This window comes from Cydia splendana, chromosome 20 (assembly GCF_910591565.1).
Source record: "Cydia splendana chromosome 20, ilCydSple1.2, whole genome shotgun sequence".
NCBI lineage: Eukaryota > Metazoa > Arthropoda > Insecta > Lepidoptera > Tortricidae > Cydia > Cydia splendana.
Window position 1 is genome coordinate 3680828 of NC_085979.1, and position 58125 is coordinate 3738952.

Here is a 58125-nt window from a genome sequence, read left to right on the forward strand (position 1 = left end):
TGGTCTATGCTAAATCGGGAATGTTGTCGAGGTGAATCTTCGTCGACTGACATTATTGTGGTGTTTGTGGTGTCTAGTTCTGTGTAGTTATGTGGTCTGCGTACAGGTGTCTCGTCCGTCTTTCGACGTGTTGTTATGTTCGAGCAGTATGGGCAATTCAGTACTTTCTTTTGGTCTGGTCTCATTTCCCTAAAAGTTGCTGATGTTATATTCAAACACGTATAATGGTAGTTGAGAGTGCATGTCACACATTTTATTAATTCGTTTCTCTCAAGTTTCAAATCGCACGCTTTACAGTCCATTTTGTATTATAATATCGGTTATTTAGTAGATAGTCGTAGGCCTATTTTTACGGCAGTATTGTGCTAATGAGTGGGCGGGGCGTAAAGGATGATGTGTCGCTTAGTTCAATAGGTCTTGGAATAACTATATGGTTCTCGCTCGCTCGGTAATGTTTGTTTAGTTCAGTTTGTCTCTTTCTTGCAAACCCCGATAATATGATTATGCTTCCCAAAAAGTTTCAATAGATGGCGTTGTGGTTAATTTCTGAAGTTTATCGTAAATTTCGGGTTTTTCGTTTCTATTTTTGTTTATGTACAGATATTTTTTATAGCGTACCTGATTAGTCTGTCGTCTGGATTGCCTATTTTGGGTCCCCGTTAACTTTACGATTCAAAGTTCAGGTCCTAGAGTAACGGTTTGCTCCGTTTCCAGTTGTTCTATTTCACTCATTTTTTAACCAATATAGCACTTTGTTTTCGATATCTGCACTTTCACTGGCACTACGGATGTTTATCTATTACTTAATTAGTAATTCGCTACTTTTGGCTTCTTCTGCTTTTTAATTAATTTACAGAGATACGGAGCTAGTGTTCACGTTGACAGCGCTGCCATCTGTACTTTTAATAATGTTTCAGAGATTGCGTGTCAGAATAAGGATGTTGTTCAAGGAACAACGCAGCAGCCACTTGGAGCAATGCAGTAGTCACTTGGAGTGCTGCCTGTTGCCGACCAGGAGTTGCTGGCCGAGCAGTGGAGTGAAGCAGGATGTGCCACCTACGGTGAATGGGGGAGCAGATATCTGTGCAGCTGGGCAGGCGCGGAGGCCGACGCCACCAGCGAGGGTCCTGGCAGTGGACCAGGAACCGAGTATCAGGTGAATCTGTTACCGTATTATGCTCATGCTGCTCGAGTGATAGCAGCGTTCAGTACAAGTGTGTCCGAGATTGTCGGACCACTGGTGTTCTCGAAGAAGAGGACCTGGTCACGGAACGCAGGTGCTTGTTTCTGGTGCCTATGTGGTCATTGTGCACTGGATTTTTGGAGCGCGACTGGTGCGCTTATTGTCAGTTGTTGGCGTATAGCTCATTGCTGTACGACGGGAGCAGGGGTCACGTCACGCCACGCCACGTCAAGTACATCAATAAGTCAAACCAGGGAAAGCGGTCACTCAATTCAAATAGGTAATCAATATCAAGCTCTAGTTCCGGAGGAGGAAACTTAGAGGACGAGAAGAGTGAGGCCTTCTCACAAGTCGAGTCAGTAGGTCAGCTGATCGGCTAGTCATGTAACGCGACCTGGAGTAGGTACGCGCGCGCAAGAAGCGCAACCGACGTTTCATTCATTATACCTATTGAATAGATAATCAAGGGGTCAATGTGCAGAGCACATTTGAATGGAAGATTATATTTAAAATTGTAGTTCTAGTCATGTATGTATAAGGTAACAAGGAAATACCTTATAGAAATATCAAATTTAAGGATTTAATTGGATTGTCATAAGACTCAGGATGTGGACATCCATCTGGGAAAATATGTGTTCAATTATATTTCACTGTTTCAAGGATACTCACTGACATTCCAGGTGTTGAGAACGACAGCACCTGCTTCGTTCAAGTCTGATGGAAGTCACGCAGACTCGTCCATCATCATCATCAGCGCAGCAGGAGGACTTCAGTCAAGGACAGCAGTCTCCATGCGGCCTGACTCGAGGGAGTCTTGGAAGTTGGAAGGTGGAACCGTCCGTAGGACAGACGGAGCACCCCAGCGGACCACGAAAGAGAAAGGTCGTATATTTTCATTACTAAAGTCTTGCCTAGAGGCAAAGATATGGACAGCTGCCGCCGCTGGCAGACAGACCCAGCTTGGCGAACCCAAAGCCCTCGCCATGCTCTAAATTCATTCAGAGGAAGCAGAGCTTGCCTAGAACCCCGTTTTGACGCAAACCGGGAAGAGTTCATGTGAGAGATGAACTACTGAAATATATGTATGTTGTGGTCAGATTATGTCAGTCATCATCGAATGTCAAGGATGTCAGAAATGGATATTTGCAACGTATGTTGCTGCCGTTAAGTCAAGCAATGGAAGTATATTCGATTGCCGAGGGAGCGACGAATATGTACTCCGTTCTACATTCAATAGTGACGGAAGCGTGAGGACCCGAACCATTGGATCATATGTTCACGAATACCTACAAGGAAGTTGTAAGGTTTTGGGACATATTGCATTCGCGTCGGAGGACGGCTGCGGAAATGCAATCAGCTGTTGGTGCAGCAGGTTCATTGAACTCAGTAGGTCACGACTCAAATAGGATCGTCATGTCTCTACCGAGGCTCTTATATTTGTTACGTTTTAGAATTTCGGCGCTTTCCGCCGCTCCGCCCGCTTTTACAGTAGTCCGTTGGAGGTGGGACGGTGCCAGTGTGTCTACGCAGGTAGCATCCCACACCAACATCCGTCCCAAGCTCCAAGGAACTAAGGACACTCCATCGGGCCTCTTGCCATCATCTCTGAAAATGCCAGTCGGCTCAAGAAGAGCAGGCACATTGATGGTGGCAAGAGACCGACGGACTATGTCATTAAGCGACGCATGTCTCGAAAAACGGGCTGCACTTTTTTGACAAGATAATCCGTGGTGTCCCAGTCGGTCCACGTCCGTGCCACAAGAGCATATGTGTGGCGTACACACCGAAACCCCAAGTCGCAAACCAGTCGCCAGTCTAAGGGAGGCCGGATCCAAGAAAGTACCAGTATTGGGCGAAGGATGGACATGTAGCCAGTAACCGGCTTCCCGGGCTCCGACCGCCAAAAGCCTCGCGCGGTCTGGACCTGTACAGTTGTTTATATTTCAGCATAATCATTTTGGATTCGTCGATGCGACGTCAGATTTATCGTGTAGTCTGCGATTGTATGTCATATTTCAGATTCAATGCTACAGTTCAAACCCGCTAATGGCAGATTTGACCTTCTACTAGTTTAGAGTAGTCGTATCAATATGCTCACTCAGTCAAAGCTTAAAATTGTATTTTTCATGTGTTTAGATACCGGGAAAGTACATCTCAGGCTCGTGTCGCCGCTGAGCTTCGAGGTTGTCGCTGTGGTGTTCACACGGTTTGTCATTCGACGTGGGTGCCCACCCTAGTCGCATCAATACAGGTACAAGGTTCAATTTAGTTTGTTCATTCATTATTATTCATAATTACTTTCAATGTCAGAATGTCCTTGTAAGGACACTAGAATGTTCGTCACGTTTTCAACTCAACTCACATTCCAAACTATTTTCAACTGATTCTGTAATCAATTATAATTGCTTCAATTATTTCAATGTTAACATAAAGATGTGTTCATATGACTTATGTTAATTTTCAATGTGTGTTCATGAACTATGAACTGTCACCCCATCCTAAGCATAGAAGCTATGTTAATTAGAGATTCAAGAGTGCAAGAATGTCTTGTCAAATTAGTCAATTTGGAATTCAGAGCGGTAAGATTAAACCGACTCATTTTCAACTTGTATGTATTAGCTATAAAGTATAGTAACTTGTAAGGAATAGTTCATAAGTCATCTTTGGTTTCATTGCTCATGTTTATTTAATATTTAAGTATGTTCTTCATTCAATGGTAGATCAATTTCGTTATTCAATTGTTTGTTCTCATTACTAGGTACTGATTGCTCTATCGTGTGTCAACTTGGTCACTTATATTATGTCATTTGCTTGTGTGATCATCATTATTGTTATTATCAATAAGTTAGGGTAACTTTTGATAAATGCTCATGTAATCGCTCAACTTTCGGGGCCGCCCCGCAGGAATGTTCACGCCAAATCAACGAGAATCCATGGCTCAATGTAATTAAAAGGTATAAGTAAAGTCAGTCAATTCATTCGTTCATTCATTCGTTGCAATGGACATTCATACAGCCGTGGCATCGCCCCTTCGGTTCCGGACCTCGTCGCGAGCGCACGCACCTCGGGTTGCGTCGGTGGTAGCCGGTCGATCATGCCGGCTCCTCCATCTTATCATTTGGTTAGACACTTATGCCGCGGCGGCCCTCAGTTAAGTCAGTAGTTTACGGTTAGAATAAATATAGAAATAAGTACGCATCAGTGTGGTAACGAAATACATGTTATATCAGTAGCTTCAGTGCCTTTCAATAACGACGTCACGTGTCCCTAACTCTTGAACGGGTTACATCCTCACACCAGTCGCTAGGGCAGCGGCTGTGCTCCATGCAGCTGGCCGGAGAGCTGGCGTCGTCAGCGTAGCGCGGCGGCAGCACACACGACGGCTGGGAGCTGGTCGGCAGAGCCACGTGTCACCAGGTCAAGGGTATATGGAAGGCTAAGTACTAGATCATAGGGAAGATAGCTAGAGCAGCTCCTAAGTAGAGATGTGCGCCGATGGCAAAATCATCGGCGGCGGCGTCCGATGATTTTTTGATTGGCGGCGGCGGCGTGATCGGCGTGAAATCGGCGTGGCATAATTTTTGATATTGCATGAGAATGTGGCTGTAGAAACTCTACATTAAAGCTTTCTGAGTATTTACTAGGCTATCCAAAACATAATATGAGTGTTTTCTAAATTATTGTCGAAAATTATATCCCATCACGTCACTTGGCATTTGGCAACCATTTCTTACTAACCTTAGAATAAAGATGTCATCGTTTTCGAAAGTAAACGCCAGGTTGATTCGCTCAACAGAATGTCTTTGAAGTGTCCTGTGTCGCATGGCACTTGCAGGTGAAACCCGCGTGTCCTCAGACCTACATACTGCGAGCGACTACCCAAAGATTTGATAGACGAGCCATCTAACGTAAAATCGCTTGAAAAACTTTTTATGAGATAATACATTGTATTTCATAAAAGAGTTTTATGGAATATTAAGGTCTACTTTGTTTTCTTTACTGGTAGCTTAGTGATGACCCTTGGTGATTTAAGTTCCTATAAGTGTAATTGCTTAACCTGACTTTTATAATTTTGATTGAAATATATATTGTTAAGTAAAGAAGCCGATAATCACGATAAAATGACTAAGAATTGATTGCGTGTTGATTGTTTTAAAATTAAATGAAATTGTATATTATATGATAAATAAATCAAACCATATCTATCATATGATGACCCTTATGCGTGTCACCAGCATCACACGAGATATCATAAAATACGCAATTATAATCGTAGTGAATGCTGGCTGGAGATTCTAAGAAGAAAATAGCATTTTTATGTCCTAGGATATGCATACCTGCAATTTTCTTGACTTTAGTTCACTGATTAAATTGACAATCAAGAGACTAAAACAAAATGCGTTCTACAAAAAAAGCTGTGCGATAAAATATCAAATAATAACCTGTGATCCAGAAACTAGATCTTGTTTAAATTAACGCTAAATCGTTATCACAGCTAACACCGCAACGACAAAAATGATGCTAATTTGGTTCACTGGCAAATAATAAGCGAAAAAGCATAAGGATCTTCAAATTATATGTCTGATACTATCTACTCACTACGCAAAAGGCAATAAGATATGTTAGGTATCAAAATTTCCCACGCCGATTATACGCCGGTCAAATTTATCGGCGGCGGCGGCGTGGAAAAATCGTCGGCGGCGGCGGCGCGGCGGCGCGGCGCACATGTCTACTCCTAAGTACATGTGTACTTGCGCGCCAGGGAAGCGCCAAGGACCATTGGTGGCCCATGCTTAGAGTAAGAGAGACGAGAGAGAGAGAGTAGCTGACGCAGCTGCCCGCCTTTGTCGTCTTCATTTATGGTGGCTCATCCGGGGATCTAGGATTGCCCGCTTGTGTGCTATTCATTTTAGGCGGAACCTTGAGGGGACTGCATTTGTCCGATTCATTTTGGTTGCCCATGAGGTGACCGCATTTGTCGTATTCATTTTTGGTTGCCCATGAGGGGACTGCATTTGTCCGCATCACCCACCATAGCGCCAGTGCTATACTCATTGCAATACCAATTGGCGACTGAAGCCATAGTGCTATCTTCTTTAACCTTGTTAAAACTAACCAAGAGTGAAAGAGATGGCATTATGACCTGACTCGCCAGTTAGTATTGCGGCTACTGTAGCGTTGAAGGGCCAATCTGGTTTGTGGATGCTGAATATGAACTCCAACGTAGTTACTATGAGTTTAATTACATATAAAAAAATGTACAAAAATGATCGAGTGTCATACCAATGGATACTATGAATGGAATAGATGGCGCTGGACGGAGCCATATTTTTCTGTGTTAATTTTGTCAAACGTCAACTTTTAAGAAACAGAATGACCGTATAGCGCCATCTACACCAGCTGCCGAATCCAAAACCTTACACTACACATATGTTATATACAATCATTGAATCTTTGATGAAAGGGAAGGGATGTTAGTGATGTTACATAAGATTTCCGTAACTTCCAACTCGGGTAAATACATCTGTCAGATTATGCGATTTTGGCATAATTTTGGTATTAAGAAAAGGTAAAAGAAGGGTAAGAGGAGGGGTAGATATTAGCTGAGAGGGTCGAATGGATTTACCCGAGCTGTAAATTAAGCGACGCATAAGTACTTATCTTAAGAAAAGTAAAAGATAGGAACTGCTCGCCTTGTCCTTCTCTGCCTCAACGAGTGTCACATGGACCGGTGATGGAGGAATAAAAGTGTACTTAATATATATTATACTGTAAGTACTACACTACTACCATCTGCAAAAGTAAATTATATTACATAGTGCAATAAGAGACGTATGAACACAGAATAAGTAATAGCACATACATACTATCGTACAGACAAGAAACTTCCTACAATACCTACCGAAGTTTGACAGCGGTTCAGGGACGGATCGTGCTGTCCCTTTCTAATGTATGGCACTATCCCTTTGCTATTTTGGGTTGTCAAATTCAAGTTATTATCCTGTTTGTGGTTTTGCACCCAAAGGCACTTCAAGTTTTGCCAACCCTAATAATTGCTCGGAGCAATGCTGAGCCGAAAAGAGCCGAGAATGTCCGAACCCTCTAGTATCCTACCCCTGGTATGGACAACATTGTTAAAGAGAGTCAATAGATACACGATGGGCAGGGACGGGGCAGAGGGGTTTTATGACTCGAGTTTACAATTTTCATACCGCTTGTGTTTGATACAATGTTTTTCATCGCACTTGTTAAAATAGATTGCCCGCCATTTTGTTTATTGTTTGAGGTAAAGGCATGAAAGACACCAGACCACATTTATTTCATAAAAAATATCTAGTCAGCTATGTAATCATTACAATTTAACTTTTTTAAACGTACATAAAATAATGACTATCAGTATATTGAAGGTAAAACTCATTTAAGTATAGCTTAATTTTAAATAAGAGTATGACTTATAAACTATAATAAACACAATTAACTCTTTGGTTGTGTCTTTATATCTTCCTGAGAACTAGAAGCAGTCATTTTTAATATACAAGCTTTTATTTAACTTGTCTTGTTAGTATGTATGAAGGTATGTTAGTTTAGTTAGTGTGGGTCAAATCATGGAAGCTAAATTTGACCCATTTCTTGATTTCCGATTGAGCTGAATTTTTGCATACGTATGTAAATTGGATGACAATGCAATATTATGATGACATGGAGCTGATCTGATGATGGAGACAGGAGGTGGCCATACGAACTCTGAGATAGAACAACGCAAACTAATTGTGTTGGGGTTGTTAGTGTGTCGATGAGATGTGTGTTGCCTGTGGATAGAAAAGTACAGTCAGCGATAAAAGCTTGCAACAAAAATGAAATTTCGCCTAAAACTTTTTTTTATATTTAAACTCTTACTTACTCTCCGAAAGCTCAAAATAGATTGTGAAACATGTACAACGATTTGCAAAATTGCTTGGTCACCTGAACGGAATTCGTTCATAAATTGTTTATCACCACATTGTAATCACGATCACTACTTACATTTGTGCGTCCTCTGGTGACTTTTTAAATGTGAACTTTGAGTGCACTTGTAATCACATAGGCTACACTGAAAAGGCTTCTCGCCAGTATGTGTCCTTTCATGATAACGTAAGCTTGTCCTATAACGGCACTTGTAGTCGCAATGACTACATTTGTACGGCTTTTCTCCTGTGTGTATTCTTATGTGACGTTGTAAGCCTGATTTCAGGCTGCATTTGTAATCACAGTGGCTACACTGAAAAGGCATCTTGCCAGTATGTGTCATTTCATGATATCGTAAGCTTGACCTATCTCTGCACTTGTAGTCGCAATGACTACATGTGTAAGGCTTTTCTCCAGTGTGTATCATCTGGTGTTTATTTAATTGTGATTTCTGTTTGAATTTGTAATCACAGTGGCTACACTGATAAGGCTTCCTGCCATTATGTGTCCTTTCGTGATTTTGTAAGCTTGACCTATCTCTGCACTTGTAGTCGCAATGACTACATGTGTAAGGCTTTTCTCCAGTGTGTATCATTATGTGTTTTTGTAAATGTGATTTCTTTTTGCATTTGTAATCACAGTGCTTACACTGAAAAGGCTTCTTGCCAGTATGTGTCATTACGTGATAACGTAAGCTTGTCTTATCACTGCACTTGTAGTCACAATGACTACATTTGTACGGCTTTTCACCTGTGTGTATTCTTTGGTGAACTCGTAAGTTTCCTTTCCAATTGCTCTTGAAGTCGCAGTTGCTACATTGAAATGGCTTTGCCCCAGTATGTATAATTATGTGTTTTTGGAAGTCTGATTTCTGACTGAATTTGTAATCACAGTAGCCACATTTTAAAAGCTTCTCTTCAGTATGTGTCATTTTGTGTATTCGTAAGGTTGAACGAGCCCTGCTCTTGTAGTCGCATTGACTGCATGTGTACGGCTTCTCTCCAGTGTGTATGTTCTGGTGTTCTAACAAGTTTGCTTTCGTCCTGCACCTGTAGTCGCAATCGCTACATTTGAATGGCTTGGCTCCAGTATGTATCATCAGGTGAACTCGTAAGCTTGATTTACGACTGAATTTACTATTACAATAGCTGCACGTAAAACGCTTCTCGCCAGTATGTGTCCGTTCGTGTCTTCGTAAATTAGAACTACTGCACTTGTAGTCGCAATGACTACATTCGTAAAGCTGTTTTTCAGTGAGCATTCTCTGGTGGCTCCGTTCGTGCGTCTTCTGGTGACGTCGCAGGTTTGATTCAACACTGCACTTGAAGTCACAGTTGCTACACTCAAAAGCTTCTCCAGCAATGTGTATTGTTTGGTGTTTATGGAAATCACTTTTACACGAACTCATGTAACTACAGTGACTACAATTGACATTATTATCCAAAGAATGACTCTTTACATGAGTCTCTAAAGTTTTCTTGGAACTTGTCGTATACTCACATTCAGCACACATGAAATTTGAAACACCATGTTCACTTTTCTCGTGTTCTATCACAAGCAATTCGGTTTGAAACGTAGAGCTACAAAAATCACAAGCAAATGATTTTGATCCGGTCGACAAGTGTGTGTTTTCTATGTGTTTTCTTAAAATAGTCTCGTTTCTGAAATAGTATGGTTTGTCTCCACTGTGAACTTCAGCGTCGTCGCGGAGGCGCTCGAGCACCACGGAACAAGCCATCGCGAGCTGTTCCGTGGTGCGCGCGGGCGGCGCTGCCGTCCGAACGGCGCGGGCGGCGCTGCCGTCCGAAGACACTGAAACACAAATTAACAAAACAATTTAAACAGATTACAACACATATAATTAATTTAACAACAATTTCGACTTTGTCCAGGATTGTCATCAAAATAAGGTGGTCGAGAGGATATGACTTCCGACTTTCAATCCGAAGGTCGCGGGCCAAATCCTGGCTCGTACCAATAAATTTTTGGTACTTATGTACGGAACATTTCTTCATATATTCCATACATCCTGATAAAATCTGCATACATCAGCGAAGAAATTCATAGGTGTACTTATGTGAAGTCTCCAACGCGCAGTGGGCCAACGTGGGGACTATAGCCCAAGCTCTCTCGCGCACGAGAGGAGGCCTGTGCCGTAGTATCGTGGTGTCGCAGTACTCACCCGACACACAGTCCTCGTCACTCGCCGCGTCCGACGACTCCGACTTGACTGCCCGCTCCTCCACTACAACAACAACTCTACTTCATGCGTGTCTTACATAACTATACAGTTATATTTAAAATGAAATAGTTTTAAATACTCGCATTTGCGATTGTGGATTACCGCGAGGTAGGTTAGGTTTTGGTATATTTCGAAAACAATAATGCTGCAGTCCTAAGAATTGGCTTAGTCGTCAAACGGAGGCCAGGTTGAGAATCCACTTTTCGATACAGCAAGTATGGCGACGTGGGTACTTTAGTCGGGGCTCATACTGTAAAGTAGATCCTAAGTTACGAAAAGTCCTATCACTATCTACGGATAGCCTGGACTGGAGTACGAGACCTACAAAAATCAAGAGATTTAGATACATTACACATAAATATTACAAATTCACAGAAGTACCTTTATTTCGAAGATTATTTATAATTATAACAACCAGACTGATATATCCCGGTATATTGGTAGATTGGTTCACCGATTGGGAAACCTTCCCAATGCTACAGTTTGTGTATTCTCTAATAATTGTAACACCGTTGCTATTCAAGTTGGTACTTACGCGACATCTCATCGCTTGTCTCATCTTCGTTCGATTCTGGCTTGATTATGAGCTCTTCATCTGAAACAAACATACTATTTGTGGCTTAATTGTGTCGACGACTCAGGGATCTCGCGTCCTCGCTCCGTTCCGGGTCGTGCCTAGTGCACCAGATCTCATAGTTCAGTGTGGCAACGCTACCAGTGTCGTGGGGGAGATTGAGCTAGCGGCTGTGGGCCTTGATACTACATTTAATCATATAACACTTAAGAAGAAGCGCTGGTGGCCTAGCGGTAAGAGCGTGCGACTTTCAATCCGGAGGTCGCGGGTTCGAACCCCGGCTCGTACCAATGAGTTTTTCGGAACTTATGTACGAAATATCATTTGATATTTGCCAGTCGCTTTTCGGTGAAGGAAAACATCGTGAGGAAACCGGACTAATCCCAATAAGGCCTAGTTTCCCCTCTGGGTTGGAAGGTCAGATGGCAGTCGCTTTCGTAAAAACTAGTGCCTACGTCAAATCATGGGATTAGTTGTCAAGCGGACCCCAGGCTCCCATGAGCCGTGGCAAAATGCCGGGATAACGCGAGGAAGAAGAAGAAGAAGAACACTTAAACACATTCATTGCCACCCAGCCAAACAAGACATCCGCGCCAGGGCCCTATTTCACCAACGTGACAAATGTCGCATTTGTCGACATCACTGTTACTGACGTCACAGGCCTCCATAGGCTACGGTAACCGCTTACCATCAGACGGGCGGTGTGGTTGTTTGCCACCAACATGTTAATTAAAAAAAACTCCACTATATCGCCAGTAAATAAGTATTTATTTTGCGAAGCTAATGACAATTGTCACAAGAAATACGACAATTGTCACGAAATTCCGACACAGAACTCATTTGCTGTCAAGAATTACCGAAAGTTCTTTGAAATCTTGTGACAATTGTCATCATTATCATCATAAACATCACAAGAGAAATACCTGTTTTTTGCCGATATAATAAAGTTGTTTTTTAATAATACAATGATGGTGACAAACAGGAATACGGCCCGCACGATGGTAAGCGATAACCGTAGCCCATGGATGCATGTGACGTCAGCAACAATGAGACTTGTCGAATTGTCGCACCTGTCACGTTGGTGAAATAGGGGCCAGGCCACAACAATTTTGTCATATAAAGCAGTAGTACCACGATCCCGACTATTGGGTCGTCCGGCCTGGGAACGAAATCTAAAAATACCCGATAGTCGGGTTTTCGGCATTGAATGTGTTTTGTACACATATTTAATTACACAAACGGGTCTACCGCAACTCAGCTGAAACGTTGGAATTTAAGGTAAAAATAATGAAAGTATATCGCGGTAGACCCGTTTGTGTAATTAAATATACATTTAATCAGTGATTGAGATGGATCAAGCAGTTAATAGTGGGACAGAATCATGACATTTGAATTTGATTACAGCTCAAGAGAGAAATCTGATATCACCATGAGTAATAATATCTTCGACAGCTATTATATAAGACAATTTATCGACGCGAATGTTGAAGGCGTATAGAGCGCCATAGTAAACAATATCTGAACAAACAGTCTGATTTCCAGCTAAAATGTATGAAACAGCAAAATTTTTTTCCGCGATTTCGGGGTTGGTACCATAGTAAAAGTTGCTCAGTATAATTCCAAAACTACCCTGGCAACGGGAATGCAGTTATTTTTTAGCCACCCTGTTATTCCACTTGAACTACTGACTTGTAGCTATGAAGCAGGTACTCACGCAACAGCGGCTCACCCTCGTCGGTCGCCCCGTCTCCGGCCGCCATGTTTAACCGGAGCACGTCATCTAGAGCAACAACACTATATTAAACCCCATGTTCTGCGCAGTAACCGGTACTGAGTGATTTTTTTACTGTCCAGAAAAAATAATAGTACTAGGTACAGACGGTTCACTCTCTAACAAAACGCGTCTATTACGACAGATATGACCGCAAGGTGGCGCAAGCGCGATCAAGCGTCCGTTCCGTAGCGGTGCGCGGCAACTACTACTGCTAGACACCGAAATTGGTGTGGACTGCATGTACTTGCAGTGACGTAATGAAATCGCGGAGTGAGCCACGCCGGGTAATAGTTGATTAAGACAAAGGAGATTACATATAGATGACGCAAATGCATCTACTTCGCGTGTCCGAACCCGGACCAAGCGTCTAGGTTGGCCGTCGCTATTGACATTCCACGCGCGCCAGTTGTGGCAGCCGGTCGTCCGTAAAAATTTAAAAAATGCCTCGTTGCGTGGTAATTAACTGCAACAGCCCAAAAATTGCAAGCACCCAAGGGCAAGGACATATTTCCTATCACAGGTAAGTAATTTTAAAATGATATTATGCGTAAATTCATTCTAAACAATTTTTTAAGTATTCCAGTGGCCTATTTTATAAAGCTACAAGTTACAATTTACAAGCGGAAGTCTCTTTCTAACCCTATGTGTTCGAACGAGACTTCCGCTTGTAAATTGTAACTTGTAGCTTTATAAAATAGGCCACTGGTTGTGATTCCAATAATATACCTGTGACGTTTATACAATAAAAGTGCAATGCGAACTACCTGCAAGTCGACATTCTGTTGTCAACTGTCATGGCGTACAGGCGGGTCGCGGAGCACACCTGACTGACCAACTGAGTTTTATTTATCACCTTGTAATACAACAGAACCTAGACGTCACAATGGCGACGAGGATAAAGAACGTAAGAAAAAACAAAAAAAATCGATGTAGTTGCTAAATAACCGACAAAAAGTTATCAGTTTGAAATTATTTCTTCAATATAAGGGAGGGAGACGAATGCCCAAATAGCACAGGTATGATGGACCCATTGTGGACTTAATTTATAGCTCTGAGCACATAAACATCTTTATAAGGTACACTTCTGGTATTTAAACTATATTTTGATCGAGAAAAGAACTATTTTTACGCTAATATTATTACTATAGGGCACATTTCAACGTCTTATTCAGTTTAAATACTATTTAATGCTTTTACCTTTCCAAAAAACGGGTCGGTGAACAGAAATTAAGCCAAATACAGTAAAATAAGTTATTATAAAATAGAAATAAAACTTTTATAGCGACTGTGTATTTAAGGAAGCGTGTAAAACTATAATTAAGTTATACGTATAATAAATAAACTGTCGCGCATATTGCTGTGTAGTGCTGAATATGTCTGTTCACCGGTAATTTACTACAGGTAACTAAGTATACCAACGTGGTGCTGTCTGCGTTAACGGTTGTTGAAACAATATCTGGGTGCGCTGTAGTTTATTATTAGCTCACAGATGTATCAAATTAACGACAAATGCTTAATAATAGTTCACATAATAGGGTTAACACTTTTAACCAGAAGTTATCTACCTAAATAAATAATAAGTGTACGCTTTATTTAGCGTCAGACTCAATAAAAATCAACAGATCATCTGCTATACAACATGGTGCTACTTAGCTTACGTGTGCTAGTTAGATATGCATTTAAATTATTTAACCAAATCAGCATAATATTATCTGGGTCTTGTTTCTATAATGCAAAAGGAAAAATAAGTAAACAAACTGATACTGTCGGTGAAATTTGTCGTAAAGCTTAAGCTTAATACGAGTATTCTCCAAAAATGGAATACTTTTATGGTTGTAAATGTTGTTGTGTTAATATTGCACTTACCCTCCTGGGGCCCAGCCATACAAGGAAAAAGTCTGAAATTTGCTATTGAAATTTGAATCTATAGTGTAGGATTCAGGGTTGATTTTGTTTTGTTTAAAATGGAACGAAGCAAAACAGATGCAACTCTGCTTCAATTAAACATTAGGTTGTGTCGCTAAGGAGCAAAATGTCATGGTTACGGCGACGGCGAACATTGAATCCTGAACGAAGCGAGGTATTAAAATGGAATACTGAGCGTAGTGAGGGATTCAAGTGTTAACGCCCAAAGTGAAAATAATTTTGCTACCATGTGACCCATACTGCTTTTCACATCACATAATATATGTATAAGGAAATAAAAAATAAAAATAAGTTAGATTAAAGAACCTAAAGTCTTAAGAGTTTAAACCTAAAGAGTCTTAAGAGTTTAAAGAGTGAAAAGAGTCTGAAAAGTCTAAAGAGTTAAAAGAGTAGAGTCTAAAGAGTCTAAAGAGTCTAAAGAGTCTAAAGAGTCTAAAGAGTCCAAAGTGTCTAAATAGTCTAAAGAGTCTAAATAGTCTAAAGAGTCTAAAGAGTCTAAATAGTCTAAAGAGTCTAAAGCGTTTAAAGAGTCTAAATAGTCTAAAGAGTCTAAAGAGTCTAAGGAGTAAATAGTCTAAAGAGCCTAAAGAGACTAAATAGTCTAAATAGTCTAGAGTCTAAAGAGTCTAAATAGTCTAAAGAGTCTAAAGAGTCTAAAGAGTCTAAAGAGTCTAAATAGTCTAAAGAGTCTAAAGCGTTTAAAGAGTCTAAATAGTCTAAAAAGTCTAAAGAGTCTAAAGAGTCTCAAGAGATTAAAGAGTAAAGAGTCTAAATAGTCTAAAAAGTAAAGTGTCTAAATAGTCTTAATAGTCTAAATAGTCTAAAGAGTCTTAAGGAGACTACAGAATCTAAGTTAGAGTCTAAAGATTGTAAGAGTTTAAATAGTCTAAAGAAGTCTAAGAGTCTTGAGAGTCTGAAGAATCTAGAGGCGTACATGTGTGCAGTAAACAGATTTTGTTGAAAATAATTATAATAAAAAAAACCATTTTCCGAATAAATGTAAAAAATTCTTCCACCGAACTTAGAAAGTACCTACTACAGCTGGTAGGACCGTGGGCCTTGGGAAGGTATGGCTATGCTTAATAATTCTGCTGCGCCAGCAATGATTGCGCGGTGATCGATTACATTTGGAAACTCATGAAATGCTTACCTTGTCCTCCTTAAATAAGTTCTTTATTTAATTATTTAAACGAGTTTTCAAATGCAAGTACCGCGGTTATGGGGGTGGGGCGGGGTTGCTGATGCCGACTATGGTGTATTTAAAATAACTAACTAGACATTGACACAACCTTGCCTATAAATATGAAAACTAGAAAAGTCGAGTTTCATAGGCTGAAAAGACAATGGTATTAATGTATAGTTTATGCAAGATACGAGTTCCGTATAAATAAATACCTACAATTGGAGTGAAGACTCCGTGAGTGGAACCTAAGTCCGAATAAGGAAATACCATTGGAGTGAAAACTCCGCGAGTGCTGCATGGGATATCGGCCCATGTAGTGCAAATGATAAGTTCTTCAGAATTAAAAATAAATATAGCTAAGGAAAAATTCCATAAAATTTAAATTGTTAGTAATATGTGACTATAATTAACGTTAAGGAGTGAAACTCAGGTTATTGTCACAAAGACTCGTTGAACTTTAATGTATGTCTTGGGGCCCAATCCTATGTATATGTGTCTACCTGTTCTGTTTGTTACACGTTAGGTTACTTCGATAACTCCGTACAGAAACTCGGTAGTTAGAAGGTACTTACCTAACGCACATTTTCCGTGCTTACTTACGGATAGTATTACAATAATGTCTTAATTGTCCGCTTTAGAATGTGCCTGAGTGTCGTGTGCCTGCTATCTGCGAGCACTCTTCCAAGTACGCACGTTTCAGAAGCTAGCGTAATGGGCATTTTTAAAGTTGCTGTCGACAAATTATAAGAATACTTTTCGCAAAAACAGAGTTTGTACGAACGATTCGTGTTTCGACTGATGCAACAAGAATTGTACTTTGGAAATTTCTAATCTAATCTATTCCTAATGATTCTAAATGTGATTTCAATGCGGAAAATTGAGCCTCCGCCGATCTAAAGGAAAATATTGAATCTAGGGGTTTCAGTTACAATAAACAAGTGATTATGGGAACAAATTTGATAAAATGTTAGGAGGCAACTGAAAGAGTTTTTGGGCAAACATAACAAACAGGTAGACAGGATTGCGATAATGGCGCCGCCTTCCCCCTAAAAGATAAAATGTGCCGGCATGTGATAAATGTGCCTACAAAGGCCAATTCAAAATGCAAAGTTGCACTAGGACTAAATGAGTACCGATAAAAGTCGACGGGCCGACTAAATTAAAGTCCAAAAATAAATAAATTACCTAAAGCCAATCAACTAATTTTAGTGCCAAAAGAACACAATAGTAATTCTATAAATTTACAATCAGGTCAAAGGTCAATTTAAGGTAAATAAATAGACGCTGGGTCCGTCACAATGCCACACATTGTGTAGGTATCTAAAGTAAATGCTGAAAAAAATACAAAGTACCAATCAGTGACGATGCGTGAAACCTTGCACTCCCACTGCGCTACTTTATATATGACTTGTTCCTAATAGTGAAAACATACACATACGAACATAGTAACCAAATCCGTAAAATGGACGGCCAAGCGATGGCGTCAATATCGGACAGTTACCCAGATAGAGATGAGTTTTAATTAAGTGTAATAAAAAGGCACGTTAGTGGGAAATTTATACTGTGTACGTATAAAAACGTAAGGACCAGACGTGATCTTGATTGCACCAAATTGCAGTTTGCCTAGTTGAGGTTGAAACTAACAAAATCAAACAAACCTTGTAAATTGAGGTTGCAGATCGAGCCTCTATATTTGCAAGAGTACATATATAATATATTATCAAAGAGTTATTTACTTAAGTCGTTGTTTAATTATCGTACAGGTACTAAGTACCAAGTATGAACTAAAACCCAAAATGGCGTAGGGTTTTATTAAAGCAACGGAATAATAATAAAGTAAATCTTCGAACAATGTAGTCGGTGAAACCGTGTTCATGGTAATGAAATTCCATTGGTTCCTTGTAAAATATACATAATTAGAGTTAAACAATATATGCCACCATCAAAATGAACATACACAGGTGCTAGTTTTGCTCTATAATAAATCTGTAAGTAATTGAACCTAAAAGAAGCAAAATGTCTATAAAAAAAATTATTAATGTGACTGTAACTGTAAAATTAAGGCTGTGTATATTGTAGTCAAGGGCTATTGTAGACTATAGTCAAGGCTAAAATCAACTTCCAATTGTAAGCAGGGATTAAAGTTGTTTTCATAACATAAATAATATCATTCATTGTATAAGTAACATTAAGTTGCTAGATTAACAGTACAGTCGATATACCATACTTGAATATAATTGAGGTCAATACTGTATTCAGCAAGTATTATAATTAAAAAACGGTAATAAAATAATGTATCTAATGCAATTTATAATAATAACGGTCAAATATGTAGGTACCTACATCATTTTACCCGAGTAATAGAAATCTATTTGTATAGATCATGGTTTGCGTAAATAACATACCAGTACACAAGTAAAACTAAATAGGTTGTGATATCTGGTATGACTTTTTACCTTACTTAACATTGGACCATTTACGTATATTATAAATTGCATTATATCTATATATTATACTATATTACCTATCAAACAGCCAAGTAAAACTGAGGAAATCAGTTGTTGCCAATAAATAATGTACATGTACGAGATGTTATTGGAAAGCGACCTGTATGTTACAATTTTATTGGAAATTAACGAAATAGGTATTAATTGTGTGAAACGTGTATATAGCTTGAACGCTAATGAAAATACCTAGAAAAGTGTAAGCATCCAAAGAAAATATGTATCAATTAAGGTTAAACTGGTAAGATATTTAAACCTCGAGTTATTATCAATTTGAATAAAAGAAAGCAGACTCGAAATTCAGAACTGAAAAAAGAAGAAGGAGAGAGACTGATATTGTAAAAGTAAAACCATAATTGTATTAAAACACTTTATTACGCTAAACAAGTACATAACAATAAGAGAATAGAATAAATGTGTACAAAGGCGAACTCATCCCTTTAAAGGATCTCTTCCAGCTGACCGCTAAGCAACTGAGAGAGATACTAGGAATAGTGTAAATATTCCAAGGTTATATTGTTAAAAAATGTTTATTGTTGAACTGTTGAGAAATGAATATATCCACACCTCGCCGAGTTTCTTCCGCCGGTTCTTCTCGGGTCTGAGGTTAACGCTGTTTTCCGAACCGGTGGTAGTATGTCGGAATTAGAATCTAAACTAACCTAGCAGTTATAAGATAAACAGATGTGAGATGACTGAACTATTGTTGCATGGCTAACGCATAAAATAAAATAAATAAATCATTATAAAAAGGAAGAGATGTGACGTTTATACAATAAAAGTGCAATGCGAACTACCTGCAAGTCGACATTCTGTTGTCAACTGTCATGGCGTACAGGCGGGTCGCGGAGCACACCTGACTGACCAACTGAGTTTTATTTATCACCTTGTAATACAACAGAACCTAGACGTCACAATACCTAAGTAACTATAGATTAACGTTACAAAATTATATTTACATTACATTGTGCGTTTGCTTTGAGCGTTTGATTTGACGTTGTGAGTTAAGAGACGATGAATATCGGAACTAGCGATACTGTCGCGCATCGGTTCGACCTCGTGGTACAGGCCGTTTATCAGTCGTCTGTCAAATTTAGCGAGTAGTTTTGTTCGTTCTACCGATCGCTTCTAATAAACGATTTTAATCGATATCGGACAGATGAATGATATTAACTATTATAAAATTTTTATTAGTAGTAATTGATCAAAAAAAATCATGTCCTAATTTTACACGACACTTTTAAAAACGAGGGTAATTTAAACATATACGATTACATGTTTATACGTTTAGTATGTTTATAAATTTATATTGTGTTAAAAAAGCTTTCATTATTTTTGTTTTCCACATGATCCAGTCATAGATTTTGAAAATACCAGTTTCATTGAAGGGAAAAGTTGGGAAGAAGATCATTCGTCTGTTTTTATCATTCGTCTGTCTTTATCATTTGGCTGGCAGAAAATCGATGTCATTCATGACAATCGATTTGTGATTTTTGGCGTGGTTAGAGGGGGAGCGGGGAGTGAGCAAGCGAGACCGCAGATATAAAATCTTTGAGTATGAGGAAGGCAGTTAAATCGTAGCAGGGCAGAGGGGCATCGGTGTCTTTGAATCGGTTAGGATTTCCCATCACTAATTTGCGGCTGTGACGTCACAGTAGGTGGTAAAAAGTCGGCACGCTTGGTTTCAATACAAATCGTGATATTTGCTTCATCTATGGTATATTTAAGTCTGTGTTAATAGTACACTTTTTATGTACATATAAGTAATTAATTTTCCTCTCACATTCATTACTGTTCGTATACAAATGATAACATTAAAAATTTTACATTTGTTTCTATGTTATCCCAATGACCATTTATTTTAAGTAACTTCACTGGGTGATATAATGTGAAGTTAGCCAGCTGCTGCCTTCAACCAGTCATTGAAACTAATTTCTCATGCGACATCTCTTAGACATTAGACAATAATATGTCTGATACTAGCAACATCAGTTGTGGTAACTTCTACTCACCAGCTTATTAAAAAATAATAATGACTATTTCTATCAGTAGAGTATACAGACCTGATACAGGCTCACTGGTCCCATCTCCGTCCTGCATCTCAGGATCCTCAACTGCAGATTCTTCCTCTAGAGCAAACAAACACAACACAAATCACATCATCTTCCTGTTATAGTTATGCTCACACAGCAATTGTAAAGAAGTCTAACAACCAATTAAATTACTTTCTATCAAAATATTTTAATTTATGTCATTTCAAGTAGACACACTACTATTTAAAGCAAGCCCTGGGCACCTCCAGTGCTTGTATTGAATAGTGCTTTGCTTATTTTTTCCTTTGTACATCAGCAGCAGAAATTGCTAAGCGGGTGAGGTGTTCAAAATTAACTTGACACAAAAGTGTGTCGAGCTTGATGGTCGCACCATACACACACCAGCTAAGGGTTGATCGCCCACTGCACGATAGATGGTGTTATTAGACTTCTTTAACATTATAAACCTAATTAAGATTTTGAACACCAGGCCCGCTTAGCAACTTCTGCTGCTGACTGTATGTGACATTTAATTTGGTTTATAATTTTAAAGAAGTCCCATAAATCTATCTAGCGGGCAGTGGGCAGTCAACACTTAGCTTGTGTGTGTGTGTGTGTGTGTGTGTGTGTGTGTGTGTGTGTGTGTGTGTGTGTGTGTGTGTGTATGGTGCAACCAAAGAGAATATAATCACTACCATCAAGCACTGTAGATTAAAGTGTGATTGTAATATTTTTATTCATTTTCTTCTGTACAAAATTCAAATAAAATTACTAAACTTCACTAATAGTTTCCCTAGTGGTGGTTCCCTACCTTTTACACGGCTCGCTCCCTGCAGCCGCGCCCGTAGCTCCGCCTGGCTGCACTGCACTTGCAGCTTGAAGTCGCTCGCGTCTCGCAGGCGGCCCACGCACGCCGAGCAGATGCCGCACGAGCCCGAGCCGCCCACCACCAGCTGCAAGTTAAGTTATACAAACAAAAACATTTAAGTTTTAACATTTGATGGTTTATGTAGATGACTCAATAACTGGATTGCCGTTAGCTTACCTGTATATCGAAGCTCTCTTTGATCATGTCGGCATATATCTCCGTTTTGCCTAGATGTGTGTACGGCGTCGTCAGGTCCTTGTCCGGAGCACACCGCAGGCAGCAGTGACACGCGCGCGTCACGTCCATCACGGCAACCGTGCGGTGCGCAAGAATGACAAATACCACAACAATACGAGCGTACAGTGCTAATATTATAATAGAGAGATAGCAGATAATTATAGAAGTACAGATAATTAGCAAGAAAAAACAGCGTATGAGCCGTGTATGAACGTACTCCCATGACACTTGACAGTGACAGCCAAGACTCAGGGTACGTTCAGAAAAAGTATTAAGTTTAAGCTATAACAGACGGCCGTACCAGAGGGTCTACTGCGAACCACGTTCGATGCGTTGCCTCCCTGTCACACTTACGTACGAATTTACAAGTGCGACAGAAAGGCAACACGTCGAACGTGGTTCGCGGTAGACCCTGAGACCGCGAAATTGGTCCGAAGTATTTTCGATCGTGTGGTATATAGATTAATAAATAGTTAAAGCTGGCCCGGACGGAATCATCAAATCGACCGATATGATCAGGGTACGTAGCCAACGTGCAATCGTTAACAATTAACCTTAAGTTAACAATTAATTAGGCAATTAGCTAAGTCTACCCATCTATGTTTTGAGGGAGTTCCCTCTGCCAACAAACTGCCCTGCAGTTTGGCAGAAGAAGAAATCTGTAAAATAGGGTTTATTTCACCTGAATAAATGATTTTTTTTTTCGTTAACGCACCATAGCTAATGAAACGCAACTGTTACTGTATGATAGAGAGAAGAATAAAGAATGATAGAGAAAGATGACTAGGATAAGCAACAGAGCATAAACAATTGGCACGTTGGCTACGCGGCCAGAAAAAAAGTAGGCGTCAAGCCCATACACATGTATCCATTTGTGTTATTCAAACGCCCTTTTAATGCGCGTTGAAAAAGCTCTCGTACGAATGGGGCCTCAATCTCATCCAACTGGACTAGCCTTTAACTATTTATTAATATATTTACCACACGATCGAACAGGCTTCGGACTAAGTTCGCGGTCAGGTACGTCCGTCCGTTTTAGCTTTTAGACTTATTACTTTTTCTGAACGTACCCTGCGTCTCCGCTATGTCACTGTCAAATGTTAACTGTCAGTGTCATGGGACTACGCTACACGGCTCATACGATACGCTGTTTTTTCTTGTTAATTATCTGCTATTTCTCTAATATAATATAATATATCACATTGTACGTACACTCGTATTGTTGTGGTATTTGTTTTAAGTCCATTAGAGTATTCTCGCGCACCGCACGGCTGCTGTGATGGACGTGACGCGCGCGTGTCGCTGCTGCCTGCGGTGTGCTCCGGACAAGGACCTGACGACGCCGTACACACATCTCGGCAAAACGGAGATATATGCCGACATTATCAAAGAGAGCTTTGATATACATGTAAGCAAAAGACTATCTAGTTATTGAAACATCTATATAAACCCAAAATTGTGAAAACTCGGATTTTTTTGTTTGAATAACTTGCAGCTGGTACTAGGCGGCTCGGGCTCGTGCGGCATCTGCTCGGCGTGCGTGGGCCGCCTGCGAGACGCGAGCGACTTTAAGCTGCAAGTGCAGCGCAGCCAGGCGGAGCTGCAGGCACTGCTTGTTAAAGGTTGGCTTTAACAACTAATTTTAATTATCTGTGTCTAATGTGTGTGTGTAATCTTCATATGTGTTTGGTGTGTCAAGAAAATAATGAACTAAATTAAAATTTTATTTAGAAAATCACAATAAATATTATATGGATTACTGATATTTGCTACATCAGTAATTTTGCTTCAGATTAAGAATATTTTTAGGGTTCCAATTATTACAAACCCACATTACCTATAGGTAGGTGTAGGTTTAGTAAGGATGACAAATGTATGGAAGTGCATGCACTTTAGTCTCAGGCGACGCCGCTTGGTATGATTGTTCCTTAGGTCAAACAAAGTTGATCTGGCCCAGTAGCCAAGAGATCGTACCATGCAGTCCCCCTAAAAAGGGGGGGTGAACGGGTCAGCTCCCCAGGTCCAATCTATGCTATATTCCTTCCCAGTCTTAGCAACTAGGGCAAGTTATATATCAGTTTCGTGTAATTAAGGAACGAGGAATTCATTTTTGAAATAATTACTATACCTTCTCATACAAAAAAAAAATATTTGTACAAAAAATGAAAATGTTATGTAATTTTTTGTGACTTCTTTGGATGTTACAATCACAGTGTGGCGATTTGCACTAAATTAAAATATGGACGATGTAGCCCATGTATTCTTTATTCTGGAAAATATCACTTTAAAGTAGGCATTCATACATTTTTTCGTAATAAAAATATAATTTATAGCGCGAGGCGGTAACGATTTCCATACAAATGGAACTATGCCCAAAGTCAAAGTTTAAAAATGTTTACTAAAACACTGAATTTGGGATTTTAAAAGTTTAAATATAATGTTTTAATATTTTTTGATTATGATATTTTGCTTGCCCTAGTTGCTAAGACTAGGAAGGAATATAGCATTGATTGGACTTGGGTTGCCGACCCTTTCACCCTCCCTTTTTGGGGGGTATGCATGGTACGATCTCCTGGCTACTGGGCCAGATCAACTTTGTTTGACCTAAGGAACAATCGTGCCAAGCGGCATCGCCTGAGACTAAAGTGCATGCTAAATGACCTTACTCAACCTACTATTACCAAACTGTCTGTCGCAGACTCTCAGGAACTAGAAGGTAGACAGTTAAAACTCTCTTAGTTTGTTTCTATTTTTAAATAACATTTCTTGGGTATCGTCTTGGGTCACCCCATTCGTTTTATGCCAAGTTCTTAAATTAGTCCTATTCTACTTTCGTCACCCATTCTACATTCGTCACTATCGTCGGTGGTCTTTCTCATCTCGGTCATATTTGTTGTTTGACTTTTTCTTATTCCGCTCATTCCGGTATTCATCATTATCTTCTTAGGCCATGTTCGATCTTAGTCTTTTTTTCGTCAATTTTTTTTCGCCACGTTCGTTGTCGGTCCTATTCGGTTATTGACAAGTTCTTAATTTGTCTTATTCTGTATTCTATCATATTCTTCATTCGTCACTTTCGCTGGTAGTCTTTGTCACTTTGACCATATTTATTGATTGTCTTTTTAATTTTTCTTATTTTTATTTAAAAATTACACATGTGTTTAATTAGTGCTTTAATAAGGTACACATTTCGTCCTGGGAGGTCAACGTAAAGCATATGATTTTAGACAAAATGTACCCAATCCTCTGGAGTAACAATAACGATTTCGGACAAATACAACAAGAAAATTTTCTTAAAAATGCAATGAAATGTCGTCGCTACGAGCGTTATAACAGGCTTCGAAGTATCATGTTTCGGGGGAGCAACTCGAGAGAACTGTTAAGGAATTTCATACAAAATTGAAGGCCTAGGCCGAGAAATAATTTATTTTTATTTCCATTTCACAAATATTTGTGACACAGCATCGTGGCATTCAGACATTTCGTCAATTAATATTTTAAGTAATAAGATCCTTGTTTATGGAAACAAAACAAGACGAAGAGTGAATGGGACGAATATCGAACGGGATCAATATTGTACGGGACAAATGCGTGACGAAAGCAGAATAGGACTAATTTAAGAACTTGACATAAAATGAATGGGACGACCCAAGAGACGATACCATTTCTTGTGTTGTTCAGCAGAGTTTGCGGTCAAACATGAGCAGGTTGATGACGGCGCGGATGATGATTCTGTGTTCAATGTGTTATGTAAGTACTTGTCTGTTGACATAATTTTAATATACAGTTTAAGAATATTTTGTAGGGTTCCCATTATTACAAACCCACATTACCTATTACCAAACTGTCTGTCAGCAGACTCTCAGGAACTAGAAGGTAGACAGTTAAAATTCTCTTAGTTTGTTTCTATTTTTAAATAACATTTCTTGTGTTGTTCAGTGGAGTCTGCGGTCAAACCTGAGCTGGCTGATGATGGTGTGGATGATGATTCTGTGTTCAATGTGTTATGTAAGTAATTATGTGAAGCTATACTGTCTTTTAACTCTTTTATGTAACATACGAGCACAAAATGCTGTGTCTTACAGCTACATGTTATTACTATTTTTATATTAATATAGGCCGGTAGCTTGAACATGTCATGCTCGCTTAAAAGTCTGCTTACGGTGGCGTCGTTGATCGGGTCGCCACTTTCCCGAATGAAGGTTGAGGGAGGCCATGGCTGAGATACGCGTCATACTCGTGAACGGGGAGACAGGTCTGTTTAAGCTAACACGAGCTATTATACCTAGTTACTTTATTTTTGAGTTTAATTACAGTGAGACGCCTCATTCTGCTCTCGTATGTTTCTTTTCTCTGATGAATGTGTTAATTATAAAGGATTTTGACTCTTGGAGACCCTATATACATCTCTAAGGATAATTTGATAAAGTATAGTATTTATTTATTTATTTATTTAAACTTTATTGCACAAAAGAAAACTTATCGTACAAAAGGCGGACTTAATGCCAAAAGCATTCTCTACCAGTCAACCTTAAGGCAAAGCAGAGAGATTGTGGGCGGTGCAACTGCTACTACTACTAACAAAATTTAATATAAGGACGCAACGCTAATTTAAAGAATTTTAACATACATACGCAAGTACATCAAAATATACACGATACATATAATATAAATATACATATAATAAAAATATAAATATACATATATATATATATATATATATATATATATATATATATATATATATATATATATATATATATATATATATATATATATATATATATATATATATATATATATATATATATCTAACATTAAATATATACAATAAAATATATAACTTATATAACTAAAACTAGGAATCCTTCATTCTACCAGCAAAGAAAGCACGTAACGATTTCTTAAAAGCGAACTTGTTTGGGGCATTTTTAATACTAAGGGGGAGTCGGTTCCAAAGGCGCGCTGCCTGCACGCAGAACGAATCTGACATAAAGCCAGTGCGATGTGGAGGGATGGATAAGGACATATTGCCAGAAGAGCGAAGCTGACGGTTGCGAGAAACGCCGTAGTATTGAAAGAGGGACCTGAGGTATACAGGAGAGTGTGGATCGTTGAGGACAGAGTATAGATAGTATCTTATAGTTCTGACACCTAGAGACATTAACATCTCTAAATGTTATAGCCTTTTTTTGTGGTCTGGTGGACTGGTCTGTTTAAGCTAACACAAGCTATTATACTTAGTAACTTTATTTTTATTAATTAATTACAGTGAGACGCCTCATTCTGCTCTCGTATGTTTCTTTTCTCTTAATGAATGTATTAATTATACAGGATATTGACTCTTGGAGACCCTATACATCTCTAAGGATAACTTGATAAACTATATAATCTTATAGTTCTGACACCTAGAGACATTTACACCTCTAAATATTATAGTTTTTTTTTGTGTTTTGTATCTGTATTTTGTATGTAATTCGACATTAAGAGGCCATATACATCTCTTAGTAATTGTAATACGTTAGATTGAATTGTTAGTTTTATTTTATAAAATTGCTGATGTTATTATTTTTGCTTGTATGTAAATTCAATGTTGACGTGTAAAAGTGCCCTTGTGGCCTATTTGCTGAATAAATGTTGATGTTTGATGTGTTTTTGTATCTGTATTTTTTTATATTATTATTATAGTTATTTTTATGTAGTTTGACATGAAGAGACCACACACATCTCTAAGTAATTGTAATACGTTAGTTTGAATTGGTAGTTGCAGTTGTATTTTATAAAATTGTTGATGTATTGTTATTATTTTTGCTTGTAGTATATAAATTCAATGTTGACGTGTAAAAGTGCCCTTGTGGCCTATTTGCTGAATAAATGTTGAAGTTTGAAGTTTGTCGGTTGACATCATTTTAATATATAACTATAAATACAATACTGTTGCCTTTATAACTGCAATGCAAGGGCAAAAGGACCCACATAAATATAGAAGTCGGTTCTTAGTTTGTTTTGATTCACTATGGTTTTCAGTTTTATTCATTCAATATTTTTTTTTTTATCATTTATTTACATACAATATATATACAGTGGTACCTACTAAACGAAATTAATAACTAGCTTAAATCTAAAATAGGCCCTTGAGGCATTGTACCAAGGATGCTGGCGGCATTTCCTCGCTGTATCGCAATGCTGATACGTTGTGCGAGGTAGCCGCCAGCTCTTCGGTCACCAGTTACGTCAACCAGACGCTTCGCGATTTCTGCGAACAACTTATGCGCGCTGGGACCCCATGGACCTAGAGTTTCAACACCAAATGGTACAAAATGGTACTCTCTGCCGAGGCTCTTATATTTGTTACGTTTTAGAATTTCGGCGCTTTCCGCCGCTCCGCCCGCTTTTACAGTAGTCCGTATATTATTTAAGTTGAACTGCACGATGTGTGGTGACCTGACTCTTCGTGAATGCTTCATAAAGCGGTGTTTGTTCTGATGTTTATATAACTAAGTCTTGCTTCAGATGAGGAGCCCGTACTGGTGGATCAGCCGAAGGTCGGCGAGGAGAAGAGCAAGGAACTCATGGGTGAGTTCATATCTTGATACATCTACTATATATATCATATTGTAAGGGTAAAAGTTGTACAAACATGTACCTACTTATTTACTACATAGGTAGCAAATATTTCTGTGTGCATAATTACGATGTCAAAAAAGGGAAATAAGTAATAATTGCTAATATTTTTCCCTTGGACACTTCATTTATTTTATTCAGTATTTGTGTTGCTGTTTAGAAATAAACAATTTATTTCTTTCATACCAAACATTTGTAGTACACAAAAATATTCTTTTAAATATTTTATTGAGTACATGTAACACTTCTCCTTGTTATTGTTCCAGATGTAGACCCCCTCGTCAAGTCGGAGACGGATGATGCGATGAGTGACGGCGGCTCGTCAGCGGCGGGTTAGTGTATATAGTTATATACGTATACGATGTATATAACTTGAATAGGAAAGGCGTAATTCGTTACATATATCCTCACAAATGTGGTTTTAGAGAAAAAAAGCTAATTTACCGATATTTTTCTATCGAGGTAAATGCATTGCTTAATATTTGTGTTTCAGTGTGTTTGGACGGCAGCGCCGCGCGCGCCAGGGAACACCGAGCGATGGCTTGTGTCGTGGTGCTCGAGCGCCTCCGCGGCGACGTGACTCTTCACAATGAAGCCAACCCATACGGCTGCGAACACTGTGGCAAACATTTCGGAAACAAGATTTTTTTAAGAAAACACATAGAAAACACACACTTGTCCACCGGGCCAACAGCATTTGCTTGTGATTTTTGTAGTTCTACTTTTCAAACCAAATTTCTTGTAATCGAACACGTGAAAAGCGAACACGGTGTTACAAATTTCATGTGTGCTGAATGTGAGTATACAACAAGTTCTAAGAAAGGTTTGGTGACTCATTTAAAGAGTCACTCAGTTAAGAATAATTTTAATTGTAGTCACTGTAGTTACACGAGTTCGTGTAAAAGTGATTTATACAAACACCAAACAATACACATGGCTGGAAAACCTTTTAGGTGTAGCGACTGTGATTTCAAATGCAATCAGAAATCATATTTACGAAGACACCGGATGATACACACTGGGGCAAAGCCATATAAATGTAGTAATTGCGTATACAAGTGTAGTCGGAAGGAAAGATTGCTAACACACCAGAGGATACACACCAGAGAGAAGCCTTACAAATGTAGTAATTGCGACTACAAGTGCAGTGATAGGTCAGGCTTAAGAAATCACAAAACGACACATACTGGCGAGAAGCCTTTTCAGTGTAGCCACTGTGAATACAAATGCAGTCGGAAATCCCTTTTAAAATTACACCTGATGATACATACTGGGGCTAAGCCATTCAAATGTAGCTATTGCGACTATAGGTGTAGGCAGAAAGCAAACTTGTTTGTACACCAGAACATACATACCGGAGAGAAGCCGTACAAATGTAGTGATTGCGATTACAAGTGCAGGACTAGTTCTAAGTTACAAATACACAAAAGGACACACACTGGTGAGAAACCTTTCACATGTATTCATTGTGATTACAAATTCAGTGATAAATCCAACCTACGACGTCATCAGAAGACACATACTGGGACGAAGCCTAAAAAGTAATAATTGCAACTAACAAGAGCAGCCTGAAACAGCACCTGCGAAGACACCTAAAATATAATGGAGGACCGCATCTCCATATAAACGTAGTTGTATGTAGTAGTAGTAGTATTTCTCTCTGGATATTGCGGTGCCAACTGCGGCTTGAGACGACGGTGTTAGAAAATATGAATAAGTTGTTTATATTTAATTTTTATTGCAAGAATTATTTTAAATTATACATATCCTAAATTAAAAAAAGTGCTATTTTATTCTACACTTAAGTCGTCTCCTTACCATTCTTATACTCACTGATGTATGGTGCCGCGGCACCCTCTCTATCGACCCTCTAGGGTTGTCACGTCGGCCACAAGTCGTCGTCAAGCGACGCTACAGAGTGGATTGAAGTACTGCCAGTGGGGCGACACTCCTCCATTCGGGCATTCTCGGCTTAGCATTGCTCCGAGCAATTGTTAGGGTTGACACAACTTGTCGCCCCTTTGCGTGCACGAGCACAGATAATGGCTTGAATTTTGACAACCCTGAATACCCGAAAGGGATAGTACCATACATAAGAAGAGTCAGCATGATTCGTCCCTGAATCGCTGTCAAACTTCGGTTTTGCAGGAAGTGTCCTTCCTGTACGGTAGTACTATTATTTATTCCGTGGTACTGCGACGCACTCACACCTATATACTACTCATAAAATTCGCACACAGTGATCGTGAAAAGGTGTTTAAAATCCAAAAGCGCGCCGTTCGAATAATTGCTAACAAACCGCACGATCATCCCGCTCGGAGCCTATTCAAAGAGCTGAAAATACTTACCCTACCTAGCGTATTCATTCTTGAAGCCTGCCTACACGTCCGGTAAAACCTCAGGTCGTATCCATTTCGCGCCCAGCACCATGGCCCCGGCAGGAGCACGCGCGGCCAGCACCTTCTAGTCGTGCCGTCGCGGAGGCTAGCTAAGGTTCGAGGAACACTCGGTGTACTGGGGCCTAAAATTTACAACTGTCTTCCAGCTGACATACTAAACGCGCCCAGCGATGCAGTTTTTAAAAACAAGGTTAAGAATCGGTTACTAGTTTTGGCTTGTTACACAATTGACGAATACATTGAAATGATATCATTGGCCCACTCATAAATATTGTAGTCAATATTAAACTGGCAATGGCTGTGCAAATATCTTACAATTAAACTTAAACTAATAACTGACTGTGTGTTAAAAAAGATATATGATTTAAAAATGTGACATATTAATTATAATATATTTTTATGCCTGACATGTAAAATTCTGTGACTTTTACCAATAAATTTCTGATTCTGATTCTGACAGCGCCAGTGTTATGCTCACTGCAATACCAATTGGCGACTGAGGTCATAGTGCTATCTCCTTTAACCTTAATAAGATAAGTCCAACCAAGAGTGAAAGAGATGGTATTATGACCTGACTCGCCAGTTGCTATTGCGGCTACTATAGTGTTGAAGGGCCAATCTGGTTTGTGGATGCTGATTATGAACTCCAACGTAGTTACTATGAGTTTAATTACATATAAAAAATATACAAAATGATCGAGTGTCATACCAATGGATACTATGAATGGAATAGATGGCGCTGTACGGCGCCATATTTTTCTGTGTTCATTTTATCAAACGTCAACTTTTGAGAAACAGACTGACCGCATAATACCGCCGTAAAGCGCCATCTACACCAGCTGTCAAATCCAAAGCCTTACACTTGACACATATGTTATACAATCATTGAATTTTTGATGATAGGGATGGTGTATGGTACATCGTTTGGCAAATTAAAACGGCAGATAGGTTGAGTCATTTGCTATTTACTCATGCCTAGAAAAAAAAATTGGCCATGGTTTTTTATACTACTGCGCAAGTAAACATTTGAAATTTACGAAAAACTGGCATAGAGCTGAAAAAAAACGTGCGCAAAATTAAAAATTTCTAGGCCTGAGAAGATAGCAAATGACTCGACCTATCTGCCGTTTTAATTTGGCAAGCGATGTACCAAACACCCTGTATAAGATTAGCTTAACTTCTAACTCGGGTAAATACATCTGTCAGATTGATTATGCGATTTTGTATAACACTTTAAACTCTCGCGTTTTGTACACATTTTAATTTTACAAACAGGTCTACCGCGATATAATTTCGGGTAGTTCAGTGTTGTTTTATTTATATCTCCGTTGATATTTGCTGGGACGTCAGTGGTTCCGTGACCACAGCTTGTGTAATTCAGCTGAAACGTCGGAATTTAAAGTTAAAACAATGAAATTATATCGCGGTAGACCCGTTTGTTTAATTAAATATATGCGATTATGCTATTAAGAAAAGGTAATATTTGCTGAAAGGGTCGAATGGATTTACCCGAGTTGGAAATTAAGCCACGCATAAGTACTTATCTTATCTTAAGAAAAGTAAAAGGCAAAAAGATAAGATAAAATATATGAAATAGTTTATTCAAGTAGCCATATTACAATGCGCTTATGAACGTCAAATAAAGCTATACCGGCTCCAACCCTACACCTCTGCCTCGAGAAGATTTAAATCCCCCCTCAATTGGAGGAGGGTATCCCAATATGGGACCGGCAACAAACTCGGCGGGACACATCTTTTCAAAACATTAATACATCTTATAATTAACATGCATTACGAGTAAATAAGAAAACTACATTTTAAATTACTATAGAATTCATGCAATTATACTCAGTAGGTGTATAACTTTATAGAAATTAGATTTAAAAAAAAAAAAACATATATGTACATGAAATCATACAAATACGTAGCTCTTTCAGAAAACATAATATCAAATTCTTACAAAAGGAAAAGAAAATAAAGTCAATAAAAGAAATAAAAATACATATTATATGAATCTGACTGATTGTTATGAGATGCCTTCATAAAATTTGATGTGCTTTCTTACCTGAGCTGAGTCACCTTTAACTCTACACATAATACAATGCTTTTAATTGCTGCTTGTTCTTATTACAGTTTCTGGTTTGGACCATGCATGTTTGTCTGTCAAGTAGTCCTCGACTCTGTAATAAGCCTTCAACATCAATTACTGTTTTAAGTAATTCTTAAGAGCTGAAGAGGGTAATCTTAAAGCATCCTCAGGTAACTTGTTATAAAAATGAATGCATTGGCCAACGAATGATTTTTGTACTTAGAAGGGGTAAGAGGAGGGGTAGATATTAGCTGAGAGGGTCGAATGGATTTACCCGAGTTGTAAATTAAGCGACGCATAAGTACTTATCTTATCTTAAGAAAAGTAAAAGATAGGAACTGCTCGCCTTGTCCTTCTCTGCCTCAACGAGTGTCACATGGACCGGCGATGGAGGTATAAAAATGCACTTAATATCTATTATACTGTAAGTACTACACTACTACCATTTGCAAAAGTAAATTATATAACATGGTGCAAAAAGAGATGTATGAACACAGAATAAGTAATAGTCTACCGTACAGAAAAGAAACGTCCTACAATACCGATGTTTGACAGCTTTCTAATGTATGGCACTATCCCTTTCGGCTGTTTAGGGTTGTCAAAATTCAAGCCATTACCTATCTTATCTGTGGTTTTGCACCCAATGCACGTCAAGTTTTGCCAACCCTAATAATTGCTCGGAGCAATGTCGAGCCGAACGAAGCCGAGAATGCCCGAACCCTCTAGTTTCCTACCCCTGGTAAGGACAACATTGTTAAAGAGAGTCAATAGAATCACGATGAGCAGGGACGGGGCAGAGGGGTTTATGACTCGAGTTTACAATTTTCATACCGCATATGTTTGACACAATGTTTTTCATCGCACTTGCGAAGGAAAAAAAGTTAAAATAGATTGCCCGCCGTTTTATTTATTGTTTGAGTTAAAGGCATAAAAAACAGAACCCCATTTATATAATAAAACGAATGGCTATGAAATCATTACAATTTTACTTTTTTAACCATACATAAAATAATGACTATCAGTATATTGAAGTTACAACTCACTTATAGCTTAATTTTAAATAAGGGTATGACTTATAAACTATAATAAACACAATAAACTGTTTGTTTATGTCTTCACATCTTCCTGAGAACTAGAAGCAGTCATTTTTAAAACAAGCTTTTATTTAACTTGCCCTGTTAGTCTAGTATGTATGAAGGTATGTTAGTTTAGTTAGTGTGGGTCAAATCATGGAAGCTACATTTGACCCACTTCCCGATTTCCGATTGAGCTGAATTTTTGCATACGTATGGAAATTGGATGACAATGCAATATTATGATGACATGGAGCTGATCTGATGATGGAGACAGGAGGTGGCCATATGGAAAGAAAGGAAAGATGGCATGTGGAAAGAAACGTACAGTCAGCGATAAAAGCTTGTACCAAAAATGAAATTTCGCCAAAAACTTCTTTTTTATATAAACTCTTAGTTACTCTCCATAAGTTCAAAATAGATTGTGAAACGTATACAGCGATTTGCAAACTTGCATGGACACCTGAATGGAATTCATTCATAAATTGTTTATTACCATATTGTAATCACGATCACTACTTACATTTGAGGCTTTCCTCCAGTGTGTATTCTCTGGTGTCTTTTTAAATGTGAATTATTCCAGTACTTGTAATCACAGTGGCTACACTGAAAAGGCTTCTCGCCAGTATGTGTCATTTCGTGAAGTCGTAAGCTTGAACTCTGACGGCACTTGTAGTCGCAATGACTACATTGAAATGGCTTCTCACCAGTATGTATAACCTGGTGTATTTTCAAATTTGAATGTTGACTGGATTTGTAATCACAGTGGCTACACTGAAAGGCTTCTCGCCAGTATGTGTCCTTTCATGATGTCGTAAACCTGTCCTATTACGGCACTTGTAGTCGCAATGACTACATTTGTACGGCTTTTCTCCTGTGTGTATTCTTATGTGACGTTGTAAGGTTGATTTTTGACAGCATTTGTAATCACAGTGGCTACACTGAAAAGGCTTCTCGCCAGTATGTGTCTTTTCGTGTATGCGCAAGCTTGAACTGTGACTGCACTTGTAGTCGCAATGACTACATTTGTAAGGCTTTTCTCCGGTGTGTATTCTTTTGTGAGTTCGTAAGTCTGCTTCACACCTGGTCTTGTAGTTGCAAGTGCTACAATGAAAAGGCTTCTCGCCAGTATGTGTCTTTTCGTGTCTGCGTAAGTATGACCTATCACTGCACTTGTAGTCGCAATGACTACATTTGAACGGCTTTTCGCCGGTGTGTATTCTTATGTGACGTTGTAAGGTTGATTTCTGACAGCATTTGTAATCACAGTGGCTACACTGAAAAGGCTTCTCGCCAGTATGTGTCTTTTCGTGTATGCGCAAGCTTGAACGGTGACTGCACTTGTAGTCGCAATGACTACATTTGTAAGGCTTTTCTCCGGTGTGTATTCTTTTGTGAGTTCGTAAGTCTGCTTCACACCTGGTCTTGTAGTTGCAAGTGCTACATTGAAATGGCTTCGCCCCAGTATGTATCAATTGGTGCATTTTTAAATGTGAATTTTTACTGGATTTGTAATCACAGTGGCTACAATGAAAAGGCTTCTCGCCAGTATGTGTCTTTTCGTGTCTGCGTAAGTGTGACCTATCACTGCACTTGTAGTCGCAATGACTACATTTGAACGGCTTTTCGCCGGTGTGTATCCTCTGGTGTGATAGCAAGACATCTTTCCGACTACACTTGTATTCGCAATTACTACATTTATATGGCTTTGCCCCGGTGTGTATCATCTGGTGTCTTTTTAAATGTGATATCTGACTGAATTTTTTATCACAGTAGCTACATGTAGAAGGCTTATCGCCAGTGTGTATTTTCCGGTGTCTTCGTAATTTTGATTTCTGATTGGATTTGAAATCGAAGTCGCTACACTCAAAAGGTTTTCCAGCCATGTGTATTGTTTGGTGTTTGTGTAAATCACTTTTACACGAACTTGTGTAACTACAGTGATTTGAATTAAAATTATTCTTAACTGAGTGACTCTTTAAATGAGTCTCCAAACTTTTCTTGAAACTTGTTGTATACTCACATTCAGCACACATGAAATTTGTGACACAGTGTTCGCTTTTCTCGTGTTCGATTACAAGAAATTTGGTTTGAAAAGTAGAACTACAAAAATCACAAGCAAATGGTTTTGGTCCGGTCAACAAGTGTGTGTTTTGTATGTGGTTGTTTAATATTGACTTATTTCTGAAATTATCGCCGCAGTATTCGCAGTCGTATGTTTTGTCTCCTTTGTGGACAATCGCGTCGCCGCGAAGGCGCTCGAGCACCACGGAACACGTCATCGCAAGCTGTTCCCTGGCGCGGGCGGCGCTGCCGTCCGAACACACTGAAACAAATTAACAAAAGAATTTAATCGAGCTCTTTAGCATACTAGCGACCTGCTCCGGTTTCGCACGGGTTACACAATACCTTAACAAATTATACACCTAAACCTTCAATCAATCAATCAATCAAAAATATACTTTATTCATGTAGGCCTAGCAACAAGCTCTTATGAATCGTAATTAATCTTAATCTAATTATCAGAGCAATTTATTGATGTTAATATTATTCCATAATAAAATTGGATTATTATACATATCAAATTTAACACTAAGAATTTCACAAAAGGATCGTCAAACATTAAAAAGATTGTATAAAAAAATACTAGTCTAGAATTTCTAGAATAAAATCTAAATGTCAAAAAAAAAAAGCATAAGTAACAAAATAAGTAGATAGTACTACACCGGAATATCCATTTCATCATCAATAATCAAATATACCTAATAAATAAATAATCATTTCGAATAACAATTAATCCCACGTTGTAATATCATTCATGTAGTCTTGTGTGGTATAATAAGCTTTAGAAATGAGTTTACGCTTTACATAATTCTTAAATTTATTAATAGATAATTCAGTAATATGGTTTGGAAGTTTATTATAAAATCTTACACAATTAAAAAAAAAAAAAAAAAATATATATATCTTTATTTCAGAACATTAAAAAAATTCCATACAATATTGTTAGTATCATATCATTACAGCTACATGTTAGTAAGTACATTAAAATTAATCATTAACATTATAGGTACATACAGGCAAAGATACAGGTAAATAATTGACACAATGTTTTGACAATTGACAATGAGATCAAGATTTATAAATACATTAAAATTAATTGAAATCATTAATATATAATAAAATAAATAAGTAAAATAAAATTGACTAGAATTGAAAGGATGTCACAATATTGTTATTCAAATAAATAATGATTTCATGTCAAAAGTACAAATAAAAATAAACAAATGTCCTAAAAATATCAAAATATGGCGATATCTTATCAATTAATAATGTTGACCCAAGTGCACAGGATGGAACTATCTGGTCTGTCAGCGATTACCTCCAGTATCCTGTTGTCGCTGCGTCGGATGCGGTTTAGAATTACCCATGAATGATTTTTTAATTTTATGGAGCCGAGTGAAGGGCACTGCGAGCTTATGTTTATTTCTAGTATTAATATTATGAATTTCACAATTTTTCCTAAAATTTACAATATTTTTATGTACATACAGAATATTCTTCCTCAGGATCACTCTATTGATAGGTGAAAACTGCATGAAAACCCGTTCAGTAGGTTTTGAGTTTATCGCGAACATAAATACACATAAACAGACAGACGCGGTGGGGGACTTTGTTTTATAAGGTGTAGTGATAGTGAATTTCACATACATATTCGACGTTTCATCAGATTACCGCCATATCACTAAAGAGTGCCACTCGGACAATCAAGACAAATCGCCTGAAGAGAGTCATCAATATCAGCCCAGACGTTTACTCACATTGACCATCCTTAGCGTTAGCGCTGTCCCATAGTACATACAAAAGTAAACGGCCATGTATTGTAGCGGATTATTATACAACTTATACAGTATGTAAGTATGGACATGGCCAGTATGGAGAGGAGCATGCTGGGAATAAAGCTAAGAGATCGATGCAGACCAACAGACATTAGAAAAACAACCAAAATAGAAAACGTTTCCGTCTCATCACAATCTACCGATAGCCTGGTACTTACATGACATCTCATCTTCGTCCACCGTTTCTGGCTTGATTATGAACTCTTCATCTGAAACAAATATTATTTTTAATACAAAAGTAAACGGCCATGTATTGTAGCGGATTATTATACAACTTATACAGTATGTAAGTATGGACATGGCCAGTATGGAGAGGAGCATGCTGGGAATAGAGCTAAGAGATCGATGCAGACTAACAGACATTAGAAAAACAACCAAAATAGAAAACGTTTCCGTCTTGTCACAATCTACTGACAGCCTGGTACTTACATGACATCTCATCTTCGTCCACCGTTTCTGGCTTGATTATGAACTCTTCATCTGAAACAAATATTCTTTTTAATACAGTTGCTCAAAAACTGCGCGAGCGTTCGCAAAGTTTTTTTTTGCGAACTAGTGCTTTTCCAGCTTTTTAACCGACTACGGCAACGCAAAAGGAGGGTTATGATTTTGACCGGTATGTATGTGGGTATGTATGTATGTATGTTCATCTGTTCCCTCAGAACTTCTAAAGTACGCATTATAATTTGACAAACGATATGTCATTCGAATCGTCTTAATCGTCCGCTGGTTATAGGCTATATGACGTCACAAAAAATGAACACGGCGCCCTCCAGAGGTTATAAAGTCACGAACCAATAAAATAAAAATAAGTTATGATGATCATTTGAAAGAGCTCAATTAGCACTTTTCAAATATATACATATTAATAGCTTTTGCACCCGGCTTTGCTTACATTTCATAATATAAATTAATTTTTTATCGGGTAGGTAATTCGAACTACGAATCTACAAGCGCTCTGGATTCTATCCGCGTATTCCCCGATTAAGGCGATACAAGAAGGTTTTTGCAAAAGAAATTTGTTTGACCGCTATATATATGGTGTTTTTTTAATGACCTGCAATATTTTATAACGTGAATAGGTATAGAAGTCCAGACCAGCCAAAAGGTATGAAACAGCCATACAAAAGACGTACGAGGCACACTGTCCGTACGAAGCTCGCTGTAGGCGTTCCAAAGCCGGGCGGATTCGGCGCCCTCATACTAAAACAGTCGGGCGTAGCCCGACGTACGAGGTACGCTGTTGGCGTTCCAAAGCCGAAGGCGCCCTCATACTAAAAGAGTCGGGCGTAGCCCGACGTACGAGGTGCGCTGTACGCGTTCTAAAGCCGAGCGCAGAAAGCGCCCTCATACTGAAAGAGTCGGGCGTAGCCCAACGTACGAAGCTCACTGTAGGCGTTCCAAAGCCGGGGGCCGAAGGCGCCTCCATGCCAAAGGATGGCGCAGCCCGATATATGCGGCGCTCTGCGTTCATTTCTGTACTGAGGACGCCTTCGCAAAAGTAAAGTGACTTCAATTAGTTTAGTATCGAAGTGTTGAACCCAAAATTAATTAAATAAAAAATAAGTTCAAAAACTAAAACCCGACTACTGCAAATCGCGCTCAAAAAAGTATGAAACAAGATAGAATTCTTTTCTGAGATTATTAAACAGGAAATTTTATATATATTTTAAAATTTTATTATAAAAAAAATCAACGTAATATTATAATAATAATATCTATATATTACGTTGATGGTCAAGCAAATCTTGTCAGTAGAAAAAGGCGCGAAATTCAAATTTTATATGACCCAATAACCCTTCGCGCCTACATTTTTTAAATTTGCCGCCTTTTTCTACTGACAAGATTTGCTTGACCATCTTTAATTTACAATTTTCGTCGGGTTTTCGTTTTTGAACTTATTTTTTATTTAAATTTAATTCTTACCGTATTCGATACATACGTCCACACCAAAGAGTTTGGATGTTCAAAAACTTTATATATTTTTTATTTTGCCATTAGACATTTATTACGTACAAAAAGTATTGTTACACGATATAAAGTAAATATTTATTTGTTATTATATAAATAAAACGTTACAAAATACGATATTTCACTAAAAAAGCTTTTTTATTATTTGGCTGAATGGAACTACAAGCCCCGATGCACATGATTTCGTCTAGTGAGACCATTTTTTGAGGTTCTCGCGTTTGTTCAAAAATAATGTTTTTGTTTAAAAAATACTAATATTTTATGCTTATACTAATGTAATTTAATTTTATATGGTAATACTCTGCAATAACTAAATCCAAATACAAGAAATACCGTTTGTACAGAAAGAAAAAAATTATGTTTTTTTATTTTTTTATTGACGGGTAGGATTACAACATATGTGAAAAGGGCTATTACTAGGGAAAGTAATAGGGCTCTGCCAATGTACTGACAATTTTGTTTCGAGCCCATGCATGCAGCAGTGCTGTAGGAGAGGACAATATGATTTGGACAACGTTTTTGAAAAGTCCTTTTTTTCAGCAATAAAAGTCTCATGCAATTTTATTATACGATTAAAATAAACTACATTAAACATTGCTATTGTGGTTCCCATTACTGGGTCATTTTATGTTCATGTGTAAAATTTATTAGAATAACCAATTTTTTTGTGTGGAACTAGACGAAATAATTTGCATCGGGGCTCGTATCATTGCCACGGCTGTCGTCAACAGAAAAAATTAAAAATTTAAAAGGAAAACCGGCGCTCGCCATTTGCACTTGAAATTTAGTTGTATCAAAATAATTATCTTCAATACAACTGTACAAAGAGTGTTTTTGTATGAAATGACTTAATGTGAATAATTTTGGTAATGTAAATCAACGCTGAACGTAGTTTATAGTGCTGAATAATATATAATATACAATATCATTCAAGTTCAAGGGAAAATTCCTAACTGTAAGTGTAATACTCATGTTACCAATATTTATTTTATTGTGATTTTTTCGCAAATGTATTAAAAAACGTCGTTCAATGTACGTGTGAAAGTGGTATTCACATCTTCTAAACATGTCGTTAAAACTAAGTACTCACGCAACATATCCAGGGCTCCATCTTCATCCAGCGTCTCCGGCTTGACCGGGGGCTCTTCACCTGAAGCAAACATACAAGTTTATTAGCACCATGCCAGTTAAACCACAAGCTATTCAAACCTAGTAACCACTACTGTGAACCTAATGCCCATTAGCAACCAAGATGTGAGGGTTTGGAACAAACTGACAGAAGATGTGGTCGCGGCCCACAATGCCAACAACTCACACAAGCACATACCATCGCCCACACTGTTAACTGGCCATCGGTGGACCTTGTGCCTTTTGTAATAAGGTCCACCGATGTACACTGGCGTTCAAAAGTGCATGGAGATGTTTCAACCGTAATGTTAAGGCATTACGGTCGACATCTATCCATGCACTTTTGAATGCCACTGTACAGTTAGGAGTGTTGCTGTTTGTACAAATGTGTCTTCTAATTCCTAATAATTACTGTATCTGGTTACCACTGGTAACTAGTGGGATTTATTTACCAAAAATAAAATTCCCAGTAGTTACTACCAACTCTGTTCAGTGGTAACTACTGGGAATTTTTATGTAAAACTGTTTTAATATTTTTGACTCACATTTATAGACGGGTCTAACGCGAATTTTATTCAATTACCTTGATTTACCGACGTTTCGACACAGGTTTCACTGGTCGTGGTCGCGGCTGACCCGTCTATAAATGTGAGTTAATATGTGTTCAAAACGCGAAAGTTTTAAATATTATATTTTAATATTTTTGATCACTTAAGGCAGTTTACTGAGATACTTAACGGATTAATAATTATTTATTAAACCACTATATTTGTACTACATATACTAGGGTATAGGTTTTCGCGGGCTTGGTTTCCGCAACTCGACGTCATAATATCGCGCCTATTTTGCGTATTGGGTTGGCGGCACTATTCCTGCCAACCCAACTCTACCAAGAAGCCTAGCAGACCCTTGACGTTGCCGACGACTTCTGGGAGAGACCCCGGTGAGCCGAGGTGTTGTGCCCGGTATTTTGCCACCCCTGGGCATTCAAGAATGACGTGGGCGGCTGTCTCCTCTGCCTCCATGCACGCTCTGCAGAGGGGGCTATCTGTAACACGTAGGGTTAGTAGGTGCTTGTTAAATGAGGCGTGTCCAGTTATTGCCCCGGCTATAAGCCGGAGCTGTGGTCTCTTCAGCTGTCGAAGTCTCCGCGACAGATTGGGGTTGAGTGTCGGGAGGGCTTCCTTTGCCTGCCTGCAGGTGCCTAGGTTAGACCAGTATTGTTGGTGTTTTACCTTGGTGTTGTGTCGCAGCGTGTTCCGGAGCCAGGCATATGGCAGAGGTAGGATTGGCTCAGGTCCTGCCACCTTCAGTTCCGAGCCACCTCTCGCCAGTATGTCGGCTGCATCGTTACCTCGTGAGTTGCTGTGTCCTTTGATCCACTGCAGAGTTACGCCATTGGTGGTACATACCTCTGACAGAGCTTTGTGACATTCGTAAATTAGCCCTGAAGTGAGAGTATAACTTTGTAGAGCTTGTAGTACTGATCGACTATCAGAGAGTATGTGGATGGGGTAGTCCATTACTTCCCTTGAGACGATTGCGTGTGCTGCCATTATAATGCCCATACATTCCGCCTGGAAGACTGTGTTATGGGCACCAAGTGGTGTCGAGATGTGTATGTTTAGGTCCTCTGAGAAAACCCCAGCGCCAGTGCCTGACCTTGTTTTTGATCCGTCCGTGAAGATTCTCAGCTCCCTTGGGTTGAGTCCTTCATGGGGTTCTTCGTGTAATTGTATTTTGTATTTCTTGTCGAAGACGAACTGCTTGGGTATCCTGTCAGTCACCGCTTCTATAAGCGGTTCCTTACCTATGGCCTCGTAGAGGATTTCGGTGTGTGGCACCCTAGGCGGTCTCCAGAGATTAGATTTTTTTAGACGTACCGCCGCAGCCAGCGCTTCTTGTTGTATAAAGAGGTGCAGCGGCGGGAGGCCCAGTAAGGCTTCCAGGGCCGCGGTTGGTGTTGTCCTCATGCAGCCCGTTGTCGCCATACAGGCCAACCTCTGGAGTCGTTGTAGTCTAGCCTCCACAATGGATAGTTTGCTGCGTGGCCACCATACTATCGCACCGTAGCTTATTATTGGTCTTATCACTGCCTGGTAAAGCCATAGAGTTAGCCTGGGAGTTAATCCCCAGGTTCTACCCACCATCCTACGACATTGCCAGAACGCGACTGTAGCCTTATCAATTTTGCCATTTAGGTGATTACTATTTATAATGCTTTAATTAGTATTGAACTCAAATAACATTTTGGTGGTAACAACTGGGAAAATAAATCCCACCTTTTACCAGTGGTAACAACTTGGTGGTAACTAGTGGGAATAACCCGATGATTGCTACATACAGGCAATATCAGTTCTTATCACTGCCTATCAGCATATTAAATACTGTTAGGTAACGATAATTATTACTGCATTGACTGTAGAGGAGTAGACATACCCGCAGTATCACCGGTCCCTTCTTCATCCTGCATTTCTGGATTTTCTGACTCGACTGCAGATTCTTCCTCTACGGCAAACAAACACAACACTGATTACGTTATAATCTTGTAAGAGTTACGCTCAAACAGTGATTTTAAAGTATTTGGCAGGATATTGGAAAGGCAACCCTTGGCAGAAGTGTGTATTGTGCCGCCATCTAACATTACAGATCAAAGTGTGATTGTAACATAGTTATTCAATAGTCTTCTGCATAGACCTCAAACAGAATTACTGATATTCACTACTTGTTAGATGGGCGGTGTTTGCCTACCTTTGACGTGGCTCACTCCCTGCGTGCGCGCCTGCAGCTCCGCCTGGCTGCGCTGCACTTGCAGCTTGAAGTCGCTCGCGTCTCGCAGGCGGCCCACGCACGCCGAGCAGATGCCGCACGAGTCCGACCCGCCTAGTACCAGCTGCAAGTATAGTTATTCCAACAAAAACATTTAAGTTTTAACATTTGTTGGTTAATGTTGGTATGTTTCAATAACTAGATTGTCTTTTGCCTACATGTATATCGAAGCTCTCTTTGATCATGTCGGCATATATCTCCGTTCTGCCGAGATGTGTGTACGGCGTCGTCAGGTCCTTGTCCGGAGCACACCGCAGGCAGCAGCGACACGCGCGCGTCACGTCCATTACGGCAGCCGTGCGGGGCGCAAGGGTGCCCCAATGGACTTAAAACAAATACCACAACAATACGAACGTACAGTGCTATTATTATATTAGAGAAATAGCAGCCTCGGAGCCTTTGGCAGAGTCAGCTAAGAGAGCAGAATAAGTAATTAGCAAGAAAAAACAGCGTTCTTCCCGGTATTAACAGCCCGATATCAGAACAGAAATGACACTGACAGTTAGAGCTGAGCGTTTTTTTCCGTAAGTGTTTTTAAAAACACTTTTTTGTGCTGTAACGAAATAACAGTTTGTGGCAGGAACGACAAACTGTTTTTATAAAAACGATGACAAAGAGGCGGCGACATACGATAACATAGTCGCGCATAACGGACGCAACTATCGCAAAGCAAAACGCAGCTCTAAAACTGTTTTATTCGTTTTCCGATGAGCAGGGACAGATATAGGTTATTGGCTAACGAAAGAGCGAGATAGAGATAAAAACGAAACGAAACGGATTGAGCTTTGTTCAGGTAGACGCTAGGCACGCTTTTAACCAGGCCATTATATTCAAAAACTTTAATGTTCGTTAGACAAATAAGTGCTTTATTTTCTAAGCATTAGGGTTTAAATTAAGGAATCTTTTAATGCGTAAATTTAAAGCAAGTAGCGAAAGTAGCGTCAATTGAACAACATTAAAAATTATTCACGACGCTTAACGAACACTCGCTAGCATCATGAATTGAGAGGCCATTTTATGTGTGACCTATCGGTTTATCTTTATAAAGTACTGAAGTTAGGGGTCAAGTTATATTAGACATTAGTGAGACGATGCAAATTAGGTTTTTTTGAAATGTGAATTGCGTATTTTACGTTTTATTACTTCAATATGCGATTTCGTTCGACACACACAGGGAATCCAGTTATTTTAGAAACTGTTTTTGAAAACAGTTACGTGGTTAAAAAAAACTGTTACGTTTCGTTTCACGGAAAACTCGAAACGACCCAGCTCTACTGACAGTTAACGTTTGACAGTGACAGACACACGGACGTAGAGAGTAAACTGGATAGTGTACACTGGCCAAAAAGTGTGTCCACATGAGAGGTCAAACCTGAGCCCTCTATCTCTTTCTAATTAGGGTGACCATAAGTCATATGAATGTGGGATATTAGCTTAAGATGGAATGTATAGTTTCGCCAGGATCTTTTCTCATTCGTGCATAATCAGAGAGAATCATACTGTATTTTCCCTATGCTAGTATAATTGCCCCAGAAAAGAGATGGATATAGTTTTTTTTCTCTTCTGTAAAACGCTTCACACAACCTTACTTAATTTAGTCGTTATAAAAACTGTTACAGATGGGATGGGCGTATTGAATCGCGATCATGGTCGATTGTAAGGAAGGTGGTCCGCCGTACGTCCATTAAAAAACACAGCTATATTTAAGAGAGAGCGAGACTGATATCCAGGGTGGGGTAAAACGTTGTACTAGGTAACTAGGTAATTCGCAAATCGTGTCGATTAAAAACACTGCCTTCGGTCGTGTTTTAATTTATCACCACTCGTTACGAATTTAATTCCTACTTTCAACACTTGTATCGCAAATATCTTTATATTAATACTATACCGATTAGTTATCGATACTAGTCATTTTGTCAAGCCCTAGCGTAGCGTAGCGTAACAATTTATGTTTATACACGAAATTATCTTGATTATTGACTAAAATAATAAAATATTAGCACACAACGAAATAAAAACTTACATTTAACTGTGTAAACTGGCATCTTACACTATTTATGCTCCTCATAATTTAACAAAATACCTATCACTATCAATAATATATAATATATGGTAATAATATATAATATACCGCCATGTGGGATGTTGATTCGACGATCATTGTCCCGATAGTCGTTTCAGTGAACGGTCTAATAGCGAAGAGTCTCGACCAACATCTTGAGAGACTCTCGCTAGGTGGTTGGATCAAGGGTCAGATGCAGAAGGCGGTGATCTTGGACACGGCGCGGATAGTCCGCCGGTTCCTCTCTCTGCGGCCCTGACCACCGGTAGCTTGGGCCCTGCCCCGCTGCTGGCGGCACCCTAGGTTAGGTTTTTTATAATGTGTTTATATTAATTTTTATTGTGTTGTAAGTGTTTTTATATTTTACTTTTATATTCATATTATAAATAACCTAACTTAAGATGAGAAATGAATAAAGAGAATATAATATAATATATGGTGTGTTCATATACGTTGTCGCGAGCCGACTCGCGAATGCATCAGATATTAACTACATCTGAACGCGCCCTAAATGACATCTGTCATCGGAGCTAACCTGTCAAATATTCTCCCACCGGCACAAACTTGCAGACAGTTTTTTATACGCCAACAATATTGGCTTTGGTTCCTTATTGGATGTTGTAAAAGTGGGTAGTAATGTGCTTTAGAGCTTCCGGCGCGTCCGGTCGCTCTTCCATTTCGCCTTCAGCGGCTATGGTGAACAGACAGTAGTGTGAACCAGTATATGACGCGTGACGATCACATGGCGGTTGGATGGAGCCGGCAAAGGGCTTCATCCATTGAAAGTTGAGTATGATTAGCTTGATATGATATAACTTGAGTATGATTAGCTTGATATGATATAACTTAAGTATGATTAGCTTGATATCATATAACTCAAGTGTGCTTGCTTTGATATCTATTCTTTGTATTGTAACTGTGTAATCTCCATTTCTCGTAAGTCTCTTGCTATACCATGACAGTGTAACTTGTGCTCATAACGTAACTATTCAGTTTCATCATGTTGTCTCATAACTTGGTACAAAGACCCTCCAAGAAGTCCAAGAGAACTATTACTAGAATGTTTGTCCCCGTAACTTGATATATGTGCCCACAACTTAGTTAGGGTCATCGAGGAGATGGTGAAGGCAGGTGTTCTATATCGGCGACCCATTGGTGGGTGTTAACGCCTCGAATGCGCCTGACGAGGCCTATGTCTGTATCGGCGGCCCATGTGGCGTTAACGCCTTGAATGTGCCTGACGAGGCCTATGTCTGTATCGGCGGCCCATGTGGCGTTAACGCCTTGAATGTGCCTGACGAGGCCTATATATATGTCGGCAACCCATGCGGTGTTAATGCCATGATGTCTAATCAATGTGTATGATCTGCGGGACATTACTAACTAACAGACCATGTGACCATGCAGCGTCTTCCTTTACATTACTGACGGACTTTAACTAATGACCATATGTCTCTTGCTATATCAGGCTAAGCGTACTTAATGACTGTGTTAGTCATTAAACTATTTCACCCTCAGATGTCGGACGGTAACGCCGAGATAACGGCGAGGCCTTAATTAGCGAAGCAGGAAAAGGACTGCATTACATCATCAATAAAAGGTAAGGATCTAGGCACTCACATATACACAGGAACCCGGACACTGGTTTGTTCGGTATCGCAACGCCTCCATGTGTGTGTGTTATCGCAGTCCTATTTATGATATACAGTAATATATTCACATACACACGCATGGGGGTAGTTCGCGACATACGTGATGACTTCTCTTTTGCATACTTAAGCTATTCTTTAAGCGTAAGCGTCATCGTAGATCTGTGATTGCAAGAAAATTTTCAAATCTGCCGCCTTTGTATACTGACGGAAATGTGTGTCCAACCTATATATAATCGATTACATATATATAAATAGTTAGAATTAACGTTTCAGTAATTAAATATTATGTAAGTATAAATATGAGTCTGTAATGTCTAAGGACTATGGATTTAATTTTTGGCAATTATATAGCTCTCATTACATGAATCGAATAATTAAACATGCCGAAATAAGTATATCTTTATTTATTTATTAGTATACTATTTAGGTAAACTTATTTTTACATTAAGTACGTAATAACAATTCTGTAAGACCGATCCAAATAGTACCGACATCATAGTCACCCTGTTTGGCAATGTTTTCTTGTATTGTACACGTGTGTGTGTGTGTGTGTGTGTGTGTGTGTACACGAAAAATACGTCATCAAGTTGGGGATACCAATTAATATTCAAAGTTACTACAATTTCTACCATATTCAATTTATTTATTTTTTTGTTGTGCACATGCTTGGTTTCATCAGTTAATAATATTGTCATCATAATAATTAACAAATTACTTAAAAGATATCAGAACTGCAATCGGAATATAGCATTAAAATAGTATAAGAAGGTAATTACTTTCAGTAGTATATTAATATAAATACTGCCACAATGGTATCTTTTTTACATTGGCAACATGCGCGAGTGAGACACGGGGCTCTGGTTTTTCTATCTCATGTGGACCGTTTTCTCTAGTCTGGTACGAACAACTTTCTTGCTCGGTGATAAGGTTCAATTTAGTATGACAAAAAAAGTGACAACTCGCTCCCGATTAATATATAACTTCCTGGACAGACAGTGGTGGCAAAGGGTACGTTCAGAAAAAGTAGTAAGTCTAAAAGCTATACCAGTGGCCTATTTTATAAAGCTACAAGTTACAATTTACAAGCGGAAGTCTCTTTCTAACCCTATGTGTTAGAACGAGACTTCCGCTTGTAAATTGTAACTTGTAGCTTTATAAAATAGGCCACAGACGGGCTTACCGGACCGCGATCCAGGTCCGAAGACTTTTCGATCGTGTGGAATATAGTTTAATAAATAGTGTAAAAAGGCCCCATTAGCACGAGAGCTTAAAAAGCGTCGCGTTAAAACCCGACATTGGCGCTTTTTTACCGTTTGTAATATTACATCGACCTACTCAAATTACTATCACATTTATACGGACGGTTCTAGGGATTCCAGTGACTCCGGTCTGGCTGTGTTTGATCCTCAGATAAATAGTAGTATTAAGTTACAGTTGAAGGTCACGACGTCGTCTATGAATATTGAATTGCTGGCAATCGCTGAAGCCCTGTCTTACATTGAATCGTTCAATACTGGTAGGTTTGTGGTGTTTACAGACTCAAGAAGCGGTTTACAACACCTGGCTCGTTGCACCTCGAACTATCGAGGCGCACCGATAGCCTATAGCATATTAAGGTCAATTCGTAACTTGCAAGCAAATAAAATTGCCATAGTTTTGCAGTGGGTACCATCACATATTGGGATACTGGGTAATGAGGAGGCAGACCGACTCGCTAAAGAGGCGGTAACGGACGGACTTGTTACTAAGTGGTTGCCATGCCATAGTGATTTTTTGTATGCAGTGAAACAGAGATGTTTTGATATGTGGAAAGAATATTTTAATGAAAGATCACTGAGCAAAGGTATCTGGTATCGGACTATACAGCCTAACCTGCTACGTATCCCATGGTTTGTGGGATTGAACATGGCCAGATCAAATATTGTTACTGCTCTCAGGCTGCGAACCGGACACATTCCACTAAATAGTTTCGGATCCCTTATGGGTAAGGTCCTGTCCCCCAACTGTTCCGAATGTGGAGTACGAAAAGATGTGTTCCATATCTTGGTGGAATGTGTCCGTAACGAGCCTGAGAGGGTACAATTCATGCAGAAATACAATTGTAATTTTTATGACTTAGGCGAAGTCAACTCAATCTTAGCCTTCCCACATTCAAAAAAGGCAATGAAAATTTTCGAAATGGTCAATATAGGTATTGGACGTAGGAAAATATTTATGTATGTTACTCTATGGTAGATAATAAGAGTTGATTTGTTTTGCTTTGTCACAATAAGGGTGACATTTTCACATGTGAAAAAACCCTTCTTTTTTCAATAAAGATTAAAAAAATATATATATTTGTGTTCATATGAACTAGTGATGTACCGACTATTCATTTGGCCGACTAGCCGACTAATCGGCGCTCGAATGGCCGATTAGTCGGCTAGTCGGCCAGATCATTAGTTTCCTATATGTTCAGGTGAAAAACAATATCTTTGCTCCTTTGGTTGCGCTAAAAGGTGTTCTATACCACAAGAATCCTCGTTCAATTTAGGAATAAGAATAAGATCATTTATTTGCTTTTCACATATAAATACATGCTAATATAGTTATAAAATATACTCTAAGGTACTTACATGCTAAGATTGCTTATTCTAAGGTCTTTAGTTCTTTTATTTTTCGATCCTGAGCAGACCGTCAGTACAGCTTGTAGGAGGTATTTCCAAGGCTCTATTTCCCGTACGTAGTCTGTAGCCAGCGTCTTTACGAACAACGTGGCCTGACTAAGTCTCTAAATTTCTGATTTGAAAAATCAGAAATCGTTAACATTAATAGTTCCTCATGGCTCCACCATTAAAAAAAAACAATAACTGAATAATAATAAAAAAATAACTATCGAACTTGGCCATGAAATTACACGAGAATCAGTTGAGATCGACCTGTAGAGGAAAACACCAGCCCACCAACATACGATAACGATCAAACGGTCAATTAAATATATGAACAAAAGTTTTCGTATGCACGCTGAATAGGTATTTTAGTAAAATAAACATAAAACATATGGTAAATATTGACTGTTGATTTGTTTTTTTCTTTCACCAATAAAGTGCCGACTAATCGGCCATTTTTGCCTACTAGTCGCCGACTAATTGCCGACTACAAATGTGGCCGGATAGTCGGCTTTCCCGACTAGTCGGTACATCCCTAATATGAACGCTTAAAAATCACTTGCGAGTCGTACTGCCTGCCTTTTGAACGTGTAGTAATAAAAACACGGTTTCATTTTTAAGTAGTTTATTTCCGTATTCCGGTAAAGATTTAACATAGAGTGTCGAGACTCGATTTCTAGAATTAACAATTCGGGATCGCTGTCCCACATATAGTTGGTCAAACCGATTTGTCAGTCAGTTAGAACCAGGAAGACTATACTCACCTTTTTCTTTTGGGTGCTAGCACTAGTGTAAGACACGAGACTATGATTGAAATGAGACAGTCCTTTGACAAACTAAATGTAGTTATTTATTACGAAGTCAGAAGCAGACCGATATTGGTTTATAATGTTGACCGTTTGTAAATTATTTGCTGAACATTAGTTGTAGCCCGATTTTTATTTATTGCCAGCAAAATATTTGTATACTGTCCAAATGATTTAATGGCAATTTGTTTTCGCAGATCAGATTTAAAAACGGCCGATCATTTAATTACTTACTTCCCATTATTTATTATGTGGTATTGCGACGCACTCACATCTATATACTCATAAAATTCGCACACAGCGCCAGTGCTCACTGCAAAACCTATTGGCGACTGAGGTCATAATGCTATCTCCGTTAACCTTGTTAAGACCAACCAAGAGTGAAAGAGATGATATTATGACCTGACTCGCCAGTTGGTATTGCGGCTACTATAGTGTTGAAGGGCCAATCTGGTTTGTGAATGCTGAATATGAACTCCAACGTAGTTTGAGTTGAGTTTAATTACATATAAAACAATGTACAAAAATGATCAGTGTCATACCAATGGATACTATGAATGGAATAGATGGCGCTGTACGGCGCCATATTTTTCTGTATTCATTTTATCAAACGTCAACTTTTAAGAAACAGAATGACCGCATAATACCGCCGTATTCTATACCAGCTGCCGAATCACAACCTTACACTTGACACATATGTTATACAATCATTGAGTCTTTGATGAAAGGGATATTACCAGGGGTGCGAAACTCCTGACTTCGGTCAAACTCGGCTCCGCTCGGCTCAGCATTGCTCCGAGCAATTATTAGGGTTGGCACCACTTGACTTCCTTTTGCGTGCACGACCACAGATAAGATAATCACTTGATTTTTGACAACCCTAAATAGCCGAAAGGGATAGTGCCATATATTAGAAAGAGACATCATGATTCGACCCTGAACCGCTGTCAAACTTCGTTTTTGTAGGAAGTTTCTTTTCTGTACGATAGTACTATTAATTATTCTGTGATATTACATAAGATTCCCGTAACCTCCAACTCGGGTAAATACATCTGTCAGATTATGCGATTTTGGTATTAAGAAAAGGTAATAGGGTAGATATTTGCTGAGAAGGTCGAATCGATTTACCCGAGTTGGAAGTTAAGAGACGCATAAGTATGTACTTATCTTAAGAAAAGTAAAAGATATAAACTGCTCGCCTTGTCCTTCTCTGCCTCAACGAGTGTCACATGGACCGGTGATGGAGGTATAAAAATGTACTTAATATCTATTATACTGTAAGTACTACACTACTACCATTTGGAAAACTAAATTATATTACATAGTGCAATAAGAGATGTATGAACATGAACACAGAATAAGTAATAGTATTACCGTACAGAAAAAAAAACTTCCCACAATACCGAAGTTTGACAGCGGTTCAGGGACGAATCGTGCTGCCCCTTATTAATGTATGGCACTATCCCTTTCGGCTATTTAGGGTTGTCAAAATTCAAGTAATTATCTTATCTGTGGGGTTTACTAATATGTTGCAGAAAGTTTTTTGACATATTTTTCTATTGCATAATGTTACTTGGCAGAAATGTCGTTTGGCAGAATTACCTTTCGCATAATATCATTTAGCATACAATCACTTCGCAGAGTTTTATAATCCAGAACCATATTTTGGCATACTGTTGATGATCATAATAGTATTTTAAACGAATATTGATTTCGCAGATAAATGTATTGCATACTATTTTGGTGGCATAAAGCTATCAAGTTTAATTAAAGGTGGTGTTATAAATGGTTTTAATTGACTTACCAATGTGCTGCAGTACCTAGTATGCTCTAACATAATCGTTTTTATGGCAGTTGATCTTACTTTTCTGGTAGCCGCTCGTTTTTGTAAGAGGTCGCAGCTCTAACCTAACCTATTTTTCTGACAGCCATTTGTTTTTGTAGGAGGTCGCAGCTCTAACCTAACCTAACCTATTTTTCTGACAGCCATTCGTTTTTGTAGGAGGTCGCAGCTCTAACCTAACCTAACCTATTTTTCTGACAGCCATTCGTTTTTGTAGGAGGTCGCAGCTCTAACCTAACCTAACCTATTTTTCTGACAGCCATTTGTTTTTGTAGAAGGTTGCAGCTCTAACCTAACCTTACCTATTTTTCTGACAGCCATTCGTTTTTGTAGGAGGTCGCAGCTCTAACCTAACCTATTTTTCTGACAGCCATTCGTTTTTGTAGGAGATCGCAGCTCTAACCTAACCTATTTTTCTGACAGCCATTCGTTTTTGGAGGAGGTCGCAGCTCTAACCTAACCTAACCTATTTTTCTGACAGCCATTCGTTTTTGTAGGAGGTCGCAGCTCTAACCTAACCTATTTTACTGACAGCCATTCGTTTTTGTAGGAGGTCGCAGCTCTAACCTAACCTATTTTTCTGGCACCCATTCGTTTCTGTAGGAGGTCGCAATTCTAACCTAACCTAACCTTCTTTTCTGGCACACGTCCAATTTTGTTGGGGTCGCAGTTCTACCCTTAACCCACTTTTCTGCTAACAGAAAAAATCATTATGCCATAATAAGATCCGAGTATGCTGCAGGATGATTATGGTACATAAAATTATGCTAAACGAAAGTCGGTATCAGTAATCTTCTGCTTAATGATATGCTGCAAAATGTATTGTATGCGTAGTAAATAGTAATGCTAAGTAATAGTTATGCAAAATTATCATTCGACTAAAAGTGTTTCTGCGATACATGTTATGCGAAATGTATTTCTGACAAACAGTATCATGCCAGATGAGGGGAACCCTATCTGTGGATTTGCACCCAAAACCCAAAGGCATGTCAAGTTTTGTCAACCCTAATAATTGCTCGGAGCAATGCTGAGCCGAAAAAAGCCGAGAATGCCCGAACCCTCTAGTTTCCTACCCCTGGTATGGACAACGTTGTTAAAGAGAGTCAATAGAATCACGATGGGCAGGGACGGGGCAGAGGGGTTTTATGACTCGAGTTTACAATTTTCATACCACTTGTGTTTGATACAATGTTTTTCATCGCACTTGCGAAGGAAAAAAAGTTTAAATAGATTCCTGAGAACTAGAAGCAGTCATTTTTAAAACAAGCTTTTATTTAACTTGCCCTGTTAGTATGTATGAAGGTATTTTAGTTTAGTTAGTGTGGGTCAAATTTAATCATGGAAGCTAAATTTGACCCAGTTTCCGATTTCTTATTGAGCTGAATTTTTGAATATGTATGTAAATTGGATGACAATGCAATATTATGATGACATGGAGCTGATCTGATTATGGAGACAGGAAGGGGCCATAGGAACTCTGTGATAAAACAACGCAAACTAATTGTGTTTGGGGTTGTTCGTGTGTCGATGAGATGTGTGTTGCCTGTGGATAGAAAAGTACAGTCAGCGATAAAAGCTTGTAACAAAAATGAAATTTCGCCTAAAACTTTTTATTTAAACTCTTACTTACTCTCCAATAGTTCAAAATAGATTGTGAAACATGTACAACGATTTGCAAAACTGCATGGACACTTGAATGGAATTTATTCATATATTGTATATCACGACATTGTAATCACGATCACTACTTACAGCTGATTAGTATGTATTGTCTGGTGTTTTTTTAAATGTGAATTCTGACTGCATTTGTAATCACAGTAGCTACACTGAAAAGGCTTCTCGCCAGTATGTGTCCTTTCGTGTTTGCGTAAGCTTGAACTCAGACTGCACTTGTATTCACAATGACTACATTTGTACGGCTTCTCTCCGGTGTGTATTCTTACGTGACGTTGTAAGGTTGATTTCAGACAGCATTTGTAATCACAGTGGCTACACTGAAAAGGCTTTCTGCCGGTATGTGTATCTTCGTGATTTCGTAAGGTTGACCTATCTCTGCACTTGTAGTCGCAATGACTACATGTGTAATGCTTTTCTCCAGAATGTATCATCTGGTGTTTTTTTAAATTTGAATTATGACTGCTTTTGTAATCACAGTGGCTACACTGAAAAGGCTTGCTGCCAGTATGTGTCCTTTCGTGTTTTCGAATATTTGAACTATGACTGCACTTGTAGTCGCAATAACTGCATGTGTATGGCTTTTCTCCGGTGTGTATTCTTTCGTGAATTCGTAAGTTTGCTTCCCAACTGGTCTTGTAGTCGCAGTTGCTGCAGTGTAATGGCTTCGCCCCAGTATGTATCATTATGTGTTTTTGTAAATTTGATTTCAGACTGCATTTGTAATCACAGTGGCTACACTGAAAAGGCTCCCTGCCAGTATGTGTGATTTCATGATAACGTAAGTTGGCGCTGGCGGCGCTGCCCTCCGAACTCACTGAAACACAAATTAAGAAAACAATTTAAACAGATTACAAGGCGTATAATTAATTTAACAACAATTTCGACTTTGTCCAGGATTGTCATTAAAAATAAGGTGGTCGAGAGGATATGACGTCAGAGTTTCAATCCGAAGGTCGCGGGTTCAAATCCTGGCTCGTACCAATACATTTTTGGAACTTATGTACGGGATATTTGTTCATATTCCGTACATCCTGATAAAATCTGCATACATCAGCGAAGAAATTCATAGGTGTACTTATGTGAAGTCTCCAACCCGCAGTGGGCCAAGGTGGGGACTATAGCCCAAGCTCTCTCGCGCACGAGAGGAGGCCTGTGCAGTAGTATCGTGGTGTCGCAGTACTCACCCGACACGCAGTCCTCGTCACTCGCCGCGTCCGACATCTCCGACTTGACTGCCCGCACCAGGTGCACCTCCACTACAACAACAACTCCACTTCATGCTATGTCTTATGTCTTATAAAACGGTACAGTTGTATTTGAAATGAAATAGTATTAAATACTCGCATTTGCCATTGTGGATTACCGCGATAGGTTTTGGTATATTTCGAAAACAATAATGTTGCAGTCAAGGCATTTTTATTTTTTATGCAACACACGGTGAAGGAAACATCGTCAGGAAACCGGACTATTCCCAATAAGACCTACTTTTCCCTATGGGTTGGAAGGTCAGATGGCAATCGTTTTCGTAAAAACTACTGCCTAAGCCAATTCTTGGGCTTAGTCGTCAAACGGAGGCCAGGTTGAGTGTTCACTTTTCGAGACAGCTAGTATGGCGACGTGGGTACTTTAGTCGGGGCTCATACTGTACAATGGATCTTAAGTTACGAAAAGTCCTATCACAATCTACGGATAGCTTGGACTGGAGTACGAGACCTACAACAATTAAGACTTTCAATCCGAAGGTCGCGGGTTCAGATCCTGGCTCGTACCAATACATTTTTGGAACTTATGTACGGAATATTTATTCATATTCCGTACATCCTGATAAAATCTGTATACATCAGCGAAGAAATTCATAGATGTACGAGTACTTATGTGAAGTCTCCAACCCGCAGTGGGCCAACGTTGGGACTATAGCCCAAGCTCTCTCGCGCACGAGAGGAGGCCTGTGCCGTAGTATCGTGGTGTCGCAGTACTCACCCGACACGCAGTCCTCGTCACTCGCCGCGTCCACCAGGTGCACCTCCACTACAACAACAACTCTACTTCATGCTATGTCTTATTAAACGGTACAGTTGTATTTTAAATGAAATAGTATTAAATACTCGCATTTGCTATTGTGGATTACCGCGATAGGTTTTGGTATATTTCGAAAACAATAATGCTGCAGTCAAGGCATTTTAATTTTTTATGCAACACACGGTGAAGGAAACATCGTCAGGAAACCGGAATATTCCCAATAAGACCTACTTTTCCCTATGGGTTGGAAGGTCAGATGGCAATCGTTTTCGTAAAAACTAGTGCCTAAGCCAATTCTTCGGCTTAGTCGTCAAACGGAGGCCAGGTTGAGTGTTCACTTTTCGAGACAGCTAGTATGGCGACGTGGGTACTGTAGTCGGGGCTCATACTGTACAATGGATCTTAAGTTACGAAAAGTCCTTTCACAATCTACGGATAGCCTGGACTGGAGTACGAGACTGGAGAGATTTAGATACATCACACATAAATATTATCAATTCACAGAAGTACTTTTGTTTAGAAGATTATTTATAATTATAACAACCAGATTGATATATCCCGGTATATTGGTAGATTGGTTCACCGATTGGAAAACCTTCCCAATGCTACAGTTTGTGTATTCTCTAATAATTGGCCTGATGACAGTAACAAAGAATCATGGAAATAATAGTTTCAAAGAAACATATGTTAATATGGTTCTAAAAATGGCCCAATCTCAGTATAAACATTAGGATTATTAATATATTCAATAAAATAAAAGTGCAAAATTCTCCAATCAGCCATTTTGACTGAAACGCCAATCAGAAGCGACCTAAGGAGTGACGTCATCAATCCATGACGTATTTCTTAGAGCAGCATATACAACCTCATTGACCGTAATCCATACATCCTCACCAAAGCGTTTGGAGGTTAAAAAAAAATGTTATTTCGCCACTAAACATTTATAACGTCCAGAAAATATTATTACACGATGTAAAGTAAATATTTATTTGTTATTAAATAAATAAAATGCTAAATAATATGATATTTCACCAAAAAACTTTTTTAATTATTTGGCTGAATGGAACTCTATCATTGCCATGCTGGCTGTCGTAACCAGAAAAAATTAAAAATTAAAAAGTAAAACCGGCGCTCGGTGATTTTCACTCAGAATTTGCATGTATCTAAATAATTCATCTTAAATTGCAACCGTGTGAGAGTTTTTGTATAAAATGATTTATTGTGATTAATGTTTGTTATGTATTTATCATCCCTAATCATAATACACAACCGAATAAACCGAATAATTTTAACCACGCATAGAAATGCGACCTTAGAAGAGGTCAAAAGAAGGAAAAAATGTAATATGAGTTTAGGTCAATTTCGCCAAAAAAAAATCTTTTTTTTGTTTTGTTTTTTCAATTTTTTAAAAGTATTTTTACATAAAAAATAAATGATATTGGTAAAGTTATCACTTAAAATTTATTTTTACATATTTTTTTTTCGTAAAACCTATTTTTTGCAAAGAGTTACTTGTCACTTTTTGACATCTATCAATAAGGATATTTTTAGACTACGTCCCATAGCAGCAACATCACCATCAAAAAGCCCTTTCACACTATGTAACAATAAAAACTAGGTTTTTTTTTAAATTAATATTATCTCTGAAACTAGGGGAATTTCAAAAAAGTTTATAGGATATTTTTGTCTCTAAATATGATTTCTAATACGCTGTTAAAATTATTCGGTTTCCTCATGTTACACCGTGTATATGGTGCTGAATTTACAATATCATTCGGATTCAAGGGAAAATTCGTAACTGTAAGTATGTAAACAATGTCTATCACCCTTCCACCAACTAATTAATGACGTCACAAATGGCTTGCGAGGCATTTTCGCGCGAGGTTTAAACTAGCTGTAAAAAAATGCAATTATTTATGTTAAATCTTATGAGTAGG

General features: G+C 38.8%; 2 protein-coding genes across 2 annotated transcripts; one reads left to right on the top strand and one right to left on the bottom strand.

Annotated features, from left to right (window-relative positions):
* Nucleotides 1-8162: 8162 nt before the first annotated feature.
* LOC134800617 (zinc finger protein OZF-like) lies at nucleotides 8163-10978 on the bottom strand. Its single transcript, XM_063773102.1, has 4 exons — nucleotides 10906-10978; nucleotides 10311-10373; nucleotides 9822-9940; nucleotides 8163-9416 (listed from the first exon to the last, which is right to left on the bottom strand). Exons 1-4 carry the CDS (start codon nucleotides 10976-10978, stop codon nucleotides 8199-8201), a joined length of 1473 nt encoding a protein of 490 aa, XP_063629172.1. The 3' UTR covers nucleotides 8163-8198.
* A 14129-nt stretch (nucleotides 10979-25107) lies between these two features.
* On the top strand, nucleotides 25108-29836 carry LOC134800664 (zinc finger protein OZF-like). The gene is made up of 5 exons (XM_063773146.1): nucleotides 25108-25219; nucleotides 25409-25477; nucleotides 27983-28045; nucleotides 28360-28425; nucleotides 28587-29836. The coding sequence occupies exons 1-5, from the start codon at nucleotides 25108-25110 to the stop codon at nucleotides 29636-29638; spliced, it is 1362 nt and encodes a 453-aa protein (XP_063629216.1). The 3' UTR covers nucleotides 29639-29836.
* Nucleotides 29837-58125: the final 28289 nt, after the last annotated feature.

What these genes read in the sequence shown, in the direction of transcription:
- LOC134800617 (XM_063773102.1), bottom strand. Translation starts at nt 10,978, where the DNA reads ATGTTTGTTTCAGATGAAGAGCTCATAATCAAGCCAGAATCGAACGAA. An exon ending in GACAAGCGATGAGATGTCGC is followed by an intron (nt 10,374 to 10,905) that starts GTAAGTACCAAC and finishes TTGTTGTTGTAG; the next exon opens with TGGAGGAGCGGGCAGTCAAG. An exon ending in GCCTCCGCGACGACGCTGAA is followed by an intron (nt 9,417 to 9,821) that starts GTTCACAGTGGA and finishes CGACGTCACCAG; the next exon opens with AAGACGCACGAACGGAGCCA.
- LOC134800664 (XM_063773146.1), top strand. Translation starts at nt 25,108, where the DNA reads ATGGGACGACCCAAGAGACGATACCATTTCTTGTGTTGTTCAGCAGAG. An exon ending in TTCTGTGTTCAATGTGTTAT is followed by an intron (nt 25,220 to 25,408) that starts GTAAGTACTTGT and finishes TGTGTTGTTCAG; the next exon opens with TGGAGTCTGCGGTCAAACCT. An exon ending in TTCTGTGTTCAATGTGTTAT is followed by an intron (nt 25,478 to 27,982) that starts GTAAGTAATTAT and finishes GTCTTGCTTCAG; the next exon opens with ATGAGGAGCCCGTACTGGTG.